We start from the raw sequence: 69769 nt of genomic DNA on the forward strand, positions 1-69769 counted from the left end.
GACATCCGCAATTGGCTTTGCAGTATATGATTGGCCAGAGACAATTTCCCTACTCAACTTGTTTGAGTATTGCAAATTCATCTTTTATATGTTAAAGTCGTTTTATTTGATGTGATTTAATAGGCCATTTCTCGGATATATATATTAGAACTGTATGCACAAAAGAACGCTATATATGAATTTTTATGGATTATATGACCTTAAAAAAGATTTATAACTAATTTTTTTTGAATGAATTGTTTTTGATAAAGTGCTGCAGCGTTATTATGATAGAAATTATTGATAACGTTTGTCTAAATTAATTTAATTAATTATATAACTATATTATATTGTATTTTATGTATCTATATTGTGCACAATAATTGTTACACATAATTATAAAAAACAAGAATTTATTCTTATAGATATTAATTGGATATGTTATTATATATATGGTTTAGAAAAAATAATAAGTATTATTGGAATGTTAGAAATAATTTTATCTCTTTTTGCAGTAACTAATAAGGATATCAATTCCTATTATGGAAATTATTTTTGAATTTTTTTTTTTGATTTTTTTTCGTATATTAATATTAAGTTTAAGTTTATAAGAAGTAATTAAAGTCAAAAATTGTTTAAAATTTCTAAAGTATATAAATTTTAAATATTTAATGTCATTCATTCAATTTATTGTTTAAAATTTTAAATCATAAATCGGTAATATCTGACATCACTCTAAGATGTGCTACCAAATGATATCTGAGAAATTATTAAGAGGATGCACTTCGATAGGGAATTATTATTGTTTTATTGTTTGATGATTTTATTATGAGATAAAATACGAAGTGAAATGCTTTTGAGATTTATGATTTTGTTGAATTGCAGCAAATTGTGCACTTCAATTAATTTCACACAATTTCTGGTATAAAGTTAAGTTGAAAAAATAAATCTTTTTTTTTTGTAGTTGATATTTTATTTGATATGATGGAAGTTTTTTTATTCATTATTATCAATGGAAAATCTATTGTGCAGAACATTGAAACAAGTTTATTATGATGGCATGGATAGTTCATAAATAAATTTGATTAAAAAATTCTAACTCTTTGTTATCAATAAATAATATTATTTTAATTAAGGCAATGAAATTAATTACAATAAAAATTATTTATTCATTGATTAATTAAAATTGGATTATTTATGCAACAAATTTACACATCCAACTCAGTTTTAATGCACAATCAATTTGTAGAAAACTAATTTTTCGTTTGCTTGCTTAATAAATAATGCAGCGTAAAGTTTCCGCTTCACCATTTCAGTGCCAAATGTAAATGGAGCTAAGCTTAGGAACAGCTGCATTCAGAATTTATTCAAATTTCTCGTAAATACGTAAAATCAATTTCATTGCAGCTATTCAATATGTGTTAATACCAACAAATTTATCACATCTGGCGATTTTGATAGATGGGGAAATAATGCAAACTATAAACCGATTATATTGTCCAAAATTATTTTTTTATTCGACTGCATGCATTACTAGGCATCCATCATCTTAAGAATTACTCCAAGTGCAAGTGTGTAAGCAGCTGCGGCAGTAACAAAAGTTTACAGATCGAATTGAATTTATTCGTAATGACTGAGCAGCCAAACTTGGGTTGCAATTCAAATTATATTGTAAAACATAATTCAGACATTGAATCCTTATTGGAGTGAATAAAAAACTCTCTGAAATTTACTTGAATAAATCATAACCACCCAAATATCGAATATTTTGTTCGTAAGTGGCAGCAAATTTTGTGCTCACATTACTAAATCCCAAAAAGGATTTCAAATGAATTATGTATGAATCATAATTCAATTAGATTTGTTGCATTTAAAAGTAAGAAATTTAATTAGATTTTCTCATATGTATTACACATATATAATAATGGAATGTGCAACTGTGCACATATAAATCAAAAATTTACTTGAATTTACCTTTCATTAAGATTTGTTTTATAATTAAACCCATAAGTATAAGTATTTGCTTAAATATTACTCAATTCACTTACTAAATTGATTAATAAATTTAAATCATATTTTTATTTACCGCTAATTACAAGTACATCAATCATGTGGGCTCAATTACACGGACAACAGTGCGTATGTGTAACATCGTATTTCATAAATACAACTTTGTGCATACATAACGAGTAACGAAACAATCACTTATGATATGCGGATACACGGATATGCGGATATGCCATTAAGCCACTGAAGCGTTTTATGTAATTAAGCAGAACTTTGAACGCAGCTACTTATGTAAATAATAATTTATATATTTATAATTATGAAAAAGGCTACTCTACCTATATTGTATAATTAATACTAATAACGGCATCCTTGTATGGAATTGGTGTTGAGTATATAACATTATGTACTTTGTTCATTAATTAGCGAAGTCATTTGCTGCATACTTAATCTGTTGAAAGCATCACATTTCATGGCTTTTTAACTTAATTATTTCATTTATTGTAAATATTAAATAAGTACGCATTTTATATGCACTTTAAGAATTATTGTAAAAACCATGAAGTGTATTATAATAATATAAATATTATTTATTTTATAACCACAATTATCAATATTGTGTTGTATTGTGCTATTGTCAATTTCCTGAAGGCGACTTCAGCTTAATGTCGAAATATTGAAAAGGAATAAAAATTAGTGTGAAATAATATAAATTGTGTTTATTAATTTTTATTCATAACAATAACTGAAATTAATTCCACAATACAACACAAAATTAAAGATATTTAATAAAAAATTATTTTAAATGTATTTTTGTTTTATAACCAAACAATTTATTAATTTGAATATATACAATAAACAATAATTTTAATTTATCTGAATTGCATATACGTTTACAAATTGTTCAGTCATCATCAACTTAAATATCATCAACAGAAAAGACCTGTTGTTGACTTTCTCTTAAGCTATGTTAAGGTAAGTGTGTGGGATATCAGTTGCACCATAACAGGGATAGAATGGTTTAACAGCCTTTGATTAGACGATTCACTGCATTTCTTAATTCTTTGTTTAATTGTAGTAACTTTGAGATCTCAATGAATTTGGTTGTTTGTGACATTTGACATATCACATATGAAGTGGATACAATCATGCTTAAGGTTTCTGACTAGGATCTTTGTAAGATTTCAATATTAGATATTCCTGCAATACCCTACATTTTAATTCCGTATATACAGACGAGTTCTAAAACAACTGAACACAGTAACAATTTACTGTAGATTGTTATTTGCAATTATCAGTTGATTAACTAGCGCAGATTTTAGAGTTTTGATGCCTACTACGTTCGATTTTAAAAATTTATATATTTTTCACTTTTATTTTCTATCAAACTGCAGGTCTATTTCAATGCCTTACATTATAGTACACTGACTTACTTAATTTTAAAGCATTGGCAAGTTTTTTGTGAAGGTTTGCTTGACAATTATTATCGGTGCCAACCTTGTTTAGTTGGATTTAATTGACCATTTTCTTTTAAACAAAAAGTAATTTTTTGTAGTCCTCTTTGGAGTTTGGAGGTAGACATATTTTACCGGTTGAGTTATAAGCACATTTATCCTACCTACTAAGCCACCGAGGCTGCTTTGAGGTAGATACATTTTGTAGTAGTAGCAATTGTCAGAATGGCTGTGGTAAGAAAGTATTTCAAATAATGGTATTTTTAGTAGTTTTTATGTCGTATGTGTAAGATAAAAAATAAATAACACAACTATCGTCCTGCGGATTCTCATATATAACACATGAATTTTATATGGTATTTAAAACAATATCCTTAAAGTTAATATATTTATTCCTAATTAAGTTAGACGAAGATACCACCCTAGATCTGCGATCTGATATTTTATTGTTACAAATTCATCACCGCGTCGTCAAAGATTATTTAATATGATAAAAACCAGCCGACCTGTTTGAATATAGCCGAAAATGAAGAAATAAAAAATCAATAATTACACATTTCACATTACAATAGCATAGCATTAAGCTACCCGCTAGCAAGCAGTATTTTATGATTGGTGTGATTGCTCTTTTACGGCCAATGTAAGTTAAAGTAATTGAGAATTATAATTGAATAATAGATTTTCACATGCTTTATGTGTATATGTGTTTTATACAAAAAAATTGAACGAATGCCGTTGGTGAATTTCGAACGAAATATATAACACTGGAGAATATCTTATAACACTCTAGATACAATACTAAAGCAGCAAGGTTACCCTCAAATTAACAGTTGTTTTATATGACTTGGCAAAAAAGGTATGATAAGATTCGGTATATGTATGTACTTATGAAATATATACATAAATGTCTACTTATACTACTACAAAAATGTTAGATTACTTTAAAAATGTTCGATTATGCAACAGGATTTAACAGACCAAGAGTAAATCCAGTTTGAATCCAGATTTACTAATCGTAAACGCGATAACAATAGGTTTTGTGTATTATTCATACGACACTTTATTATATGATTATAATAATCAATTATATTAACCCGGTAATGTGTTGTTATAGCCATATTAGTAAGTAAATACTAGCTACACTAGCTGTATGGGACTGAAGCACTTGCAGATAGGCTTACGTCAGAATAAACAGGTTGTTTTGACTATAGCAGCTTTTTGAGGCTTGTATTCGTATTCTTCTAATGCAGAATAAAACGTAAAAGTATCATACATACTATGAAAAATTTACTTTATTCTAAATGCGGTTATTTTTGTTTTTTAAATATATAAACTTTTATTTCGAAAGTTTTTTTTTTTGTGTATCTCTACACGTGTTTCGGCAAATTCGCTTTTGCCTTCATCAGGAGAATTCCTATTCTGTTCTGAAAATTTATGGAGCCGAAAACCTGAAACGTATCTCTTCTTACTTTTTTCTCTAAGTAAATTTTCTAATGTCAACACTTTTAAATTCAATTTATGCTTGCTGCAATGAATGAATGTTAATGCTAATATATTAAGTTATTACAAATATAAATACTGTTCATACACAGTTTTACGGACTCTAATGTTAACAGTAACATTTATTTAACTGTTAAGGTATGAGTTTGTGAAATTTTCAAGTTCCTTAACATAATTGTTTACTTTCTTTAATAATTGCAGTTAACTTATTACTTGTCTTACTTATGCAGTAGTTATTTCATTCAGCTGTCTGTTGAATTACTCGTATTTACATTATTTAAACACTTCTTACGATTTAATTTCAGTTTGAGGGTTTTTCTTTCATTTGTAACCTCAAACTACTATTCTTTAATCAAGTAGTTACAAATTCCTTTTTCAGTTTTTCGTATGGAGTCGACTTTAATTTATCTTTGTACAGTTTATTTGCATACAAAATAAATTAAAAATTGTTCAATTAATGGCCATTTTACTTAATAATACTCAACGTAAGTTTTGGTTGTTTTTTGTTTTTTTTTTTTGTGCCTACGTTTTTGTGTAAGCAGTAATCTATGTGCACTTAAAGCATTTCACAACAAATTTTTTAATTAATTTAATTAAATTTATGTGAAAAGCAGTGAAATTGCTTTTCGAGTCTCGCATACACAGTAAAAGCAACACACAGTTTTTACTGGAAGGATTCGATGCTGAAATGAATGAATGAAATGGACGAATGAAGGATCTGACGCGAATGCGAGTCATTAATTTTAAATCCACACTGAAACCGTAATATATATTTACATACTTACATTTCATATATTGAACAGATGCAATAAATAACAAATAATTTAAAATAAATTAATACATTATAAATCTTTTTATTTGGTTAATTAACAGAAATTTGGTACAAAGATAAATTCAATTTTTTTGTTGTTTTTGCTCTTCTTCTGTGTTAAGTAATTTTTATGTTAACATTTATCAAGTGTAAGTTGGCGTGTGTGTGTGTGCGCGTGTGTGTGTGTGCGTTGGACCATTTAATGCATTTAACTGTCATAAGTAACACTTGCATTAACAAATACATATTTATGTTTACACTCATGTACATTAATGTTAAATTGGTTTGTTGTTGTTGTTTGCATTTAATATTTTGCTTAAAGCCATTTACTGCAAATGAACTGATACAGTTAAACTCTTGCCACGATATTGTCTTATGGCAACTCGCACATTCGAATCAGTAAGGCGGTTGTTCGCTTGACTTTGCATGTGAGCCGCAAGACAACTATAACATAACACAGCTGTACAGTGCCAGCAGTGGTGTCTATATAATTTGTACAGTACAAATGAAACACTTAGACTAGTGTACCCATTCGAGTGATGTCAATATTTTTTACATTCAAAGGCGCCGGTATTAATTGCTGTACTTGCGTTGGCATTGTACTTAATGGTAGCATGCCACTAACATAGTTGCTACTGGACTGCTGTATGTAATGTTGAGGTTGTTGTTGTTGTTGCTGTTGCTGTTGCTGTTGACTGCTACTGTTGTTGCTGTTATTATTGTTGTTGTGCCTAATGGCGATTGACGTTGGTGAATTAAGAGATTTTGGGCAGAACATTTGCTTCTTAACGGTTTTAACATTATTCACATGCAGTGGTAAAATGTTCTTATCGATGAGTAACGGTGGCGGTTGCTGCTGATGCTGATGCTGCTGCTGCTGTTGCAATTGATGTTGTTGCGGTAAATGTTGTTCGGTAGTTGTGTGGGTCTGTTGTAACGTTAATACATTACTGGACATAGTCGAATAAGTATCTGTGATGCAGCCAACACTGCCATCGTTATGATTAATGCCACTAATTGGATAATTACTGTGCTGCTGTACTGTTTTTATTGTTGGCTCTTGTGGTAGATATGTTGCTGCTGCTACTGTTGCTGTTGATGTCGCCGCTATTGGCATTAAAATTGGTAGAGCAGTTCTCGTTTGTGCTGCTACTGTTGTGTCTGCTGGTTTCGCAATTAGCTTTTGTAGATTTTGCAAATCTTCCGGTGTATAAATTTCGTTTAAATTAACTTTTGGAATTTGCGTTTGAAAAGTTGCCACTGCATTCACCGTTTCTGTTACTTCTGTTTTTGTTGCCAGTTGTGGTGATACTGTATATGTTGTTGCTGTTGTCATCAATGCCTGCGTTGTTGTTGTAGAGTCATGCAAAACTTTATTTTCTTGCGTATAGCCAACCATCGAAGAAATTGTTGGCGTGTAGTGCGTTGTGACCCCAGCAGCTGTTGTTATTGTTATTGCTGCTGTTGGGGTTGTTATCTTATTGGCCATTATATTGTTAACATTATTGTGTTGCTGCTGTGGCTGCTGCTGGTGCTGCTGTCGCTGTTGTGGTTGCGTTAGTTTGTTTGCTTCGAAACTATTTGCATTGCACGTAACAGGCGAGCAATTTGCTTTAATATCACAGCTACTAACAGCGTCTTTAATTTCAGTTATTTCATCTAAGTCTTCACCGACTTTGTTGGCTGCAGTGAGCAAAGCAAATCCTATTGGTTGTGCATTCATTGTTGTTGTTGTTGTTGTTGTTGCTGTTGTGGTTGCATCAAATTCTTCATTTAACTTTTCTAGTATAGTAAGTTTCTGTTTAAGTTGTTCATCCGTTGTCATCAGATTATCCTCCACTTTACTTATGTCACAGCATTGAAGTGCGATCTCAGTGTCGAGTTTGTCAATTTGTTGAAGTACCTCGTTTTTGGTTTGATATGCACGCTTCACCTGATGTTTACGTATTTTGGCATGTAGCTTCACCAGAATTTCCTCTTCCCGTTGCAGTTGCTTATTAATCGCATATACCTTTTCCAGCCATAATATTTGCAATTCGATTTCCTTCGGATTTCCGTTGGCTGTGCTGTCGTTGGGTGTGGGCGGTAAGTTCACTTCATCATTATAGGTTTCTTCAGTTGAGATGCGAAAGTCTTCGTTCTTACATTGTTTGCGTTGCTTTTGTTGTTTTTGTTGTTTTATCTTCTGAGAACTTTTTGTTTTCGCTGTTGGCTGCGAGTTAACTTCTTTTGTTGTTTTTACAGTTGTTTTTGTTGTTATTTCCGTAGCTGGAAATTGATGATATGGTTCATCTGTATGCAAAATTATTAAAATTTTTAATAAAGGGAATTTGTTTTTAAAGGCAAATGTGCTACAGTTGGTGCTCAATGACTTAATCGGGTCACATATGCTTGCTTCAAAATAAATTGGTAAAAACGTTTTATTAGAGTCAGAGTCAAAGTAAAGACACAGGAAAGGGAGGAGGAAACCATTCAGGAAAACAGGAAGTTCAATAGGAAGGAAGCTACATGGGTAGCAATGACTGTATGAACATAAAATACTTAAGCAAGTTATAAAATTTTAAAGCTAAAGTTAAGGGTCAATCTGTTTCCTTAACAAAGTCAATTTGACTGCTATTTTATTTGTCTGTCTGTTTGTCTGCTATGGTTCTGGTATGGTTTAAGGATCCATACGTGCGGAACGATATTTTTGTTTAAAAATTTAAGGTAAGAGAGCAGTTTTAAATTAAATTTCATGCATTTTCTACCTTTTATTTCATGCATTTTTTTTGACTTGACAAAAAACTGAGCAACTTAATGGGAGTTTTTTTTTTATTTTTTATTAAACTTACATTAAATATATTTATTTAAAATGAAGTAACTGATGCACTTGTTTAAAAATTTAAGACTAGAGAGCAGTTAAAATTAAATTTCATGCATTTCTTCTCTTTTTCCATAGAAAATTTTTCGGTTTAGGGAGAACGTGGGAATTTAAAAGGATTTTTTTGTTTAATTTTTTATAGTGATTATGTTTGAAATATATTTAAACATAACTAAAATTTTTGTTTAAGTTTGTTTAAGCAGTTAAAATTAAATTTTATGCATTTTTTACCCAAGGATAGAGGTAGGAATACCCTTTCTTCTTTTTTCGCTTTAAGGAGACAAGGGAAATTTAAATAGTTTGTATTTATTTGTATTTTTTATTAAAGTTATATTATATTACACAACTTTAATATATTTAATTTACGAATATTTTGTAATATATTTTCTTCTGAATATTCATAATGTAAAAATCCCTTCAATTAGAGTCTAAGGAGTTCAGATTTCGCTACATACTGAGTAAATTGTGAAGTATGTGGTTAAAGTTTGGAAAATTTCTACCTTTTAGTAAGTTCCTTAAGTTTGGAAATGTTTCAAAATGTCGAAAGTTTAAGCATACTTTTTTTATATAAAATATTTATATGTGAGTGTGTCTTCAATTTGGTGGTTCTTTCGAGTTCATTTAAGTTTTTAGTAACAACTATGAGGAAATGTGTTTAAAACATTGTAAAAGTGTGATAATATTAAGATCGCTCAAAATTGTAACTAAAGGAAAAAGCTCGAGTTTATACTTATGAAGAAGTATCAGATGGAAAAGTTTTGCAATGGCATCTTAAATTATGGTTACATTTTTATTATTATTAAGAACAACAAACAATATTGTTTTTAAAATATATATGCTTTACAAATAGTTTTCATTATTTTTAGCTTTACTACTTATTGACAATCTTATGAAGTTCAATTCATTTCAACACTTTAAGTTCAAGTTTAAACTACACAAATGGCTAGGGATCTATCTAAAGTAATATTATAAACAATTAGAGAATCTAATGAGTTTTGTAGTCAATAATTTCCATCGACACAATTTAAAATTAAAAGATATATTGAAGCTGAAAGATATTTTTTAATATCTTTAATCTTTAATATCTAATATCTTTTTTTACTGTTTTTTGTTTTAATAAATTTAGAAATGATAAATAATTAATATAAAAAAGAAAATGTATGCTATTTATATACTATTTCAGTTTTGTGTATTTCATTTAAAGAAAATTATTTCAACACAACATTCCAGTACTTTGAGTTACTACCCTTTGAAATTGGTGTATTGAAAAATAATTGAGTGGCCTTCATTTTTTGCGCAGCACTGTATATTTGTATTATATATAATATAAGTAATTGTCCTCAAATATTCTATTGTAGAATATGATGGTTGCAGAATCATTTATTAAAAATAGTTGAAATAATAATAAGTAAGTATTAATGAATCAGAATTTAACAAACTTTCTAATTCAATAAGAACTATTTAAAGTAACTTTTCGATATAGTAGCAGGATGTGTGATTCTGCTAAAAAGCCTTGAAACTAAGTTCAAAGCAAATGCTATTAGATTGAAACATAGTAGACATATAGACATTTATTGTTAAAATAAAAAAATTCATACATACTGCAACAATATGAGAATGGGACTTAATAAAAGATATCAGACTAAGAAGGTAATCCCTGCATAGAATTCAGCCCAATTAAAGGCTTTGCAGTAAAAGATGAATATGATATCATATCATCATTAAAGGAATTATAATTACTTAGTACAGAAAAAAAGAAAATACTTTTAATAAAAAAAAAAGGAGAGATGACGCGATATATCTTCTAGATGTAAATTAAGAATCCTTCACAGAGAAACTACATGACACTACAATCACAACTACCAACTACACAAACTAGATATTTCTGAGCCAAAAGAATGAAAATATTACTGTAAAGATAGGAAGACAGTGAATCATTTAGTTATTAAATTCCAAATTTTATACTATTCTAAGCAATTGGTGATTGAACAATAAAAGCTAACAAAGATGAACCTTAAAGGAATTCGGCATCAAAAACTAATTAAATTAAAATAAAATAAAATAAAATAAAATAAAATAAAATAACCTATAGATTTTAAATAGGGTGCAATAAACCCACCTGTGGCTATATTTCCTTTATTGTAAGCAATTAATGTATCATGTGGATGATCGCAGCTAAGTTGCTGTGTAAAAGGGTAGAATAAAGCCACCTGTGGTTGCAATTTCTTCCTTGTAAATAATCTATCTATTAAATGGATGATAAAAGTAAATTTATTTTGTAGTTTACTAAATTAAAAACACAAAACTTTTTTCGCTTTAAAAGCAGAATTAATCTGGTTTTTCAAAATGGATTGGTTGATAGAATTGCTGTCGATAAGGATATAATAAAAAATATCTGTTTTAAATACAGAATTTATGCAGTAAAAAAGACTAATATTTTGAAGTAATAAAAAAGTTGAGTAGTTTCAGTGTATGATGTTTGTATTCAAATTTAAGAGAATTCGTTTGAAATATTGATCCAAAATCAATTTTGAAAGACTAATATGATGGTGTAACTAAAATCATAAAAAGTGGTTGTAGAAAAATTAAAGTCTATTAAAATTTCAATTAATTACAGTAAATAATGGAGAATGTTATTAAGTAAAATAAATAATATTTGAGATTCATATTCATTCCAAAATATGTGGTTTCATTATTCGTTATTCACCACTATATAACTATGCAGAATACCAGTTTCCAAACTATAATATTTTCAAGCAATGTCACTAAGCACAAATCGCTATAGGGAGCAATCCATTATAATGGAGGTCTTCAGTTAATGTTCTCGTAAGAGTAAAGAATAACTCTTCAGGCAAAAAGAAGCGACTAGCGATATCATTGAACGAAAATCGCTGTAGATCGACCTTCGTTAAGTTGGAGGTGCTCAGTTGAGTTACGAGGTAAATAGTAAAAGCTACACACCAATTCAATTAATTAAGAATTAAAATTTCATTGTTATCATTCACTATTCCTCATTTCTATTTAAAATAGTTTAATCAACATTACTGACTACAAGTTCAAAGAAAGAACTATAGTTAAAGTTGTTGAAATATGAAACTATTTAAATATTTTATTATAACTAAGTTAACATAGCTCGCTTACAATAAATCTTGATCTTGGGAACTCATCAAAAATAATCATGTGAATTCTACATTGCAGTTCTCTGCCATGTTCTTATAATGTTCTAGCAGTTCTTGCAGTTAGGGAAACCTGCAGAAAAAGGAAACTATTAAACACTAGGAAACTCTGGTGTCCAGAAGAAATGAGTTTTTAGGGAAGTACTTTTTTGTCAACTTATTTATTTATTGTTTATCGGTAAATATGACAGACCTATGAAATTGTTTTAATTCGATGGGATAGATTCAGTCTGTATCTTTCCATTTTAAAATTTCTTGCTTGGACTGTGGTAGTAAAACGGCGAAAAATCACTGGTTGAGGTTAATGTAAAGTTATCACCTGACCTGCCACTGCAGCCAACAAGCCAACTGATTTATAAAACAATACTTTTAAAAAATTATTTAAATCAAAACTGCTATTTAAACTATACTATTATATTTTATGAAGGTCACCTAATATCTTGAGATGGTAATAAATTATAAAATGAAACTAGAAAAAATATATTTTTAGATAATAACAATATAACTTTTCTTCTATTTTCTTACGAAAAGTATTCTTGAAAAAGATATGAAAAATGTACACTCTAAAAAAAATTGCATTTAATAACAAAAGATTAATTTAAAAGTACACATAGAGCGTATTGTCTTCTCGGTGCTCTAAAGTTTGTAGTAAATTGAAATAAATTCATTTTGTAGATGTAGGGTGAAAAATTGTACTTAAATCATGTGTCTGATGCATACAATTTGAGAAGAGTAAATCTGTTTCATGTGCGATGTGCGATGTGCTCTGTGCTTTGTGCAATGTGGGATGTGAGATGTAGGATATGAGCTCGTCTTCTTTAAATAAAGATAATGTGTATTTTAAAGCATTATTCGCAACAGATACTTCCGGTGCGCACATTGTATTATTACTGTATTCTTCTGCTCGTTTTTCTTTTAATTCTACGTTTTCATATTTTACCTTTTACCGTGCTTATGCATTATTTTGTTGTGTTACTTACAACACAAAACTCCTACAATCTCTGAATCCCTTTTAAATTCATACCTCCATACGTACGGGCGCTTTCTACAAAGACATCCTTTTGTTATCCTGCATTGTATATAATATTTTGGCTTATGTGAAAATGCACAATGTGGCTTCATCTTGTAAAAAAATTTGAAAATAAACATAAAATAAAAAGACACGAAGAGATTTTCAAGGTTTATATTTCACTTACTTCTGGTTATATATGTACTTTGTATTCAGTTTAGCCTGTGGCTTCTTAATGCTTATTGTATAAGGTAACATATTTGGCAAGACATTAATATTTTGCTTAATATTTCATTGACAAAAAAGTTACATCACAACAGCATAAAGAATTGTTTTTAAAAAAAAATTATTTCAATTTTTCTTTATTTTTTTTATAAATATGAAAAGGTTTGTAAAGTTTTCCCTTTCAGTGTTATTTCTTTCAATTATTCCATTTAAATGTAAGCTCTCTAAATGGCAGTAATTTACAGTAATTTGTAAATGGAGAAGGGAGAAGGGAGGACTTATTAGCAAATCATGGCTCCATAATTAAAAGAAATGGCATAATAAATTTTAAGTTTCAAGATCATTATTATGCTAATTAGGAGAACCTAATCTAAGTAGCATTTATTAGCAGTTTAATTATTTCGTTGAAATTTATACAAATATTTTATGCATATTTAAATAAAAAAGAAATTATTTACAAATGAATAACTTTTCCCTGCCAAACCCAAACAACTAATCTCAACAACCTTTTCAACCATTAAACTTTATATATACAATATATAAAATATAAGGTTATGACTTTAATTGACATGAAACAACCTCCTTTGCTTTAATAACCATTCAAAAGCAGGAAGAAAAAATATTTAAAATATTAATAATGTATTTACATGAATAAAAGGATATTTAAAACGTCATTGCAATATCGCAACTGAACATTTCAATTATTTATGACTAATTAAAATATTTATGGGGTCACATTAAACGCAATACACTCTTTGACATTTAATTAACTAGATTAAAATATTAAAAGTTTGTTTAAAATGTCAATTATTCGAAACACGAAATACATTGTCACAAAATTGGCTTATGAACTTAAATGTTTTTTTTAAATTGCTTATTAGTCATTTGATTAAAATCACTTTGATTAATAATACTAAAGGGTCAAAAAAGGAAATGCAGCCTTGCCTCCAGACCACTACTGTATTTCTGAAAGCAGGGCATCAATCAATGTTCTCACGCCCTCACTGCGCTACTTTATTTGCATAAATTGATTGATTGGTGAACACCAATTTTGTAATTATCGGCCAACGCAGTTTTCCAAGAAACTTAAGGGAAAATATTTCATTGTGAACGAAAGGGCAAAAATTCTATAAATAAAAATTGTATTTTGCATTTACGTTTTTGGCTGATCATACAGCATATTCGAGTATTACCAAAAACCCATTCTCAGTATGCTTTTTCAGTCTATTGGAAATATGTGTTATATTTATTAATTCGTAAACAGTTTTTGCGATTATAAGTTAAACTGGTTAAACTGGTGCCCTGAAAAATTTGAAGCTTAGAGTCCAATTATCCCACTGACCTAAAGCTGTAATTGTATGTTCTAATTTGAAGGTTTGTAATTGTGAAAATTCATTAACAAATTCACTTGCTGTTTTACATTAGAATGAAATCATAAATCAGCTATAGAATAATTTTAGTAATTAATTATTGTTATTTTTAATAGTTAATTTTAGTACATATTTCTATAGAGGCATTATTTATTATACGATTTTATATTATTCTTTCTTGTGTATAGCAAGGATCTACACTTAATTTAAAGAATGTATTGCTGAATAATAATGATTTAATTATATTATTATGATTATATATAAAATTAAAATGTACATATATATATTATAATTATATAATTAAATATATAATTTAAATTTTTCTTTTAACTTTAACTGAAAAATATATAAATGAGTACTAGCAATTAAATTTAGTTTTTAAAATATATAAATAATAAATATTAAATAATTTTTATTGTTTTGGTATAAATTTTAGATTGTTAACACATAGGTACATTTTTCTATTATCATTGAGCACCAATTTAAATAAACAAAATCAAATAGGATTATAAAATTTATCTCACCTATAAAAATTTCTACTCCATCACATAAATCTGGTTCAACTTCAGCTTCATCGAGTCCATTTAAATATGTTTCAAGTAAATAATTTTTACCCAGTTCCCGTTCTCTCACACGATGTTTTTCCTCTTCGATTTTAGATATTTGTCGTTCCTTCTCTCTGAAATAAAAACATAGAACAAATTCATAAATAACTATTTCAACTGATATCAACTGTGACTGGAACAAGAACTCGGAAAAGGTGTTGCTTACCTTAACAGTGACAACTGACGATGTATGGTTTCATCCTGGGCAAGTATAATTTTTAGCAGACGTTCGTTTGTGTAATTGCCTCGTTGTGCTAGTTTCGGATGTAAAGTATTGCTCTGTGCCAACCAATTGGACGATTTATGTTTACGACGTCGAAAACGTGCACTTCGCGCGCTACCCACCGGACTTGCCGCTATGCCACTATCCTTATCGGTCGAAAGCAAGGAGGCGACTTGCGTTGTGATTAGAGGTGATGCAGCCAAGCGCCGCAATGTAAGTTCGCACTTAAGTGTGGAATTTGAAAAAAATTTATATGTTAAACAGAAATAAGAAATAAGAACGGAATTTGTGGTTAAAAAGTTAAAAGAAAATTGCGTGACTTGTCAAAAAATTTTATTTTTTGTTTTTATATATATATATACATATTTTTTTTTTTTGCAAACACTGCGGCGGTATAAAATGCAAGGCGAAACAAACTACCAACAAGAAGTTCAACACTCAGATGCGTGCGTGCAATTACTTAAACGGAATACAAACCAAAAACGTAAGATTTCAGTTGAATTGCTTTGCGTGACCTGCACGCGGGAACGTTCTTCGTTCTTCGTTCTTCGATTTTTTTCTTGTATTTTTTGTTGTAAAAATAAAATTGAAATGCAGCAAGAGTACAGAAAATATTGCATACAATTTTATTGAAAGGAACTGCAATGTGTATAACTAAGGGAATAACTTAAGGATATTCATGTTGCGATTACCTCTTTCCTGTCGGTTATGTCTCGAGTTGGCAGCACATCAAAAACTTTTGTACTTCCGTCCAAATATTCCTCACAGTGTCGATGTTGCTTCACAATGACGTAGTCGTTTAACGACTGGTTAACGCCTGGAGCGGCACTCATATTCATATCCTTGGCTGTTGTATTTAATGTATTCGTTGTATTTGTTGTATTTGTTGTATTTGTTTGCGTATTTTTGCTTATATCTTCTTTGGTATTTGTATTTGATTGATTGATGGGATTATTGCTGCTATTGTTACCGGCAGTATCACTATTGTTGTTGTTGTTGTTGTTGTTGTTGCTGCTGTTACTTTTACTGTTATTGTTGCTATTGTTGATATTTTTGTTAGCACTTTCATCAATTGGCTGGGCATCGCTTGCAAACATCTGTTGACCGTCTTGATAACTGAGCAACGCACATATCAAATCCGCACATGTTGTATTTGAATCAACACCAGATATCCAATGCTTTTCGCCATCAACCCAAATTGCTACATTGTCGGAAAGTGTTTCCATCGACGCAAACGAATCGGTCTCATCTTCATGGTCGGCATTATCAATATTGTCATCGTCATAGTCAACGCTAACCTTTTTATGATCGACGTCATTTTTATACTCAGCATGAACCATATTGTTGCTGTCCATGTTAGGTGGCTTAAGTTGTCGATGTCGTTGGTGTTGTTGTAGATGCTGTTGTTGTTGTTGCTGTTGATGCTGCTGTTGTTGCTGCTGTTGTATAAGTGAATGTGAATTTGGATTTGGATGTTGTGCTGGAGGTTTTGTTGTATTAGTGGCATTAGTAGCATCATGTTCCATATACAATATGCCATTAATGTAACCAAGAGCTGCTGATGCTGTCGCTGTGGTAGTCGCATTGGATATATTTGTTGTTGGCGGTAATTGATTTGAGCACAAGCCCATGGTTGTTGCTCCTACTCCGGTTGCACCTATTGTCGTTGCTGTTGTGCTGGATAATGTGTGAACGGGCGTTGGTATATAGTGTGAACTGTAATATAATAAATAAATGCATTAGTTATGTGCGGTTACTACATATTTATTTGAGCACATTTATTTAAAAACATCATATTTTACTCTACCACAGTATTTATAAGCACATAAACAAATATCGGTGAAAATAATGAGACCAGCAGATGGATTTATACTATTTTGGAAAAATGTTCAATTTTTGCAACAAAGGACTATTTTGCTTATATGGAATTTATATACTATGAACCTTGTCGCATTGGTCACCGAACTTATATTTATTATGAGTAATCAATTAGACTCAGTGGGTTGCATTGAAAATTATAATAATTTTTTTAATGTTGTCTATTTACAGAGCAGTAATAAAAGTAAATTATTATGAAGAATAAATTTGAAATATGATATAAAATTAGCTAAATTATTATTAGCATTAATTTTCGTCGTACAGATATAAAAATAAAATTTTTTTTGTGACTGGCTCAGACACAATTTCAACAGAAGCTCAAAATAATTATATCCTAATCTTACAAAGAACGAAAAGCGACCAAACTGAGGATTAGGAATTTTTTGTCAAAGTTTAGTTTATGTTACTAAACATGTTGAAAGATTATTAAGAATGGTTGTTCTACAACAAAAAATACTGGATTTCCCAAGAATAATTATATCAGTATAAATATAGTGAAAATTACAAATGACTTTCAGTGAATCCTTTATGTCAATAAAACTTAATAGCAGATTTACTGAAAATACTTACGAGAAATAATAAATATCTTGCTAAAGCCTCTAGCATATAAAACAGCTATGCTAGTCAGTTTTCTAAGAGACTATTATTAAACAATCTTAATCGAAAGAAATATGAATAGGTTATAAAACCTATAATAAGTGACTTTACTATGTTCGAGAATTAAACTAATATTAAACTAAGATTAAACTAATATTATAACGATATTGGTTACTCTTTACATGTAGAAAGTAACATTTCTTGGACAGCCTCTTAAAGATCATTCTGAGTGGAGTATAAGTAAAAAAGGTTTTTTATTCCAATATATATATATATTGTTTTTTTATTAATAATATAATATTGCATATTCTTAAAGATCATTTGCATGAAAAAGAGTGCATTAGAAAAAGTTCCAATAATAGTCAAAGTATGGTAAGATGATAAATAATATTTGAAAAAAAAATTTAAAAAATGTATGAGAATGTTATAGTTCCCCATTAAGAAATTGTAATATGAATTTCTTATTACTAAATTATGAAAATCTAAGTAGGGGGTAGAAAAATTTAATATAATAATTTGCTTTTGCTCATTATTTCTAGATAAACTTTAACACGCTTTTTTTTTAAATTTTAACTTGTAATATTAAATATTGGAAACTGAAATCTGTGATAAAACCTTTTGAGATAAAAATAGTTTATGTTGTTGACATGACTGTGTAATGCTAAAGATAATTGAAAAGATTGAGTTAATCATAGAACAGTAAAAAGGAAAATATAACAACAACATAAAAAACAATTTTATTAATAATTTGATGTTGAAATTAAGGCGGAGATTTGCAATTTGAGTGTACAGCCTAATATAATCGTGCGTTAAACTCGAATAAAAGCACGTACTTATATACCACAGCACTACCCACACATAAAGGAAAAACATTTTAAAATAGATTGAGGCAAATGTTTGATCACACCTCATATAAAACATTTGGTTACGAACTCATGCCGTGAGAATAGACGAAAATCTTTTAAACAGATACTAAAAGCGATTCCTATTATTGAAATTGTGACATAGTATATATTGCTATTTTAAATAAATTTACATGTTTACAACTTCAACTAAAACAGCCTAAAAAAATAATTAATGTGTATGTGTTTACCGGCGGTCCGTCCTCATAAGCACCTTAAGGCTATAACCTCGTTTATCAAATGATCACGTGTCAAGCAGATGTGTATCACAATCGCAAAATATTGTAGAAATGTTTCTAGCTTTTTTCTCACACTGACGACATTGACATCATTTGACGTAGCAAGCGTGATGTTAGAACTGTCTTTGGTGTTATCGAAAAGCAATCTGAGAAAATGGGCTTACTGGTGAATGAGGTCAAAATAAAATATATATCTCCTACTTGTAGAATTAAGCATAGCTTAAACGACAAGCTGGTAGCTGATGACTATACTTTCAAGTTTGTCAAAGATGTTTTATCTATATTGGCACCGTCGTAACATGCAATAACGATGTCAGCCTGGAAATCACATAAAAATCATCACGTTAATGAGCCCTACTATGGGCTCAGCAAGCATTTGGAATGTAAAGCTCTCACGACTGATAAAATTTAGGTTCAATAGGTCGCTCATCCTACCTGTGCATCTATATGCCACTGAAATATAAAAGCTATCATAGAATGTTGACACTGCACTGGAATTTTCCAAGAGAAATGTTATTTGTAAGGTCTTTGATTCACTATGAGTTCACGACGAATACCTCATCCGAATAAACCACAAGCTGTAAGGGGGTTTTTACGACATTGATACAATTCAACGAAATAACATCTGGTGGTTTCGCTGGATTGGTCATGCCGTGAGAACCAATGGTAATGGCATTTGAAAGAAGGAGACATAGAAATAGACCATATTTTCGGTGTAGTGATCAAGTTGTGGAAGCACTAACTGCACTTAAAGTACAAAATTGGAGAAGAATTCAAATTATTAAATCCATTTATTTCTTGGTTTCTAAAATACAATTTGTCGGGGAACCGTATTAAGTCACTGTGTGTGTTTGCTTTTCTCCTTAATACTCACGTTAAACAACAAGGCTTCAAACAGGATTCATATAAATACATAAAGACCGCTAGATGCAAGTGTGAATGTAAGTAAATATCAAGTTCATTACAAAGAATTGTAATTTAAGTGTGTTTTGTAATATTAAATTTTATTCATTATTAATTAACATAAAAATAGACTACATTTAAATTAGCTTTGACAAATTTGATTTATTTTATTTCAAAGTCATATTTCACAAAATTTTGTTAAGAATTTTATACTTTCACACATTGACACATTTTTAATAGTCACTAATATTTAATATTAGTTTAATAAAATTGTTATTATGAGATTTTAAGAATTTTACATCTAATATAAAATTGTTATTATAAAACTAACATAATTATATAGTAACATAAGTGAGCATCAGATACTATTTATATGTTAAGTATAAAAATAAAGCATTCCGTCTATGATATCGAACGAATATCACATTAATGTTGTAGTAAAAGTGCATTAATGTTCGTATTCTACTTAAACAACTATAAATTGTTTTTTTTGTTGTAATCTATAATTTGTAGTCACTGGCAGTTGCAGTTGCAGTGGCAGTGGCAGCAAATAAAGTATATAAAATTTTAAGTTTTGTTTGAACAATTTAAAAATTTCTAAACTTTTTATATTGTTCTTCTATTTAATTTATTAAAATATTTTCATAAAAACTTTTACAAAATAACAGAATCTTATTAAAAACTTCAACGTGCACACTTTTCAGTAGGAAGTACTTTAGCTCAACAGCTGAAGACTCTTAAGGAAATGCAAAATTAATATTCTTATAAAATATTGAAGACTTTATTTCAATAAAATTGCTATGCAAAATAAGTGAACTGAGTATAAATTACTCGAACAATACAAAATATAGTTAACTACAAATCTGTGCATATAACAGAACTCTCATTTCCCACATTAAACAACTTCATTACATTTTCAATTCATTTCTAAACCAAATATTTGTAGATACTTCAGTATGCATCAGTGAAACCACTGCAATATCACTGCAATAACAGCCAGCCAGCAATTTATGAAGTTCGCTATTAAAAAGCTATTTACGAACCGAAACTATTAATGCGTCAATAAAACAAAGGAATATAAACAACGCTTAACGCTAAAAGTGGAACATGTGCCATACGCCATCCTAAGATTGTTTAAGAAAATTAATATACTCTAATAGAAATATGTATATATGTATATATATATTTATATTGTATATATTACAGCATTTGGTTTGTAAGTCTATATTCGTGGCATAATAAAACAATTATAAGGTAAAACCTCCTTGTTAACACAATTGAACTCGAAAAGGCGGAGGTGGAACCACTTCTTGTGCATGCATAATGCGAATATTGCAGAAAATATTGCGGTTCTTCGTAAACGTTTATATTAGTAAGCGAGTACATGTATACAAACTTATATATACATATGTATGTATATATAAGAGAATGTTGGAATATGTTTTCATCGAGAATATAATAACCTTGGTATTCCGTAGTAGTATTCCGCATTAAATGTAATTTGAACCAACATTTTGCTATCTTTAAAAGCTCTTTAGTTCGGTAACAGAAGCTGCAATTATGCAGCAGCAACAACTGCACAAATATAAAGGAAACTTCTTGAGTTGAAGACATTAAAAATACTCGTACACTTGGAAAAATTTCGTAAAATTTTATAAGCTCGCCTCACAAGCTATTAGTATTCTATTAGTTTCAGTTTATTGTTGTAAATATTTATGGTTAAAGACATCCTGTTGTAACACTTAAGTAGCTATTTATGTAAATAGATAAATAATGCTTTTAGCTAATTAGTGATTTAGTTAAATTTTACTTAGCTGAAATTGAGGTACTTAACAGAAAATGAAACTAAGCAATAAAAGGTTTTGGAAATACGGAAAAGATACTTGATTACACAGATATGTGATTATGTTGAAGAAAAAGCTAATACATAAAATGTAGGGAAGTGTGATTTCAATAATTAAGAAATAACATATATATCTTAACAACGTTTATATATTTAAAAATAAAAGCAGTCATATTACTAATCTTGTAAAGTTAAGTTTTTATTTATTTCTTCGTTCACACGAAGCAACTATTACTCGTATTAAATAATTTATTGAGAATAGGAATGAATGTCTTATCTCAAATAATAAAGTTTCTGTATTACCATATCTTATTAACAAAATGGGTAAAGTAACATAATTTGTTTGGATAAGTACATTTAACATATTTTACTATAGACAGGTTACACTTTAATCCATTGACTCATAACTTATACATTCTAAGGTTTAGAGGATTTAAAACTATCATAAATGTTTAATAAAATCAAAAATGCCCTTCAAGAGTTTATGTTGTAACTAACTAAATTATGAATGGATAATAAAATATAAACTCTGAAATATTTGTATTAAAACATTTTTTTTAAATAAAACCAAAAATTTTAACAATTTTATAAATATTACTTAACAATAATTTGAATTTTTAAATGAACAAACGTAAGTTCGGTTAAATTAGATTTTATTGAAATATATGTCGAAAATTATTTTAAATTACTATTAATTATTTAATTAAGTGTTCAAATAAAATATAATAATATGCATAACATTCACTCTATTAAAAATGTTAGTCAAGGGGAGTGCAAACAAATTCTTTTAATAAATTTTTTTTTATTTCATTAATATTAACTTCAATGTATTCAAAAAAAAAGTTTTAAATGTATAACATACCATAAATTTTATTAAAGGTAGATGTGAAGGACTTCCTTTTAAAGCTTTGAATTAAATACAATTGAGTTAGTTGAGTCTTGCTGGTTCTACAAAATGGAGCAGAAATGAATAAATATGAATATGAAGCCAGGAACTGTAGAAACTATAGACTGAAAATATATAAAACCAATGAGTTATGCATTGGTTGAGTTCCTTTTAAAGCTTTGAATTAAATACAATTGAGTTAGTTGACTCTTGTTAGTTCTACAAAATGGAGGAGAAATTAATAAATATGAATATTAAGCCAGGAACTATAGAAGCTATAGACTGATTCATGCGAAAGGCCGTAAAACAGTCAAAAATATATAAAACCAATGAGTTATGCATGATTCATAGGAAGACAAAATTAGATCGAGAGTATTTATAAAAGTGTACTAAGAGTTACTTCTATATAAAAACTATTACTATTTAAATTTTTTCAATTGAGAGAGAATCAGCAATGAAAAAATTACAAAGAATTAGTCATAAGATGTAAATACAAAATGCATATATATTTAAGGATTTTAGCATTCAATCTGGATACCACAATAAGAGTTTTTACATGCAATTCATTTAATTGAGTTAATTAACTCAAGTAGGTACTGCAAAGAAAAAGAGAAGGAACTAACATGCACTTATTAAAGAAGAAGATCTAAATATTCAGCATCTGATGAACTGAAATTTAGTATAGATAGTGACTCATAAGTGAGTTACTTTAGAGCAAAGTATAAAATACACAATAGTTCTTAAAGTTGTGATGGAATAATCTCTTTTTTTACAATAATAATAATCGAGTTTTAGGGGAAAAAACATCCACTTCAAGCTTATAAGAAGTACATCACAATTGCTTAAATGTTACTTTGTTTTATTTCAGTACACACGTTTACTCTCTCAATGTAGACTCAGCCACTTCTTTGCACTTAATATAAGGGGAGTGCCATGCAATATAATATAATATGTTTACTTCTAGATGTATTGAACCTTCAGAGTATTGCTTTTATATGAATTTTGTATAGATTTTGTATGAAAAATGACACTATTGTTGCATATTAGTTGAGTTAAGTACAATAGTCTAAACATAAAGTTACAGTAATAGGCTTCGCCAAACATTAAGAAGAAACTTTGCCTGCGTCTCCCTAAATTATTACTTTTTTTAAAAAATATTAGATAGTTAATAATAAAAGAAACTATTGTCAATATATCAGTATGTAGTTTTTACTTTTAAAGTAAACTCTATGTTAGATAATGTACAAATTTTCAGTATTTGAAACATTAATATAAGAAATATTGTCAATATTTCAACATTTATTTTTTGCTCTCAAAGTGAGGTAAAACACAAATTTTTAGTTATCGAAACATTAATTTAAGAAAAATGGTCAATATATCAATATTTATTTGTTGACTTCAAAGCAAACTTAATGTAAGGTAATAAACAAATATTGAGTTATTGAAAGCTTAATGTAAGAAATATTGTCAATATATCAATATTTATTTTTTGCTTTCAAAAAAACTCTATGTGAAACAATACACAAATTTTCAATTATAAAAATACTTATTAATGTCAAATGTTATTGTCAATGTATTAATATTTAGGAAAGTAAACTCTATGTGAGGTAAAAATATAGTCAAAATTTTCAGTTATTAGTAATTTCAGGTGTATTTTCACGTAATTCAAAAAATCTTCATTATATGCAATATTTTGTATATATATCTATATATGTATGGTTTCACTATCTATTTTATATCTCAGTTATTAAACTTAATTTAATATTGACCCTTTTTGAAATTTGTGAGTGTGCTTGTGCAATGGAAATCAATCGTTAAATTAACCGTTTCTACTTTCATTAATTACCTTTGTAAAAAAAATTTTGTGAAAAATTCTATGTCACAAAAAGATAGGCCACAATGTGACAGTAATAAAAAATCTATTGAGTGATGCTTTTTATAAAAAATGTATCTATGAAGGTTTTTTTATAAATCTGAAATACTCAACTCTTCGTATCATTCTGTAAAAAGCATTGCACTCTTCATGCTCCATTAAATTTGTTAAGTGTTATTTGTAAAGAAATTCATTTTTTTGTAAATCCACTTATGTAACAGTAACTCAAAGCAATGCGTTAATGCCTGTTTAACTTTTGCAGCCAACATTTACATGAGCTCAAATTACACTACAAAGTTGGAGGTAATCACTCAAACACTTCAAATACAGTCGAAATCCCAGTAAAGTTCAAATGAAAGTCGATACTCATCCACCGCGGGAACGATATCAAAACCGAAACCGAAAACAAGATATGTGGCTGTGAGAAATGAAAAGGACTAAATCAAAAAGACATAACAACTTTAGTATTGGCCCGGTTAACAAACAAACAAACAAACAAACAAACTTAAGACTGACATGTTTGGAATTGATGCGTGGTCAACCAAGTGATACAATTTATATCCACCGTTTAACACTGAAAGGGTGAACTCCGGAAATAAGTCAAAATGGAAAGTACAAAGACGAAAGGCAAAATTATATAAAACAAAACAGCACTGAAAAGAACGGAACAGAACAGATGAAAGCTACTAAGAAAAGTGCCAGACATTAGCCATGTAATACTTGTACGTAATGTTTGAGTCGTAAATAACAGCACCGAAGAACTTCATCAATCCAAACCAATATTAAAGTGAAGTCCATCCAACAGGGAAATGCGATACAATCTGTTTTGTTTATAACACTTTTAGCAAGTTTGTGACTTTGTTGATGTTTTATTCTTTGTTTGTTTGTTTACTTGTTTGTTGGTTGTTTTTTGTTGTTGGCTGCTTGTTGGCTGCTTGTTAGTAGTTGACTGTAAAGGCCAACATATCATACAATCGTAGAATGAATTGCGGATATGTGAGCCTTTTAAAGTGATTCTCGTTGTACATTTATTGGATATACGGGCAGGCAGTACACACCGACATTTAAGTGACCCTGAAAGCGGTATTATGCATGCTGCGTCCAGTTTGAGTGTGGCAATTTTTAAAAATAAACAAACAAAACTGCTTGTCATTAAGCTTACAAGATACAAAACGAAATGAAATAAAAATAAAAATAAAACAACCTATGAATGGTTTCGTAAAATAAAAGGCGGTCGGACACTGAAGCAAATAGAAGAAAACGTATTTTTTATGCTCATTCATAAAATTCAAGTTGGTTGAGTCTTTTATTGAAAATAAATTGCATTTGCAAAAAAAGTGCTCAGAGGAAGGAAAAACCGTACCGAATGTAGTAGCAAAAACCTGGCAAGGAAGGCATTTGGGAAGCAGGAAGTCTATTATGAGTTCATAATTAATTTCATAAATTAAACACAATATATAAGAAGTAAATGGGTTGAATGCAAAATATTTTCTCAACATTAAAATGATTGATTTTTTCTTTTGAAAAACACAATTTTTAAAATTATTTAATTGCATAAATTATTTTAAATAATAGCAATTAATTCTTATGTGTAATTTTAATGTAATATGCAAAAACTTGTAGTAATAATTTTACTTTCACTAAAGGAAAAGTTGTTATAATAAATATTAAATAAAAACAAACGATACATAAATTGTCTTTAAAATTTTTTAATGTTGATAAAAACCATTTTTAATAAAATCTGTGCTATTATCAGTCTTATATGAATTAATACGAACAGCTTATTTTATAAGTACTTCATTAAATATAATACTTTTATAAGTACACTTTTTAAACCATACTTTTATAGATATTTAATCTGTTCATCTGTTAATCTATTTAATCTGTTGATTTAATGATAAATTTAATGACGAACAACGAAAATAAATTTTAAATTATATAGTTTCTATTTATAAAATAACTATATAATGTATATATCATGACCCGATGTCTTATTGGTGTTTGCAAGCATCTTCACAAGTCATTAAATTATTATTATTATCTACTTTCATTAAGAATGTTAAAAGAACTTATTAATCTAATCATATTGAAAAAATTTTTCTTTTTTTTTCTCGGAATAACATGCGAGTTAATGTTCAAAGCACTTTTACTCAATAGTGTCTGTGATTAGTTGGATGATGCACTTTAACAGTAACTCTATTAAATTATGATGTTAAGTTATTCAGGTTAATTTGCAGAAGAATTGTTTCAAATCCAGCATATCTTCTAGATAGTATATATATTGTATTTGCAATTAAGAGAGTGCAATTTTAAATTAGTGTCAGCTTCCAAATATTTAAACGATTTCTGCGCTCTATTTCTGATACACTTTTGGATGCTCTCGACTCTCAAGTCTAAGTGTATATCTTCATTTCTTATAGATCATGGAGCTTTTGGCATACTTCTTAACACAATATTTTGATAAGTTTAAAGTTTAGATCTAATTACTTGCTTATACAGTAGAATTTTATTTTTCACTCTCAATTTTCCTTGTATTAATAGTCTCAACGCAGTTAGAATCAACTCAATGAAGAATAAATATTGTGAAATACTTATTCACAAATGATTTCCGGTGACTCCTTTTGTATCATTAAAACCAAAGATAAGATTAGTCTGATATACATGCCTGATAGTTAATCTTTAAAGCCTCTAAAATAGCAAATCAAACAACAACACTAATCACATGTGTAAAAGAGTAATAAGATCCCAAATAACCTGAGAGATTATGACAAAATATATCTTTCTCACTGTATCGTATTCGTTTCTTAAGAATTTAATAAACGATTGATTGGGAAAAGCTTCATTGGCAAAGTTTTTCAAAAAACCACAAATCTATCAAAGTTTTTTCGAATAAAAATACAAACAAAAAGCACAAATTTTTTCTTTGTTAAATTCAAATTTAAGAAATGTAGATATTTTCTATTATTATTATTATCGATATATTAAATATAATATATTCTAAGTTTTTACTAATATTTTTTAGCTTTTCCACAAATAAACTAAAAATGTAATATATACTAACATATTGAAACAGTGATGCCAATGTATTTCATCGTAACTTTTCAGGAGACTTTGGTTTACTGGTATGGTTTACTGAACATATAAATAAAATGCCTATCGCTTGATTAAACAGCAGTTACTGAGTACAGTACGTAGAAATGTTATGTATGTTGAGCAACTGCATATCAATAGCTCTGCACATGATTGAGCAACAGAGTCTGCCTACTGTAAACAATAAAATTTGATTACAGTGCGAGTCGTCAGTTACTGTAGTCAGCAACTCTTGTTTAATCCTGGTTGAGCATAAATGCTAAATAGTTTGGTTCTAATATATATTTTATTATTCTTAGGGATCTTATTTTAACAGTACTCTGAAAAAAAATCTGCAATTAATTAATATACATAAATATTTATTTATATATTAATGACAGATATTTTACAAAAGTTAAATGATTTTGCAATAAGATGCAAAAATGAGTAACGAAGCATTTTAACTTACTCTTAAATATACTATATTGTACAAATAATGCTTACAAATTTAAGTTAGTAGAACAGAGTAGTAGAATAAATAAATAAAAATAAATAAAATATTATTACAAATAATATTACTATTATGCTATTCTACTGATAAAGCTTATCAGTTTTGACAATTCATAAAAATATTATTAAGTACTCTTATCGCGGTTTGAAATTTATTGTAAGTCATAAGCAAATTGAACAAGGCTTGTTAAAAATTCAAATTTTTAGTGGTTCTGGTTTCTAGTAGGCATACGTCCGCACTATTCAGCTTAAATTTAATTAAATCCATAAATAAATGATTTGAATTCAGTTTTGAAATCAATATATAAAAATACCATTTAATCATATTAATAGTTGTACTGCATCCACGGCGGAAGAGTTTCAAGGGTGACATATAATACAACATCAAAAAATTCATTTATAGCATATGTGTTATAATTTTATAATATTGCAATAAATTTTTTAATAAGTTGAGATAGTGTTTAGTGAAACAACTTAGTATTTTCAAAACAGTACTTAAGAAACAAGTTTCTTAGATTAAAAGATATTGCTTTTTGGCAGAAAAAACTATGATTGAAATAAAAAAATTGCTTAATAAAGTTAACATCAAATAAAATCAGTTATTATTTATTGAAACGTTCGATGACACCGAAAGAAAATAGAAAGTTGACAATATTTCAAATACATATAACACTTATTTTAAGTTAAAAAATACAATTGAATAAGAAATCTACAACATCATTGCAGCTGTCTATAGTCTTTGGTAAAAAAATATTCGCTATATTAGTAAAAAGTGTTACATTCGCTCACAATTGATAAATTTATTCTATTATGAAGACAATATACAGTGGCTATATTTGACAATATGTGACTATGACTATATCGCCTATACGCCATATGCCCAATCTTTATTACTTAATGATGACAATCTATTGCAAACCTCAAATTAATTTTCTAGTTATAAATTTTGTATTAAGTAAAGAAGCGATTACTAAAACAAATGCCAATTTTGAAGATCTTAACAAATTATAATGTAAGAAAGACCTTGAAATGTAGAAAAGAGTGTAATTGTATTATAGTACAAGGAGTATAAAATGATGAATAAAATTGTATCTTATCTTAAATTATATATTATTATATGTCGAATAAAAACTTTAAATTCCATCTCACCTTGTTTATTAGCTCTATTAATATAAATATAAATTTTATTGCCTTAATTATATCATTCCTACTTTTGACGTTAGAATTATAATTGTAATATCGTGAAACATACGGCATAAATTAGATTAATGTTGGTTTCCTCTTATCTAAAATAATTTTACGGTGTTTAGCTAGCTTATTAATTCGAACATTATTTATTAATGTATATATTTTTTGAAAAATTCAAGTTATCTTGAAACAAGTAGTATGTACTATATTCTAAGGACACTATAAGAGTGTCCTTGCCCTCTACTTATATAGTAGAGTGTCCTCTACTTGTTTCAAGATAACTTGAATTTTTCAAAAAATATATACATTAATAAATAATGTCAATGACTTCATTATTTAGTCATCTTGTTACTATATAATGTAAGATATGTAAGCACATTGAACAAGACTTGTTAAAAATTATGTATTTTCTTTCTCTCTTTCTCTTTCTCTCTCTCGCTCGTTGTGCAGGTTAACATTAAGACATAGAAACCGTATAAGACATAGACTCGTATAACCTATTCTTTTTAGTAAAAAAGTTTTTTCCAACAAATTAGATACTGATTTTAAACTAATTATATAAAAATTTGAATATTTCCTACGATCACTGAAGATGAGTTCTTGGCAATACTTGAAATAGCGTTGTATGGTTAGCCAAATTTGAATAAATTAATCAAATTTTTGTTGTTGTTTCTTCATTACTGTTCGAACCCTTCTAGTTGCTTTTCGTCATAACGCGCGTCAAGATTCGCCAAAAAAAATCAACATTAAAAATGTTTTTTATTTGAATTTCATTTTCAGAACTTAGGTATTTTTAATAGTAACTTTGAAAAACTACTGTCAAGTAAGACATACAGAAGAGACTGAAGAACTTGTAGAAGAAAATGTTTCAAAAGATTACTCGTAATTATAAAACAAATTTTTCGGCAAGTCTGTAATTGATGTTAAGAATAGCTATATCACAATAGATCTAAAAGTTATCCTTTCTCACAAATACAATAATAATAATTTAGGAAAAGTAATTAGTTATAATAAAATTACTTTTAATCTAAACTCATTAAGCAAAACAACCGCAAGTAATTGTTATAATAAATGTTACTTCAAATTAGTAGAACACTCTCAAATAATAACTATTTAAGCTCCTAAATATAAATTCTTGGGTACTAATGAAAACATTAATTGTAACATTAATGAAAATACATACTTACTTGGAATGCTCTCTATCCAATTTGCGAACAAACAAATAACTTTATATTGTATCTTTGGTAAAGCTCTCAATTATAGAACATTTACTCATGCGAACTTTGAAAGGGAAATGTTCTTTCTTTAAATATTTTTTTCTTTAAAATTAAGATGAGACGAATATGTAAATAAAAAAAAAATTAAAACCAACCAACTGAGAGTAAAGTCAGAAACAGTGGAAAAGTATCTATGTATATTAAGAAAAAAGGTCACCGCAAATTGACTAAGTTTTGCATATCTTTTTCTTTTAGTGAGATTTTATTAAAATTGAATGAAATTGGTCGCAAAAAGCAGCGCAAAATAGCAGTTTGGGATTTGCATGAGAGCGATTTTAGTCATTAGATGTTATTAGAATTCAAACTTTGTACGAAAATAGTTAAATAAAAAGTGTTTGGAAAAATGTTTTTTATTGTAAATAAGCTGCAATAAAAATATATTTCCGTGCCTGATAAGAAACTCAGGACAACATATAAAAAATGTATAAATAATTTACAAAGGAAATTAATCAATCACTGCCAACCAATAAAAAAGTTTAAGAAATACAATAAAATGCAATAAAGACATCAAAAAGAAATTAATAAAAATTTAAAAAATGCCATTAGCCTAAATTTATCATATTTTTATAGAAAGAAATGGCGAAGGATGAAAAAGGAACTCTTATACTTGACCTTGTTAAAAAAACCCTACGGATTTCGTTTTGAAAAATGTCCTTAAACAAAACCTCGGTTAGGACACTTTTTTTGGTTTTACGACCTTTTCTATCATCACATCAATTTACTTGTTCTTTACTGGATATTAATTATAGCAAAGAACTTGTAATTAATTTTAATCAGTGTCCTCTCAAAGGACTTACAACAAGGAAACGTGTTTTTGAAGGCTATAAAGCAAAATTGAGACAAGTCAAAGTCAAAAGAACTTAAGTAGGTTTAAATTTTATTATGTTTTCATTTCGAAGAAAATCATAGTGAAGTTTAAATTATGAGAAATAATAAGCGACATTTCGTAATTATGCTCACAAACTAAGAGTCAAGGGTTAAGTGTAATAAATGTTAGTTAAACATCCGCTTCCAGTGAACTTACCGGCTTCATTAACTTGAGTGCGACTACTTAACACAACAATTTGCGACTTCTTAAAATGTTAAAGCTTAATTATTTAAAAAAATACACTCCATTTTTTATGTTTAATGTGGTGTGTTAGGGTTATAATTACTAAGATTTAAAGTGAAGAGTTTTGCTCTAATTATTTTGCCGCTTCGACTTGTTTCTCTAATTTCTTAAACCGGGAAGATTATGAAAAATTTACATATGAATAACTAAGTTAAAGCAAATCTTACCAACACAAAGATTAAGCAATGTGTACCCTGTAAGTATATTTGGCAGTGCCGAAAGTATGTAATTAAAATCAGACTAATTACATGGCTTACGGAACAACGTATGAGTTGGAACTTTTTGTTATTCGGTATAATTTGCTATGAAACTTGCCTAGTAATCTTGAATCTATATAATATATACAATACACAATACAAAAAGCCGGAAATATTTCAAACTCTTTGAGGTTGACTATTATTTTCTTTGTGGCTTGAGAGCGTGAGAAAGCGTTTTGCTAAGTTACACTTAACTAAAGTTCTGCTGTTAAAGTGTTTAATTTTTATTGTAACTTTTTAATAAGTTTTTGTAATAGTGCTGTTATTAAATTTTTATTATAAATACTAAATATTAAATTTTATTGCTACAACTTTCCATGTAAACTTTCACAATTTATATTGCTGCAATTGTAAAACCTACACAAACGCCATGCATTAAACACTAATTGAACCTTTAACAAATTATAAAGCGTGACAAATTATTAATTATGTTTTGGTTCCATGGTAAATTGTTTCTGCACACCACATCAAACCACACCACACCATACCACATAACCCGTACATAAAAGATACTCATGCTAAACAAAAGCTGCAAGATACTTGCCACTGAAAAGCACACAGACGCAATTGTATCTTTGCGTTACATTTGTACATTTTCATTGTACGTGTACGTTAAAGTGTACGTTAGAGTGTACGGTAGAGTGTACGTGGAAGTGTGCGTGAAGCAGAAATTTATTTATGAAAGTTGCTTGTCACAAGTTTCGTCATATTGAAAACATTAGACAATGATTTGTTGATTTATGTACATAGGTTTATTATAAGCTCAAACAAACATACTTATCTATTGGATGCATGTTTGTCATTGCCCACATCGACACTATATCATCTTGTCACCTACTTACAAAATTTTGGTCTTCTCCTAACTTCGTTCAAAATTACCTGCACGTGTATAGTATCTTCAAAGCCATTCAAAATACGAATCTACGTACAGACTTAGATTTGCCTATGATACGAGTATACACATATACCCGCATTGTAGATACATATGTATATATGTACGTGTGTACATATGTATGAATTTGCTTAGCAAATGTCTGCATGATTTGTGTTTGAAATGCCAAAATTCTGTTAGTTGACAATTTTCGCTCGGTTTGCAGGTTAATCTATGTAAATGTCAAATGGTACCAGGAGTTATAAATTTAATATTTTGATAATTCGTTGCCTCTTATGAAATAATTAATGATAGTGAAATCTTGAAACGCTGAGATGTTAATTAATGGGTGGTGGTATTGTGAAAACTATGACTTGGGTCTTCGTCAATTTTTTTCATGTGCTTAAAGTACAAGTCTTCTAAAGATGACATATCATATTTATTTATAATTAAGTACAAGTGTGTCATATTTTGAAATAATTATTCGACAATTTAGTTTATTAAATAAAATTTTATACAATTTTTGGATTACCACAATGAGTATCTCAAATACACTCTTTAATATAGTAGTATTTAGAGTGGGTAGTAATAATTTCAATGAGATTTGTTTATAGTAAATATCTAATAATTATTATTTATTATATATTATAGGAAAGCCATACGAAATAAGTATAAATATTCGGTTCATATTATACGAGGGTCACTATTTATATTTTGAGCCTAATAATGAAAAAATACTAACTTGTCGTTGAAAATTGTTTAATTATTTCTCGAAGTATTCTCCTTTATAATTAATACACTTTTGCATGCGTTTGAACCTTTTGTCGAAACATTTTTTCCAATCTTCTTTAGATACCTCCAAAACATGGTTTCTAAATGCCGACAAAAATCGTTGTAAACGCAATTTATTCTTGATGTTCGGGATCAAGACGAAGTCATTACGTGCCAAATCAGGACTGTGTGGCGAATAAAACAGAAAAAACTAGATGCACCATCTAGAGAATTGATAGAGAATTGTAATGAAATGTTGTGCCTCATAATGAACATCGAATAACATTAAGCCTCTCTCTGCAGGGTGGTTGGCCATAGAAATATTGAAGAAAACAAGACGAGGTAGCCAAAAACAGAATGCTCGTACGAGAGGCCGATTCATGCATACAAGACCCGTTATGTCAATTGTTTAGTAGTATAGAATTCTCCATTGCAGTGACAAATTCTTTGTGTTCCAATAGCGAAGATTGTGAGTTTGCCTGAATCTTATGGCACAAATTAGACAGAAATAAAACGGAAAGCATTTTGGTCATTAGCAAACCTGCCGTTCGTGTGCTTACTGGAATAATTACGGGACAGTGTCATTGCACCGGTGGTATATTCCGTTAAATGGACTGTTCAGGAAATGCAACGGTGAAGATGTGATAGAACCCATCAGTCATTTCTATGTCTTTGTTCAAAATCACAGAGGAAGTGACTTCAGTGTTCTGGAACTCTTCTCTCAGATCTAGCAGAGATCACATAATACGATTTGTTAGATCTACTAAATCCGATTTGGTAGACTAAATAATTTAACAAGAACAGTACCGGGATATAACAACAGTTAGTGTAACTGGTCTCTCACAGGTAATTTTAAGGTCATCACAATTGGCAATAGATGCCCTCTCAACCTTACCTAACCTAAGCCAATTCTAAGCCAATTGTTTATAACTTCTTGAAAAGTTTAGATGAATTGTGGTTTGTAGCTTTCGTCATACTATATATTATTGATTTTAGTATAAAGTAGTGTTTTACATTCTTCTTTGTGATGCCTCCCAATGATGAATTTTAAAAAATTCAATTATTCCTCCAAAAAGATTAGTCAGCCAGTTATATACTTATCTCTTTTCGGTTGGGAAACTCATCTATATTACCTTTCTCATAAATAATTTCATGTACTTATATATTTGAATTTGTAAAGTTTATAAATAGCAACACTTCTTAGCCACCATTATAACAGCGTTAACAAAATATTGTTTATATTATTGAACTTAACAAAATCTCTATTGTCCCATACAATACTTTTGTAGTGGAGATTCTGTAGGATGATATACGGGATATTTGCATTATTGCTATGTTGGATCTTTTAATCTTTGTCAGCACAAGTTTTATGGATATATACTACACAAGCTTAACACAAAATTAATATAATTAATAATATATGTTAAAAAATATTTACATCAAAAAATTAATCATTTGACATATTATCGCAATGTTAAATCTGCAACTGTAAGTACGTAGATAAGATTAAGATATAACTTTCTCATAATATTAATTAAATATATGCGTGCAGTGCTTTTACTTTAAACTTTATTGTTGTAATTATTTTACATATCTTAAAATTTTTCAATGTAATTTATTAAATTCTAAATTAATTCCTACATATCAGGGTTATGCACTTATTACATTTCTAACAGCTCTAACAGTGCTAACAGAGCTAATTATTTAGCCTTGTTCTCGTAAAAACTGTAATAAATTTAATAATAAAAAGTATACTTGATTGCATGCAATATGCAAATTAAAAAAAAAAATATAAAATAAAAGTAACAAAAACAAAAAAAAATAGAATTAAATGAAATTAACTTCAACCTGGCAATAAAATTGTAAATAAATAAATTAATAAGCCTGGCTATAAACTAAACTTTTTATGCGATTATACTTGATATTTTTATACTATAAAATATATAATTTATTTTGACGAGTTCATAACGATTTTAAAATTTTATATATTGTTTTGGAAATTGACACAAATAAATATAAAATACTACTTTAGTTTTATATAGACTTTATATGTTTAAAAAAAATGAAAAATTTTAGTATAAAATTGAAAAATATTGCAAAATAATCACAGAGACTACAAAACAATGCATTTCAAACTTTGGTTACTATAAAACATACATAATATAAATATATATATACATGACAGTACATATATATATGTACATTGTATAAAATTTATATACTTTTATATTTTTGTATTGTAGTTTTTCCATATATAAATAAAATGTATAGTTTTATATTTAGTAATGCCATCAACTCCAAAGAAGCTTAAAATTGAAATCCTCTTTATGTTAAGATTAAACCAGATTGGTTTTTCACATTTAATAATTTTTTGCATTTCATTGAAAATGGTGAATGGTAAAATCACAAAAAATAATATACAAAATATTTTTTAATCGTAACACGTTTGAAATGAAATAAATATGAAATGATTTTTTTACTTGAAAAATGAAAATGAAAATCAACGTTTCAAATAGTGAAATTCACAATGTATGATGTGTACTAGGATTCATACAAAATATTTCTTTTTAACTGCCACTCCCAAATGTGAAAACTGAACAGTTTTGACCAAATTGAATTGTGTTAACATTGCTAATGCAACTGAAAAATAGAAAAACAGAAAAATTCAATAGAAAAATACCAAAGAAATCGCTACTTTGTGTGGAAATTGAAAACGTTTAAAGGCGAAAGAGTTTAACGCTAAAATCGAATCGATTAGTTATGCTTGTGAGTTGAACACTAAAAAGCATTTCTTAAAGAATATTTTTTATTTTTTTATTTTTTAAAAATTTCAATGAAATAAATGAAAAGAAACTGTTTGTCATTTTGCTGGAAATGCGTAAACACATTGCAATAATGCAATAAACTTTAAAAAGCAACCCAAAGCCGAGCACAATTGGTGACAATTGCACAAACTGCATTCAGAGCTCATTCAGAAGTTTAAGCACATTTTCAAGAATATGAAGTACTCCCAGGAATGTGCATATTTATGCACCAAGTGCAAGACTCACAACTCTCAACTTACAGAGCCAAATACCGCAAAACACTAGCGACAAGTCACACAAACCGTGACTCCTTTGGGCATTGAATGCAAATACTACAGCTTGTGTGCAGAGTTTTATTATGTGGAACTGCCACTTATTAATAGTTAACTTAATTGTTATTTATGAACAAGAAATATTTCGAAATGAATTTCAAACCAACAAATACTCATGCCTTTTGATGGATGGACCTTAATAAAGCATTGCAGTTAGTAAGCGAGTGGGATGCTAACCAGATATATTTAACATACAAAACGTATGTTACACACACATGAACTTAACAGATCAAGTTTTCTGTTGTCGCATTCTGTTGTCGCGCGTTCTGTTGTTGATTGGAATACAAAGCCATTAAAGAACATATAAATTTATTTCCTGTTGAGTCGCAAATTATTCTAAATATTTTTAATATTGATTGAATTACCAATATTTAAATATACGCACAGGGTTTGCCAGATAAACTGTATTATAATATAATATTAGCATTTCAATTCTTTCGACTTGTACACGTATCAGTAGTTATATGTTGACATATATCTAACTGATCTTCTTTTTGAAGCACAAAATGAATATCACAATTTCATTAAATTCTTTAAAATTAATAAAAGTTCATCATAAAATCTGTTAAAGATCCATTTAACTTTACTTTTCACTAAAAAAACTGTATAAACCGTATGTAAACCAATGAAAAAGTGTAGTTAACATTTTTATATATATGACAGATGCTCATAAACATAGAATTAATTTTATACTCGTATGTAAGTTCACTTTCGAACTGTAATAAGGTCCAAAAAATAAGTGTAGGCACTTAAATATTGCAATAGATCAAATTAGATTAGATTATGAATTATGCAGCTCTTTGAGTTGAAAAAACACAATTCTTAAACCAGAATTATATGTTTATGTATGCATAACATATATGTCTATGTATATATAACAAAATTTATACTGTATAATATGTATAAGCATATACAATCATTGATCATAAGAATGAGAACTTAGCCTATCTCGTAAATGAAACCAATTTAGCTTATCTTGAGCCAGGTATCTTAGTTCATTAATCTTTTTTTTTTTGTTTATTTTTATAAAGTTTGCTTTGTTTGGATAGGATTCCAGACAAGGGCACAGTTTGCTAGATTTTGCTGGTCATTTCAAGTGTATGTCCTAGGCACCTGCACTTCTATCTATTAATATTATTTATTAACACCCGTTTGAACAGTAAACTTCTTGATTTCATATTAGTGATACGTCTGAGACATATGTTGACGAAGCATTGTAGTTGTTGTTTTAAAGTGTTGATCATGTGTCAGATTTCGCTACCATACAATAATACCGTCTTGACGCTGGCATTAAAAATTTTCAGTTCGATTGCTTTTTTTTTGTTTGAATAGAGTCATATGTATAAATTTTACTGATTGAAATATTATAAAATTTTATAAATCATCAATAATATGATTGGTACCCAATTATGGTGACCTTAAAGGCTCATTTATGCTTATTGTAATGTCGAATAAATATCCAAGCGTATGATACAATTTTGAATAATATCACCCAAAAATCTAATTAGGCCTTTTGTATTTGTGTGCAAATTGCGAAGAGTTTAAAACCATCTGAAGTCTTTAACAAAACTTTGAGGATACTTAACACTTGAAGCTAGACTGTGATACCGATCCAAAAATCATTTTAGATCCTTTATATTGCCATACAAGACTCGAAGGTTTAAAAACTATTTGAAGCTTTTAAGAAACCTTACGAGTAAGAGTAACTCTTATTCGTACTCCCAGGAGTGTGTAAAGAAACGTCCTGAATTCGACTAATATTCTTTAAAAGGTATTTTACTAACATGTTTAATCTTTGTTCGCATAGTGATAAGTCAGCTCTGACACACATTTTTTCATTCTTAATGAAAAAATCTTCCAACAGTGACATACCTGCATTCTCACTATATGTTTGACTTCTTTACGAGGCATTTTAGTGAGATAACGTGATTTTTCTAATTTAAGAAGTATCAACTAACGTAAAGATATCTGTATATTGTTGATTCTTCCCTTTTTTTACTAAGTAGCTAAATACAGAACAAACTGTTTAATGCGTTACAAAAGGGTTAAATATTATATTTGTACGTACAACGACAATGACGAGGCATTGAAAATAAACATTGTCCTCATCTCTCACAGAGATGTGGCAAATGCCAGTCCTCTGGTATACAAATGTATGTTTAAACTTCATATGCTAACAAGCTAACAAAGTTAACAAATGATAAAATCTTTAACTATTTTGTAACAATTTTAAAAACTTTATTTTTTTTTGTTACAACTACGATGTGAATATGTTTTTACTATTGTAATTACATTTAATTTATTGTATGTGCTTATGTTTACGCATATTTACTTAATGAGAATAAAGTAAATTATGATTGTTAACAACAAAGGAAAGTAGTTCCAGTTTGAAGCACTTGCTCGAGATCCATGAGCTTCAACTACGCACCAACTTGTACTTTCTTACATTCGTATTTATGTATTTGGGTTTTATGGTTTATAATTAGGTCACATCTTTGGTTTATTACATTGCTGCAAGAATTAAGTATTCTGTTTAAAATTTCAAACTGAAAAAATAAAGTTTTTCTCCGGAATCGGAATCAGAATCAGAATGGTTTGTACTTTTGTACTTTTGTGTATTTGTGTACAATTTGTACGGCGAAGTCCAACTTTTTGACTTGATTCATTTTTGCGCCGCACGAGCAGCAAACCATTAAAAATTACAAACCACACCACAATTTGAAGTTTGGAAAATGTGAAAAAAATCACGAATTCATTTAAAATTCCAAACACACTCATTTTCAAGCAACATAAAATAAATAAAAATGGACTGAAGACAGAAGTGAATGATATACAAAAATATAAAAATGTAGTAAGTTAAATAAACTCGTACTTGTGTACTTCGGAACGTGTAAAACTTATAAAAATTCAAAAAAAAAAAAATAAAAAATACTAAACAATTCATTTACTTATATATGTATATATGAAATATACCTATATGTGTATAACTGGAAACGCAAAAATATTTTATAATTCAAGAAAATTCAAATCAAAGACAAGAATTACAAAATTACAACTTACAAATTGCACACAGCGAATAGCAAATAGCATATAGCAAAAGGGGAAAGCACGCAAGATACTTGCAACAAAATCCATACAACAAAAACTGAACATACCGCAATAAAAATGAGCTGTGCTATCGAGCAGCACGTGAAATTGTTTAGTGCTACCAAAAAAAAAAAAAAGAAAATACTTTAAATATAATCCACCTACGAATCCGCTTACGAATTTAATATACGAAATCTAATAAAAATATAGCAAGAGCTTAAAATCAATTTTTATTAGATTTATGAAATTATTTCGTTTAGTACAAAAAGTAATAAAACAATAACAAATTCACCATTAAACAACCACAAAAATACCAGAACATAGAGTTGCGGAAAATCGTAAAATTTTCATGCTACATCAAAATTATAAAAATGTATAGAGTACTGGGAACTGAGATTGTGAAAACGTTAAAACTTTTCAATAATAAAAATAAGCATCAATATACTGTGAAAACTCTCGTAACGAACACCCCTTTTGAGAGGACAGCGATATTCTTTTGGGTGTACAATTTATAACTAAAACATTGATTTTATCATTATTTCGAAGAACTTAACTCTTTTTGATTAGACATTCAACTTAAATGAATAAAAGTTACTTGATGCTGAATCGACACTCAGAATAATTTTCACTGTATCTAGCGTTCTACACACTTTAGTTGCAAAAAAGAGTTTTTACAATTGGAATAATTGCAGATAACTTTTATTATTTACTAACATTTACCAGTAAGGAATAATATATAAAATACATCCACATTAAAAAGTAAATGCATTATTTGCTACTTATTTTAAATATAGCATTTATAAATTCTCTATATTATAAAAATCATCAAAATGTAACTCTAAATAAAGTTTGGTTAGATTAGGTTGGAGAGGCAGGCTTGCATATTAAAGCCCACTTGGGCACAACTAGTGGGAATTGCGATATCACAGCTCACAAATATCACAGTTGCTTGCAGATTAAGACCAGATTAAGAGGACCACCAACACAGATATAGAGACGGGCTTTGTCTAAAAGCCTCGGAAAAGGCAGGCATCACTTTCTTATTTAAATAAAAGTGAACCAATCTGACAAGTCAATAAACTTGTCTATGCCTCTAATTTTGAAGATGACGGGGTCTGAGAAAAAGATCAAGGTAAGAAAAGGTGAATTTTTTTCTGGTCAAAAATAGGCAAAGACTCATATGATAAAACAAAGCTTCTTCCTATTCTGCAGCGTTACACTCATGACAAAAGTTATTAAGGGATAGAGACTCCATATGTCCCTCATATGCACTGACCAGTCTGTGTCGATGTTATTGTGCTGATTAGGTTGCATTTTAGTTAAAGCAACTGACTGGTACGTTGTCTAAATTAGATTAAATAATTCCTATATTCTAAAAGCATCTTTATCTATCTTGTTTTTTTTAGATATTTTGGTTTGATAGCCAGCATAGCAATGATTAGCTTAGTGATAACCATTGCGAGTGTTTTACCGATATCGTGGCAGTGAAGTTCGTAATGTAAATGTAGTAAACACTCACATATTAGAAACATATTGGTTTTCGGATAATTCTAATTTCTCAAACATTATTTTTGTTCGATAAAAGAAGTTTAAAATTAATTGTAATCCGCAATATTTTTTATTTTAGATTGATTTCTGAAAAAACGATTTCATTACTTAGATAAAAAAGATTAAAAGTATCACCATTTAAGGGAATATAACTTATTATTTTTGTACTATTTAATAACGTATTTAATGTTTTTAACAGTCACAGAAAAAAATAAGACGAGTACGTCAATTCCCAAACTTTTTGCAAATTTTTAGGCTTTCAAATCTTTTCACTATTAAAGTCAACGAACTAACGAACCGGGTGAACATCCTAAACATAAATCTTCAAAAAATAATCTACTTTATCAAACGCGCAGGTTAGATTTAAAACTGAGATTTTCATCTAAATATTTTGTTTTAAGGTAAATGGAACTTCCCATAATAAGACAGAGTGGAAAAATCCACCTCTTACAAAAATAAGTCCTTGCCACCTAACTAAATACATTCATCTTCGACTTTGATAAATTTAGCTTGCTAAATAGTAAGCCCTTCTGCTTTCCTCTCTGCACTTGATTAATGAAATAGGGTTGCGGCCGCGTTCCTCCACAATTATTCATAAGAGATTATTTCAATAGTTTCAAGTCCTATATTGTAGCTTTTAAAGTTTTCCACTTACTGCAAAAAATTAATAGGCAGAGCAGTGTCGCACAGTACATAAGAGCAGAGAAATTGTAGAAACAAAAGAGCATCGATACGCTACTTAGACGCTGATTACTAATTTCTTTTACTGATCATCAATGTACGTGAAAGTACTAAAAAAAAACAAAAATCATCCAAAACTAGAACTTCCAGTCTAAATGTTAGACATTTCCTTTTATACAGCTAAGGACACATCCGGGGAAGCACCAGAGCGGGCTCAACTGTCAGCTTTCTTATTGCATTCGATGTTCCAATGTCCAGAAACCCTTATAAGGGTGATGCGAGTCAACCAATTTAAATAATCGATTGTCTCTCTACATTCTTTTACTAGCTTTGATTTTGTTGTGAAGGATTCAAGGGCTTTGATTGTTACCTGGCTGTGAATGAAAATGGCAACATTACATCAGTTCTTGATGTGACTTACAATTCGCCGGCAAGCTTTTCTAATTGCTAAGATTTCAGCCTGAAAAACCGTGGCTTCATTAGGAGAGAAGAGAATTGTTTATATTTTCAGTTGGCGCGAAGATGCCTGCTTCTGCTCCGTAGTTCATTTTCGAGCCATCCGTATAGATTGACATATTCTAGTTTCTGGACTTTTCTAGGAGTTCCAAATTTTAAGCGTTTAAATTCTCAAAAAGTATACTTAATATTAATTTGTAAGTGATAAGATAAATATATTACATTGGTTTGAATATATTGGTCAAAATATAAAGGTTTTCATTTTCGTTGAACGGTAATTCACATAGTGTAGCAGAATTGTGCCGCACAATGGGTTGGAACGTGTTTATATTGCATAAGAATTAAAGTTAATCTTTACAGACCGTTTTTTATTTCCAAACCAAAGTGAAGTAAAACCAAGCAGGTTAAAACTTAATATTGGCACATACTAAAATTATGTAAAAATGCCACTAAAATTTATTAACGTTTGTTTCGGATGGTAGATGGCATTAAGCAAAAATTAAAACAAAACATACAAGTAGTTTTAGCCATAAAACAAACAAACAAACAAACAAAAAAAATTAAGGCAGTTGAACAATTGAGCAAAACGGCAACTGGCTGAATTGCTGCCAGCCGTGTGCAGCCTATTTAACTAATTCATAAGATAGTCGTACTAGTACTCGTATTCGTACTAGTTCTGCGATACAAATTTCAGATACTTACACTGTACTACACAATTGTGTTGAATTCATTGCTGTCGCTTGTTGTTGTTGTTGTTTGCTGTCTGCTACGTTTGTTGTTTGTTTGTTATTGTTTGTTTTTGTTTTTGTTTTTATTTTTTTATGTTTTGTGTGTTTTTTTGTACTTTTTATATTTTATTTAAGCCACGGATGAATTTTTAATTTCTATGGCAGTTTTTTTCTCGCCTCCTTTCTCTTTTACGATATTATTTCTTTTCACATTATCTACTTTAAATGAAATTGTTAAAAACGTTACGTATACGAATTTTCTTGCTATTGTTGCTGCCACTTAATTGAAATTTAACACACAAAAAAAAAAAAATTTATTAACATTTCAAAAAGAGCAGCAGAAGATACAAAAAGATACAAAAATGGCAAAAGGCGCACGTTCGCAAGGCTTAAAAGTCAAATGTGCAATGCATAGCATTTTAACCGTGGCTTAAAAGCGAACTTGAGCGCCGTACGAATTTTCAATACAAAATTTTTTATCTTGAAATTCTTCCTCTTTTTTATTTTTGTTTTTGTTTTTTTTTTTTTTAATTTTTTTATACAATTTAATTTATTATTTTGTTTTCAATGTTTTTTCGGGTGTATTTTTTGTGAAGTTGGTAGCGCTTTTCGCGCTGCTTTAAATTGGGATTTTGTTTATTGTTGTTTTATATTCACGTAGATATGCACACACTTTGCACACTTTGCTCACTTTGCACACTTTGCTCACTTTGCACACTTTGCGCAACTGAAAATAGTTAACAGTCTCGCATACACTGAAAAACAATCGCACATGTTGTTATTTTTATAGATTGTTGCTGCTTTCTGCCTTTTTGGTCATTTGTCGTTAACCAGTTTGCACATATTTTTTTATGCTTTAACAGTAATAATAATAATAATATAAATTTAAATTTAAATACAATAATAAAAATATATTTGTGGTGAAAAAAAAAACTGGCTTCAATGAACTTTAACTTTTGTTAAGCAAATTTTTTATATTATTTCTGCGCAATAGCATAATTTATGCTCCATTCTTATACACTTCTTCAGTAGGCAGATATTCTTAATATCTATTTAGTATGCTAAAGTTAACACTAACAAAAATATTGTCTTTTCACCAAAAATATTGTAAACGAAATTTATGCTCAATTTACAGCTCAATCGTTGGCATTCAGATATTTACAGGCTTAAGAACACACATATATTATAAACTTATAAGTTCTTTATTGGGTTGATGTGCCGTTATGTAGTTTAATATTTTAATTTATTGACGCCTTATAAATATTTTTATAAAAATTTTAACAAAAAAATATGTATATTAAAAATTTGTAGAACTTTATACAGCTTTAATCTGACCATAAAAAACAACTCTATTAACCTTTTGTCATGATTGATTGTTGAATTTTGCCTTTTTCATCTTTTTTGATATTATTTATATTATATTTTTTTTTTGTTTTTTCTTTTTTTTGGTATTTTATTATTAATATTTCCAAAATCAAAAGAAACACGTTACGGTTTCGTAATACGCTTAAGCATAAAAAGCGCCCAGAGTTAGGTAAACCGTTGATTCTGTAAGTTGACTGTCATTTCAGCAAAGAAAACAGAACGCCGCTAGTGTCCGACAACTATTCGAATTACACGTTCGACATTCACTTAAAGTATCTGCCACTTACTACACCTGTTATTGTCGAACGAAAAGCCGCACAAAACCATTCCGTACAATGTCTCATTTGCAACTAAACACATTGAGCCAGGCTTATGGAGCGAAAATATCTTGACTTCAAGAGCAAAGCAAGCAAAGCAAGCAACAAGCCAAAACAAAACAGTCTCAAACTTGACTCACACCACATCAAAACCATCAAAACATGCTTAAAGCAACAACACAGTTGGTTTAAGTCGTGTTGTTATTCACTAAAGCAAACAATAATAATGAGCAACATAGTTGGCTTAAAAAAATAACGAGCAAAGCGAAGCAATACAATTTCTTTGAGCCAAGTTTTGCCTCAAGTTAACAGCGAATAATTGAGATTCGTCTTGCTTCGATCTTTTTTAAATTGCTGTGAGAGCTTAAATCTTCAGCAAAACTGCTATACAGTAAATATGCTAAGTGCAGAACATACTCGCGCCACATAGTTGAAGCCGTACACATAGCTGCTTTTAATTATGCTTTTAACTTAATAATTAGACTTAATAGAGCAGCTTAAATCGTTGTACGAGAATCAAGTCAAAAGTATCTAAGCTTTACGTTAGTGCAAAAAAGTTTGAAGAGCAAACGATTGCAGCGATTAAGAGAAAATGTTTTAGCACTAACATAATCGTTGTTTAAATATTTGCTTTAACATATCTTGAAGCTATTGCAATTAATTGTTCATTAACTGTAAGCTGAATTCAGAAACTAATTACTACACAAATGGAAACTATTTAAAATGAATTTAGTTCTCATTTAATATTTGTCAATCAGTTACGTTGCGCTTGAAAGATTTGAAGGTCATGTATATCTAAGGAATCTTTTATCTTTGGTTTAGGAGGTCAAGTTAATAAGTCATTAGAATATCTGATAAGGGTTATTTGTAGAGTGATGTTGATTACTTTTTTACAAACGGAATCTTTCGACTGTTTATTTTGAACAGAAGTTGTGAAAACAGGGAATGATAAAACAAATGGTTTGGCCCGGCTTAGCGCTTCCCTTGATATATCCCAAACAGTACTGATCTATATTTCTTCTAAAAATCGTTAGAAAAATTGCACTTACCACTATTCTTCTAGTAGCTAATAATGAATAAAAGGCACTTAATTCATGTGTAACTTCCCAGTCGAACTGACCTTTATATAACAAGACCTGATAGTGGCAACTTACTCAAAAGAACCGTGTAAATATTGCAAGGCTCACTGCAGTTTCAACTAGTCACTTATATATAGGAATCTACAGAAAAAAGCTGAGCATTTCTTTAATTACGCATTGGAGATGTAGAAGTGTTTTTTAAAGAAAAATGAAATAATTAAGCATTTTCACTGTGATTGCCCAGCTTTCCTTCCTAAAGGAAAAGGTTTTTAGGAATATACTTCTTTAAAGCTTGTTAAATACTTTGTTAGCGCTTGTTTATCCAGACAAACGATAGTTCTTATCTAAATTAACTATATGCAATGGGATGAATTTTGTTATTATCTCTTTAGATTTCTTATGAGGAATATGATAGTTAAAGCAACGAATAATTACTAATTATGTGTAGTGGAAGGATAGCTCTTGACCTACTACTACAACTAATAAACTACCAAAGGCTTAAACAATCTTATAATTTTTTATCGAATGGAAAAAAATAATTCTTTATTCAAAAATCTAACATCCATGTGAAAGGTTTAAAGAAATCACAATCGAACTGAATAACGTTCTGTTAATAATTCTAATACTAATATTGTGCGTCAGGTATAAAACTTTATTATATTATTAAATGAGTAAATTTAAATATTATCATTCAATCACAAGAGTAGTTAACTAAAATTTAGAATGAGTGCAAACGGAACAAAGCTGATTTAATGTATTAGCCGTTGATTTAAAATTTATGGGAACAAAGCAATGAATATAAATGCAATCGATGTACAGGGATGAAGAGAATGATCTAACAAAGCACTGCTCTACGCTGCACAACAATGTTAAGAAAACAGAAGTACCTCCACTACAGACCTCTAATCGAGAGAAATCCCATGCTAGAAATTCTTAACAAAATCTACGAAATTATTTTAATTGATCGATGAGTAAATATGCATGACTTTTTAAGGCAGCATGCAAAACACACGGTATACTGATTAAATTCCGCTGAACGATTTATCACATCAGTAATAAATGGGCCGTGCTTGCTCAAACTGGATTATACGAATCAACTGTCAAAGTGTCATGTATTGGAACTGAATCAACGTACTTGAACTGATTTTCTGCATCACCTCCTTGGTGTGGACGAAATATGGGTCGGTTACTATAAACGTGAGAAGAAGCAGCACTCAATGAGAGGATTTAGTCTTGAATCAATTTCAAAAAAATAAGAAAATTATAAAGTCAACTTTTTCCGTTTCTGAAAGCAAATATTTAAAAGAAAGTTTTGGAAAACAGATAGAGGATTTTTCTTGTCGTGGTAATTTTTCTTGTCAGTAACTTATGTCTGAAGTTTAAATACTTAAACTTGTTTTGTCATGTTGAATAGGTTGTCCGCATTTTCGGTATAACGACCAGGTGACCAACCATTTTGGGGATGCTCGGTACTACCAACTCACTACAGCAAACCACTGATCGGGCTAGCTGGCTAAGGCTCCTGAACGCGACCAAGGATGGATGGCTCACGTCTGTATTTGCCAACCATGTACATTAGTAGAATATTTAAACTAAGCCATCTTGCGTTCCTTAAATATTTTTAAATTTTTGCTTTCATGTTCATTTTAATTAATAGCTCTCAATACTTATTTTTTTAATATATACACTATACTGTTTATTTATTGTATATGTATTTCAATATTTGAATAATTCAATAACCTTTAAAATTGCTTACATTTTGTTTAGCTTCGGCTCGTTCTATGATATCAAATATAATTTATGTAATAGCTACTCTATTTCGCTGCCTCCTTCTTTTGTATCTTAAAGATTTAAACAATATTTAAATACAGTTTCGCTTTTTACGTTTTGATTCTATTTTCTTGCCCCAAACATTCAGAAAATTATCTTCTCCTTTTGTTTAATATCTTTAGGCCTAATTATTTGTTTTTCTTTCTTCTCTAGCTTGTATCTGAGCTAATTATAAATACCCATTCCGACTTTATCTGTTGGTGTACATAAGTATTATAAATGGTCTTAGCTCTGTAATGTTTTAATCTGCGCAATATCTTAAGGTTTTACTACATTTCAGTTGTTTTGGCTCTCATATTTTATGAATGGCACCACAAGAAGCAAATCCGTACCAGAAGCGCTCAATATTTAACTGACGTAATTATATCTTATCTACAGCTAATTATGTAGTATGCTAACTTGATTTCTGCTGCTCTTCAGATAATCTTTGTTTTCTTTCGCAGCTGAACTTATGATCTTGGTGTAATGTTTCTGGGGCTGTACAAGTTTTTCATACGTCTCTTCTAGTCTTGGGTCTTGCATTTAGTGGTTAACTTAATAACGTAGTGACGAACGGGTTCGTAAGTGTGCTCCGGTGGAAATGCAGCTGTTGGTTGCATTGGAGTTTTGTTTTACATGCACAATTTGTAATTTTGTTTATGAAGAATAAAATTAGTGCTTTTTATCGCTTCAGATTCCGATTGCTAATGATGGAGTTGACATTGGTAACGGTTGACATTGTGGTGGCAACAGTTATGGGAAACATAAAAGTACCGCTTTAGTGTTATTTATAAATTTTCACACCATTTCTTAAAGTATTGTATATATAGTATAAAGCTGTTGTTATAATGTATGTTGTTGTATGATCACGATTTTACTTACTACACGATGATGTGACAACTTCTTAGCCAAGTTAATAATGGGCGAATTTGTTTTATTCTACTTTTTGTCGTTATTAAATTAGAGGAATGATTGTTCTTGGTGTGATGATATACCAAATTAACAATCTTAATAAAATAATTTTAGTTCGGGTAACCGGAAATATTTAAATAAGAAAAATTGTTTTAGTTTTATTCCGAGAAAAGTTATTATTCAAATGAGTAAACAAAATGTAAATAATAAATTTATTATTGTAGTCTTAGAGTTTTATTGTTTTAGTAATTGAGGAATGAAATAACAGTAAAATTAATTCAAATTAAATTACCGGGAACTTACTTTTATTATTTTTATGCATGTTAAAATAACTATATAACCATGAATACCTTAGAATAGCAAAATAGTAGCTTTAAGTAAGTCTTAATATACAGAGAGTTGGTTTTAAAAGAATATGGCATAAATCTTTTATTACAAAATATCACATGTTTAAGAAATAGTTACATATACAAAACTAAACATTCTCATAAAATTTATCTACAGCTGTGTTCTATTAAAAATGAGTTAGAACGCGATATGAAATTGCCAATACAGTTACATATTCTTACAACCAAGCGACTATTAATAATCTTCAATATTGGATTTTTAATTCAAGTTGGTGTGATGTTGCAAAATATTTATATTAATTAATTTATCACAAATAAATTGATATTTTTTGCGATAACAAACATTTAAATATATTTATCATGCATCATTTTATAATCCCAGGATTGTATATTGTTTAGAAGTGGAGAAAAGTGTCTTACATTTAGTAGAATATATATGATTTAGACCGTTAAATCGTCTTTTTGACCATCCTTTGTTTAGGAAGCCAACAAGGTTAGATTTTGTTGGATTTCTGGCTTGAAAGATATCAAATGAAGCATCAAAGGCACCTTAATTCAAACACTAATCTAGAAGCTATTTTGTGACATAGCTAAACTCATAATTCCGGTGATGAACAAATTATGGACTAATCGCGTAGTTGGTAAGGTTGCTAGGTTGCTATATTTGACAGCACAATGGTTTACCTTTTTTGAAACAATGGTTAGTAGAGTTCACCTGATATATTTAAACTATATAAATAAAATAAGCTTAGATTATTTAAAGTGATCATTGGCTTTCTTTTTTTTAAAGTATCGCAGTTAGGCTAAATTTACATATTCGCTTCTCTTTGAACCATTTCGAACCATATCTTAAATTATAATAATGTGAAAAGTATATTCATTGTATATGAGGTATCGTTTAGCTGAGAGGTACTTAATTTATTTATATTTTTTGTGTTTGAATAAAGGTGTTCAAGAATAAAGCTGTTCATGAATAAAGCTGTTTAGGAATAAAGGTGTTCAATCTTTGTTATTCCTACAGGATCTGCAATAGTCATTGGGTATGTTACTCGTTCTTAATATGATAAGGGTTAGGGGATATACTCCATTCTTTGACAATATATTCTACAGGCAATTAACACTATATAATTTTAAAATATATTTGTTTTTATATTTCACTATCAATATTAAGCAAAAATTTTGATAATGAAGGTTTAGAAACACTTAAGAAATTTATCAACTGCGAATGAAAAAAAAATAATAGAAGATATAGTTTCTGAGTTTTTGAGCAAATAGTGCACCTATATAAGTATCTTAAAATACCACCGAAAAAAATTCTACGTTCTACATGCACGTATTTATATATACAAGGTGAGATGAAAAAACTGCAACAAAGTAAAACGCCATAATTTTTTCATTTTTTTTAAATTTTATTGAATGAAAGCAAAAAATGTCGGAAATAACATCAAATTTGAGAATCGGTTTAGATTTGTTCGAATTGGCCACCTTTGGCACGAACTATGGCCTTCAAACGGCCAATGAAACCATCACACGCTGCCCGAAAGTGGCTCTGCGGTATTTTGTCCCATTCTCGGCGAAGCGCTTGCTTGAGATGATCGACACTTTGGTATTTTTTAGTGCCAACCTTGCTTTCCAAAATACCCCAGGCACAATAGTCCAACGGATTGGCATCCGGAGATTTTGGTGGCCATTGTGCGGTGGAAATGAAGCGAGGAACCTCATTTCTTAACCATTCTTGGGTGGCGCGTGCTGAGTGCGATGGTGCTGAGTCCTGTTGGAATGTCCAAGGTCTGCGGCCGAAATGTTTGCGTGCCCAGGGCTTCAGAACTCCCTCCAAAATATTTTCGCGATAGATTTGCGCATTTATTTTGACCCCACGGTCGATGAATACGAGCGGCGAGCGACCATCGGCTGTTATGGCGGCCCACACCATCACCATGGCCGGCTTTTGAGTTGTGGTGGCCAACCGAAGTTGCAAATTTTCAGCCGACCTCTCTGGCATGTAAACACGATCATTTTGTTTGTTTACAAACTGCTGGATAACGAATGGTTTCTCATCGGAGAAAACCAAATTCGGCAGTTTACCACTTTCGGCCAAGCGAAGCAACTCTTTAGCTTTTTCGAGTCTAACTTTTTTTTGCGCATCAGTAAGATCTTGCACTTTTTGGAACTTGAATGGCTTTAGTCCAAGCTCATTTTTCAATATTTGCCGAATGGCATATTGCGATATGTTCAGCTCACGAGCCATTTTTCGTCCACTGCGACGCGGATTTCGTTCAATTAGCTTCTTCACTTTTCGAACCATTTCTGCCGATGTTGCTGTTTTTTTTCGTCCACTTCCTTGACGTCGGGCTACGCTACCAGTATCATAGTAACGAGCGATGGTACGAGACACAAAACATTTATTCACTTTTAAATGCTGGAGGGCTCTAACGATAGCCACTTGTGGTTTTCCAGCCAAATGCAAAGCAATCACACTATCACGCTTGTAAACAATATAATGAGCTGTCACTAGAATAAATCTGACAGCTGTGGGACGAGCGGTTTAGAAATGACAGCAGTCTGAAGTTGGTTGCAGTTTTTTCATCTCACCTTGTATATACATGAAAATAAAATGCACTTAACCTTATTATAATGCACTTAACAGCTGTTAGAATTGAAATTATCTCATTACATTAAAAACAACCTATTAATAATAAATTATCTTAAAACGGACATAGCCATTGTAATAGTAACAGTAATAGTCATTGGGCATATTACCCATTCTTGAGATTTGGTGACCTAAAAAAAAGTGACCTGTGTTAACACCTACTAGAATTGAAATTTTAAGTCATTACATTAAAAATAGTTTAAACTTATCAATAAACGATCTCAAAAGAAATAATTCGCACCAAAGTCTCAAAATAGTTCCTCTTAGTATTGAATAGGGGAAAAAAGTTAAATATAATTATGCTTTACATAGGAGTAGAGAAGGAGTTTCTTTCTCATTGTTGTTACAGTTCTTGTAATATTCCTTAGGCATAATACTCAATATTTTATTGAGATGTGTTGACCTATAAAATGGTGACCGGTCATAACACCTGTTGGATTTGAAATTTTTTATCAATGCATCATAAACAGTTTGTACTTATTTTTAATAAATGATGTCAAAAGAAATAATTCACACCAAAGTCTCAATACGTTCCCTATTAATGTTAAGTACGTAACTTAAAAAACGTTAAATATAGACCTACCCGCATTGAGAAAAAAAATGACTACACTACATCGATAAAAATATTTTGTAGCAAATTATCGTAATCAGACTGTTTCACACTTAAGCATTAAATCTTCACCTGTCAGCGCGAAAGCCCATAATTATTTATTACACAACAACCTACGACAAGTTTACAACATTTGCCACACAAACTTAACCAATGAAAATGAAAGTAATCCTAGTCCTCACAGACGGGCTCACAGCTTACAGCTCCGAGCTCAGAGCGAACAGTTTCAACTACGACTATCATAAATCAAAATGAAATAAATAAAAGTAAAATTATTACAGCACAGCATCCATTCTTAATATATGCCACGAATATGTTAAGTCAAATCGCATTCAACGAGACAAACTTTAGCATTTAAAGTGGCTAAAGCGGCAAACATTTAGCAACTGCTGGCAAGAGGCGCGTTGAAAACACCAACACTGCACGACGTACTCATTCAGTGATTCCAGACGAAATTGAACCAAATGAAACCACTCGTTATTATGACGCCTTCAACAGAGCACAACCACAACCGTTGTACCCTCTGCAGCGGCATAGTCACATCGCCTCTCCGCTGCAATGAGATCCTCAATCAGTTTTCAGTTTGCAGTCACATGCAACAATTGTTGCTGCAGTCTGGCAACACATTTTTTCATTATAATTCGGAGGCCTGCATAATGAAGGCAAACCCAGCTAACCAAGAATGTGTTAACCGTTTTTTTTTAATCTTTTTTACGTAAACATTTTTTTTCGCTGCAAATCAAATTTATAGTGAATTTGAGTTGTTTTCAATGAGATTTTGTGGTTTACTTAAAGTGTTTATTTTTTTCTTTCAACTTTATTTTATTAAATTTTTATGCTGTTGTGGTTACTGCAGTTGCTTTTTGGCCTTTCGTTTTCCATGACTTGCATTGCGATGCAGCAAACTTGAGATTTTTCAATTTCAATTTGTTAAAAAATCCGTTCCCCTTTCTTCAAGACAATAAGCATTAACAATAACAATATCGTACCGTAAAAGTGGCTTACTCGTCTCATGTTTACCCAACAGATGCACCTGAGTATGTTTTCTTTGTGATTTCTTACTGGTGTTGTTTCAGTAACTTACAAGTCTCTAATGTGTTTTGGTAAAAGATCAATGTACTCAACACTGTTGTTCATCATGTACTAAAGTCGAAAGTAATCAATGGCTGACTGCATAAAATAATATTGTCGAACCAAGCAAGAAGTGCCACAAACTTTTTAAAACCATCAAATAAAAGACAAACAAGAAAAAATTAGATTTGGCTTCGCTGAAGTTTCAATACTCTTCATACAAAGAGATACTTGTATGTTACAAATCAATTATTTAATATTTAATTAGCAATTTGTTATTCGATATAAAATCCTATACACGTACACTGTTAAAAATGGATCTTCGTCTTTATCTTCATCTTCAACTACTATAATGCAGTAAACCTTTTAATACAGCTGTGAAACGAATACATTTATATAGTCCATCAGTTTAAATGTTTCTGGATATTTGGAACCATTCAAATTCACCAATCTACAATGATTCAGTTCATGGTTGGTTTCAAAATATAATAAAAAGTGGTAGCTTACGGTTTTAAACTGGTTCTATTCAAAACCGATTTACAGCCCAATTATTTTTTTTTTTCATTCTATTCGGATCTAAAATAAAGAATTACCAACATAAATCACAAATTTAACTTGGAATAGTGATGAGACTTACATACTATATATTACTAAGTATCAAATTAATACTGTAAAATTAGAGGGGGTTTTGACATATTGATATGACAGAAACAGTTGTTTCTTTTTAGCGGGGGTTCTTAAATTTCTCGATTAGCTTACGCTTACATTCAAATGGCCACCACACTTCTTTTAAAATTAATATAAATTAATAAGAGTTAATTAAATTAATAAGATTTAAATGCATAAGATAAAAGCATTATATTTTTGTTTTTGTTAAAAGTATAATAATACGTTAACGGATCTGGCCCTACATAATTATGCCTATGAAGTATCTTTTATATGTAGGCCAATTTAAGTTTTCTTTTTGAATCTAAATTATCTAGATTAAGATAAGACTGATGTGGATCATCACGTCAGTTGCAAACGCGTTGTTTAATGATATATATCAAGATTTGCACCTTTAAGAAGTCAATATTTTAGTATTTTATATTTATATGATATCATCGCATATCATACAAAAACAAATTCCTTTTTAAATTTGGCCAGAACCAAAAACTATCAAAACAGAACTAACAACACAAAATCGAAATTTTTGAGCTCTCTTCTTAATGTGCCTTCATGATCATAATCAGGAGAGCACAAAACCACTCTGACTATTCGCAATGGTCAGCTTTCTTTTTGGATCTAATCTATCTAGATAAAAATAAGACGGTGCACAGCCTTATTCATTCGATTACTTTAGAGAGATAACCAAGTACATAGTGCAACAGGTAAACCAGCGAACATAGCTAAATTAGTTACCATTATATATAATAATCAATTCGACTTATATCGTATACATTATATACCATATTTCACTATGTTACAAGTGTATCGGTAAATTTAATATGCGTTATATTTATTAAAGTGTGAAGTGTTGAAGAAAACATAAATTAATGTTATTTTCATGTACAAAAACTTTTAAAAGATTTTCTGTTAAAAAATAAAAATTAAATCAAACGCCTGTTGTCTACAAAAAATATACTTTGGCATACCATATACAAACAGATTCTAAAGTATGGGCGACAGTGATTTGAATTTATGTTGTCATTGTTTTTCTATGTTTTCATTAGAGATTCCAGATCCAATTTACTACCATTTAGTTAAAATAACAAATTCAACTTCTTTTTTAAAATATAATAAAATAAGATATCAGTATTTTAGAATTCTGCTCGATATAAAATATTTGTTAAGAACGCAGTATTATAATCCATATGCATTATACCATGACATTGACATACAAAAGCGCTTTTACATTCAGAAGCTTTCCTGACTTGGTCATGTTGTATGAATAGGTAAAAATATTCTGATTAGAAAGGTTTTTGATTCGGTACCTGTTGGCTTTGTTAGCTTTTTCACGTCATATAAACGGACACCCTGGGTTAGAAAGGTGTCTGATTTAGTACCTGTCGATACGCTAGAAGACGTTTAAATTATTAATAAAAGAGGTAACTAATGAAATAAATGATTTCGGTACAACCAACAAGCGATACCAGACCACTGATCAAGCGGGTTGAAGGAGACTATAAGATATTATCAGGAACAATACTCAACAAATTTGTTAAGCACTGACTGCATGATTGATTGAAGTGATTAAACAAACTCAATTTATTGATGCTATTCATATCCAGTTTGATTTTTTCAATATATGACTCAAATGCTTTGGTGAATGATGTCATAAGTTTTTGTGCTTTTGTTATCAGAAACAAAATATATTTTAAGGACTTGTAACATGTTTCTTTTCGCTCTATAATTTTATCTAGATCGATGTTTTCGTCAAGGAAATAACAATATAAAATATAAAGAAAAATTTTAAGACGTTTTTACTACTAGAATTAAACAAGCAATAAAGCTCTTCTTTGCAAAATGTTTCCTACTCATATTATATATTATTATATATTCTTATGTCTATGTGAACAGGAATGTATAGAAGCTTTACATTCTTGCTACTTAGTAGTATTTTATTCACTCGCAGTATTAGGGGTTCATGGGCCGTGTGGTTTTTTACGGCATTTAAAGATGAGAGTCTGTCGGAACAAATTATCACTTTTTTTCTGCTAGGTTCTCATTTAATGACTTCTTCGATTGCCGTTATTTCAGATGTGAAAATTGAAGTGAATTGCGGGAGTATTCCATTTTTGATGAGTTTCCGTCTTCGGTTGAGATTGCAAAACTATTGTAATGTGTGTTTTTAGAATATTCAGTGTTGTTGTAGTTGAATTTTATTGCTATCTTTATTTTAGTTGATTTGGATATACAAGTAACATGCCCCAAGTGTGAAAACATTCTAACCATCTCATAAACTGCTACAATAACCTAACCAATATTACCAACCTTTTTAACGCAATCGAGAATAGCGACTACAATACAGTAAAACAACACTTACCCAAAGAAATATTAAATAAAATCTAGATATAATTCGTAACATGAATATGAGTACAGGGCGAAGGACCTAATAGTCCAGTTCCTTATTTTTAGTTAACTTAAAAATTAATTTTAATGTTAACTTACAAATAAAAAAAATAAATGTTAATATTCTTCGAAGTTTATAGAACTTTGTTATTGTACCTAACGCATAAGTATTTTTTTGTTATTTAAATTATAAAAGTGTTATGGAGAGTTTTCATATTTGAAAATTAATTAAATAAATTTTTTAAATTGTGTTTATAAGAAACGCCAACTAATTGCTCCATTTGACCCATTTAAAATCACATTCTGGTTAATATACATATGTACTGGGACATCTACGTACTGAAGCAGTGTACGTTTTATGTATCCGCAAAACAACCGATTGCATTGTCAAGTGCATGCTTGCATATTTTTTGCTTCTTCGAAATTTCAAATCAGCAACTCACATTGCAGGTAAATGAAATGAAAACGAAAGGGAAAGGGAAAGTTATTGCCTGAAATGCTTAAATTTAATTGCCTATAAAACGGGGCATATCCCAGAAGGTAGTGTTTATCCAGCGAAACGCCTGACTGCTTGGGAAAAAAATTATAAAATTTTTTTTAATAAGTTCTCTTTACTCTTTTATGTTGTTCATAAATTTGCATAATATTTTTTATATATTTTTTTATTTTAATATTTTCATATTTTCATATTTTGTAAATAAACAGCACACAACGTTCAAAAGTTGACGGATTTATTATGAGGTAAACAAGCCATAACAAATCCTTCAACCAAAACCAACTGAGTGTATTTTCCTAATGTGTACATACATACAAACCAACTCATTTCCGAAAAGTAGTACATTATTGTGCAAGTGTGTACTTAATAGAGCCGAAATAGCAGTGAACCTACAAACTTAGACGCTCGCATGGATTTGTGCACATACTCGTACGTACGTTGGATCCATTAATTTATGTGGGCTTTGTGTGCATAAATGTTTATCTACAATGGTCGTATATTGGAATTTCTGCATTTAAACGTTTTCAACTTAAAAGTGAATCTGAAATGATACAACAAATTTAACTGCTGCTCTTCGCTAACAGCGTTGCAAATGGTTGTGCTTTAACGACGTACTGCAATACAGAATTTTATAGTATTTACAGTCAAGGCAAATGGAAGAGTCTTACATAAGATATTGGTAACTGTGGTTCTAAAAATATATTCACATTATTCCCTTTTGACAGATAATGTAATTAAATATTGTGAATCAATATAAGGAACTGAAATATAAATGAAGTATAAATGCATTTTTCTATCTATTTTGCTTTTTTAATACATTTCATATCAGTGGCGTCGCTAGGCGTCAGCGATGTCGGCGATCGCCGACGACCTCGCGCCCACAGGGGCCTCGCAAAAAGTTAGCGACTGTGGATTCTAAGCACCTAATAAATATTTTGAACAATTTGGTTTGATAATGACATTAACCATATTCGAAGTATTTCCGAATGTTTTTATAGTAACCAGATTCATGTTCACAGCTCCAGTCAGTATAGCTTCGACAGAAAGAAGCTCCTCAAAGTTAAAATTGACTAAGACGTACTAGAAAAGTATTATGATCCAAGAGAAATTCTATAAACTGAAGCAAAAATAGCAGCTGGCACAAATTATGATATAATTTAAAAAGAGTGAGGCTAAAAGTAGGAAAATTCATTTATTTTAATTTGTGTTTACTTTAATTTGATTAACAATAAAACTGGGTTATAAAGGGGGCCTCGCAATTCTGATGTGGCCGTCGTGCAGAGTTGGTCTAGCTCCGCCACTGTCTCATATATTCAAGAAATACTATCAAACAAATAAAAGAAAGGCCTTAATATGGTGCATCTATTTAACTCAACAGTTATAATGTTTAAAAAATTGAAACGTATTAAAAACTTGATGATCCCAACAAACATTGGATCTCTAAACGGTAACGTCAGACTCTCCAAACATAAAAGAAAACAAGTCGTCCTTCGAGAATACAACGTGCCATACTAACTTAGTTAATTATTTATGTTTATGAATAAAGTCGTGAAGAACTCTTTTGCCTTTAGGCCAAAATTTATGGGAGTTTGAATTCTAAATGAATGAAGAATGACCAGCTGGTTGGTCAACTGTTGGACGTTTCAGCTATTATAATCACAGGAATGAATATTCAACCTATCTAACTTGTCATGAAAAATATGATGTAATTTAAGTGCGTTACTCACCTCAACTAGAAAAACTAACGTTGCAATTATAAAATGGGGACATGTGATAAATTAAAATAGACCATCACCCATATTCCCGATAAATGTCCAATACTTTTCTATAAGACACAATAACCGACTGGAATGTTATGACTCCTAATGGGGTAACCGAATCGAATAAATTAGAACTTTTATTATTTATATATAATGTGCTTATATCATTTTTCTGCTGTTCTGTCCCATACGATAAATAAAATTATTTCAGAAAAAAAATAATTTTGTTTTGTTAGGTCCATGTTATGCAAGCAGTCATGGTCACATCATATGTGAAATTGCTGCTGGACTTAATATAAATTTAAAATTTCAAAATGTAGTCACAAGAGAAATTTCGATTAAAGTTTGTTTACTGTAACGACGGTTTTTGTGGTTCGTCAAAACCGTGTTGTTAAATGATTAGTATCAGGATTTTTGTCTTTTAATATGTACATTTTCACGTAAATATGTTTACATATCTTTACAAGATACATTACTTTTTAAATTTAGCCACAACTAAAAATAATTAAAACAGTTCAAAGGATACAAAATTGATATTATTGATTTGACTCATGATATGATTTGACGATACTCTGCATAAAATGGCCATTAAACTAATTGGCAAAACATTGTAAAAGATAATTTTAAAAATTATATCAACAAATTTAACTGTGTGAATATAGTATTAACATATATTTAATTATCTAAAAGTTATTTTGTATTTATTTGAAAGTTAAATACAAGATTAGCTATAATTTTTCTTAGATTATAGACTGCTAAAGAGAATGAATTCAAAATATGAAAATTTCGTTACTATTTGGAAGGAGTTTGTACATCAGTTTATAAGTGTCAATTCAATATTGTGATCCTTCTTTACATATTCTTTAAACAAAATCATTGATATTTGATCATAACGATTACTAGTATTACAGTATTCTGATGATCTGTTTAATCTGTTTTGGCATAACTTGTTAAGACAATTTACAGTAATTCATAACTATTATATTAATCAGTCGTATCGATATTATTTTAAAACCATATTAAAACCTAGTTACATTTTTGAGTCTACGTTAGTCTTTAATTTAGTTGCACATAAAAATCTTTTAGAATATATAGTGGTATTAAAGAGCAAAATAATAGGTACTCTATTGAAGCACAACAAAATAAATAAAATAATATGAATTTATTCAATCACTATTTCAATGTTGTGTTCCATCAAGCTCCAGTCCTTCTCTTTGGAGAATAACATTCTCTCCATTGCCAGTTTGGACTCAGAAACCAAACGTCTATAGTGCATAGTCGGCATCATCTCCAAAATGAGATAAGTGTTGGCTTTTTCAACAAGCAGCCCTCCGTAGCAATAAGTCTTAACATTGAAAATCCCTTTGATACCATCTAGTTTGAAGGTCTGATCCACAAGCTTCACCAGTTCAACTTCTCCCCAACACTCTGCAGTGTTATCCTGAAGTTCGTCTCCAATAGGTTTTTTCGAGATCAAGTCGATTTCAATCTGTCCCGCGACTTTCCCAATGTCAACGGCGTCCTCCAGGTCTTAATATTTGGCCCATTATTCTTCCCCAGGCTCCCACCAAGCAAATATGCTTCGCTGACAACCGTTTCCTCTTCATGCGGTCGTCAAACCCCTGCCGCATCTCTAATGAGCTAAATAGCCACTTTACTTCCATAAAGTAATGCTCTTTAGCTGTTTCAAAAGTTGTTAAATAGGTCCTGTTTATTAAATTAAATACTAAATTGATTGGTTAGGACTTTGAAAAAAATCGCAATATAAAATATGTTATATCTTATAAATGTAGTGTATTATAACCCATTTAAATTTTTATATTAATCATTATTTATAAGAACTTAAACAATAAATACTTGCTTGTCTTGCTATGCTAATAGAGATAAACCCGAAAATGGGATAATTAGTCTGGTCTAAACTTACTATTAAATGATAATACAAAAAAAATTGTATGAATTTCTTTAGCATTAATTATCGTGCGTAATTATTTTTCAAAAAAGTTGCAAATCATGATTAACTTTTTCGTATAAACACAGTAACAGCTGTGATATACCATATACGTATAAAATAGTTCTTTTAGACATATAGTACTGAACTTTTCTAGAATCTTCGTTATTTTCTTACCATTCTTACGCAATCTTTTATAAGTTTATTAATGTTTTAATAACGAAATGTCGATCTCATACATTTTCGAATTCGTTGCATCTATATATATATTAAAACGTAATTGAATAAAAGTACAACTATAAAGCACTAAACTACAATATATTCTATTTTTTTATCTTTTATTATGATGCCTATTAAGTAATATTTATCAAAAATTGTTTGGTTTATAATGTTTTCAAGCAGACACCCGATGTTTTAAGTTAAAATTCTTCATCAACACTACTCATTTTCATAAAACTAAACATCTTAAATATTTAATAAATAAATAAATATACGAACTTACCAGGTTATATATTTGAATTAACCTAGCCATTTCTACAAGTTTATCTGTTTATGACCATTTAGTTCTATCACTTATTGAAAGAGCCAATTCAGTGAAATAGACGTCGAAGTTCCAGAAAAGTTTTTATACCTACTCTTTACTATTTTAAACAAATGGATTAATCTAGCCATGTCTATATGTTTATCTCTTTTTTTGGGCATTTAATTCTGTCGTTTATTAACAGACCTAATAAAAATAAAGATAGAGATTTGCTATCAATTCACGCAAATCAAGTTTACGAAAGGGAGTAAAACTTAATGCCCTAGATTTTTTGTTATACATATTAGAATTTAGTTTTACTTAAAAAGTTAAAAAAAATGTAACACCAAAAACATTAATCAATATTTTAGCCATTAATATTATATTTAAACCAAAATTAATCAGTTCCAAAAAGTATTGTATGAAATTGAGACTCAACAAGAATTTAGTTTTATTGTAGAATAGATTAAATAAAATTGTAGAAATACTTCAGTGAAGAAATTTCCATATACAAGAAAGTTTTTCTCACCCATCATGAAACCAATTAAACGCTTCGATAAACTTAAGTTCTCACTTAATACTTAAAATAAGTAAAAGTCATTTAAACAGATGTTAATTATTAAAGGTAACTGAAAAGTGGTGTTATACTGTCCAAAATTAAAGCTTATTTAAACTATTTATGCTAACTTAAGTTGAAAATCCAAAGAGTATGATCATTATCATACAAACAGTTATCAGTTCATATTAAGTGCGGGTCAGTAGTATAACAAGCAATTAGATGTCAATAAAATTCCTACGTCTTCCTGGCAATTTTTGTGAACACCTGTATTTTTTCTGCATAAACGTACCAAAAAGACAAATAGAAGCATACATATATCTATATATTTTAATAAAAAAATAATAAAGTACGTTAAATTCTTTACAATTTCAGATGTAACTCTACGTTTAGTACATATTAAACTATTCAACCAGTCTTAATAACAATTGCATTCAAATGCAACTTGTTTCAAAATTCGATTTAACATGTTAGAAGTCATTTAACGTATTAATTCACATTTAATAAATTGAGCACGTCAATAAAAATAGGACATAGGAATAAGTTAATAGCAGAGTCGTAACGAAAATCTTAAAATTGACGTAAGTTGGAACTAAGCAAGCAAAGTGATTGACTTAAACATGACTTAAATCTATTTTGAGAGTAAAGGTGGGACTGTTAAATCGGTCCTAAGAACTTCTTCTTTATTTGCGATTTAGAATATTGGTGATCATATAATATAAAACTACATTGCTTAAATTAACTGTTTTACAATTTCTGCATATTATTCTTTGCATCTAACTCTATTTATAAGCTAGTCGACCTGTCGTATACCCGTCCATTGGTAGGTATTTCGCAGCCATAAAAATTGTATCTTCCCAATACCGCGTTTCACTTTGATTTTTGCTTGAATAATCATTTGGAGTAATTCATATTTCAGATTTCTCATAAGCCTAAGTAATCCCTAGGTAGGCTTTATAGTTGTTTCGTTAAACTTCTTTGTTTGTAACATGGTCCGTTCATGAAAATTTGAAAATACTTCGGAAAATCCATAACTCAAAAACTTCGAATTTGTAAATATCACTTTTCATGACTTATAGCAGTATAGACCAGACATAGCCTGGTCTATAAAATGGATTTAATTTTAATATAAAGATACTGAGTGTTAAGATCTAATTTTTATTTAAGAAAAGCAATATATAATTGAGATTTGATCTCTTTGGAATAAATACAATTTTTATTTATATAACATTCAAGATATTTAAAATGAGTATAATGTTCTATATCAATATTGTTAATCATTGAATTTGTATTGAAGTTAATATTTTTGCGGCTTACAATCATGTATTTGGTTTTATTTACGTTTACTCGTAGCCCATATGGTTCACTAGTGGTGTTAACACTGTCTCCTAGCTCTTGTAAACCGCTTAGACTATCGGCAATAAGAGGGGTATTATCAGCATATCTGATGTAGTTAATGAAAACGCTGTTTTCTTTCACACCTTCTTGGCTATCGCTTATGGATTCTCTAAATATTTTTCGGAGTGTATATTGAATAACAGTGGCAATAATATGTAACCCTGTCTAACGCTTCATGAAATGGATATTCCTTCTATTATATCGCCATCGATGCGATGTTTTGAAGAATTTCTATAAGCATATCATATTTCACAGTGGAGAAATAATTTCCGTAATCGATAAAATATAGAAAAAAGTCTTTGTGAACGTCTTTGCAGTTTTGAACTAAACATTGAATACATAATAGTGCCTCCCGAGTTCCAAGTCCTTCTTTAAAACCATATTGCGATTTTTCTATTACTTCCCCGCACTTTTTGTATATTCTACTATGCATGATTTTTAGAAATATCTTTAATGCATATGACATAGGGCTGGTAAGTGTGTACTCATTACAGTTTTTGCATTTTTCTTCTTAGGCAGTATTATGAAGGTAGATTCTACTCAGTCGTCAGGATAAGAACACTAAAATTAAATTAAATTTTATCTTTAAACAACTCTCTGACTTCCCAAGTAAAGTTATTGTGTTTTCTCGTTGGTGTTGTTTATTTATTTTTACTCAATAGTAGGTAAGAACTCATAGAGAGTTCTTTATTTCGCTTCAGAGTTCGCTTATTATTGGTCGCCATTTTGTTAAAATGTCATATCAATATTGCTAATTAATTTAAGTAGACTAGGTGCAATTTCAATGAACAAAAAAAAAAATTTGTTAAAATTTACTGCTCAAATCGGAATATTAAATCGGGTAGGACAAGGTCTCTAGGAATGAGGAGGAGTGGTTTTAGTCCATGCGAGTCAGGTACTCACTTTGTGGCCAGTGTGTAGGCATTAACGATATTCACTTTTTGATGTGATGTGATGTTCGATCATGTCTAATAGTTTTAATGCTTGGTCTTTTATATAGTTCCAGACAGATTCAATATTAGAATCCTTTTAATAGTATAGGTATAGGGCATTACAAAAGTCCCTTATGCCTTAACCAATCTTCAAGCAATTTACTTTAAATATAGCACAATGGAAACATTTTTTAATATGCAATATGCAACACCATGTGGGAGCTTTAATAAGTCGTGCATTTGTTAATGCGATCGTTGTTGGTGCAACGCAAAATGTCTGTTGTGATTTCTCATACGAACATAAATTTCTGCAGCTTTCATATGGATTTACTGAGGCATTTGCGGGGCGCAGGCAGTAACTCCAATTTAACGTTTAGATGTTGCCAAACAAAAAATTGTGCTAAATGGTATTTGAGCATTGCAACAAAAACCAACAGCATTGCAAAAACTACAACAATAACGGAGCTGCCAACAAGTAACCACATTGAACAACATTATTTGCAAAATAAATAGTTTTTCGTTGCGCCCGTATCCGCCAGCATTATTTAGACCATTTTGTTTTAATGCATATATTTACGGGATGTGAGTGTGTGTGGCGTATGGTGTAGCGTAGTATGTGGCGGTATTTGCATACAAATCTTGTTAATGTTGGATTATTGCTGCCACAACAGCTATTGTCGTTACAACCAAAAACTTCTTTGAACAAATTCGCCATGGCCGCACACTTATGCGCACTTAGGCGCACTTAGTGCATGTTGCCACAGAGTGGCGGAGAGGCGGTGGAAGCGATTTCATGAGCAGATTCCTGTCGCGATAAACACTTAATAAAATTGCTTCAAATGTTGTAATGATTATTTTGTTGCTTTGCAGCATTTGTTGATAATTGCGTCTTAAGTAGCGTGACAGAAGCGGTTGCCATTGGCTACGGTGCGGGTGGAACAATATGAATATTTCCAAATATTATATTTCCAATATGATAAACAATAACCTTCCATTAAACTTAATATAAATGTTTACATAGTAATATATTGTATAAATATATAAATATATTTTTTCCATTAATCCATTAATATTATTTTAATTATTTTTTTTTTTAATCGCCCCAGGCACTGCCCTATAATTTTCACTTCAAGTACGGCACCGTGCAATGCCTTGTAACTCATTAGAATTCGTGTTAATGCTATTATGATTTGCTCTTAATAATCATTTTAATTCGTTTTTTGTTTTAATTTGTATGCGCCTAACAAGGCGTTTACCTTGTGGAAAATATAGAAAAAATGAGGTGTTCAAAACCTGTGCAACCATGAACACCAAGAGTCATTAGAATTGGTACAATAGTAACGAAAATTGTTTACTTATAAATTTCATTATTTATTCATTTGTTCATAAAATAAACAAGTGGTGTATAAAAAGTACCTGGAATTATGTATTAAATATAACACCAGAAATCAAAGTAGGTCAATACAACTATGTCAGTGCTTTTGATGCAATCATCCATATATTTTTTTATCGTACTCTGATATAGGTATGATTTCTAAATTCTTTAATGAATTTTTATTTTTTGTCTATTCGAAATCTTTTTCTTAATGAAGTAGTTTTAACTTTGAGAAGTGAAGAAGTCATACGAGCCTATATCAGTTGTTTCGCTTCATTAGATGCCTTTTCCTCTTGCAGTAAATAACAAGCTATGTTAGTAGCAAACAGACTGAGTAGTGCCTTTTGATGGTCCGGAATTGACATAGCACATCAAACTGAATTAAGATTTGCTAGCCCTTGCATCAATTGACTACATTTGCTCTAACCCCGACTTCTATTTGGGGTGGAACTTTCATATACCTTGTCTGGAAGACTGGATGCTAAATAAAATGTTTTTTTTACATTTACACTGGCGGTTCCAAAATAGATAAAAATGTCGACAGTAACATTTTTTTTCATAAACTAGGTTGTACCATCTCGCTTTGGCGGTGAGCAGTAAATTAATGCCAATTTGCAGTGTCTTTTAGGCAGAAATAATGCCAATTAAGTACGCAGCAAAATGAGTCCTAGGCAACAAGTTTCCCAATATATTTTCGGATGGCCAAGCTGCTATCAAATCTCTGTAGGTGCTATCGCCACATCCTTAACAATTCAAGAAAAGCAGACATCTCTTAATAAGTTAGCTAGGCATGGTAGGCACTATATCCACATCCTTATCAATACAAGAAAAGTAGATTTCTCTTAATGAGCTAGCTAGACATGCTAGTGTCGAGCTCAATTGGATATCTAGACACAGGGATATCTGGAACAACTGCAGAGTAGACGAGCTTGCCAATGCAAGCACTCTGCTTACTGACATTCTTTTCTCAGATATTCATATCACACTTGCAACAGATAAACTGGCAAGCAAACAAAAATATCTGAGCATAGCTAAGCAAAATTGGACAGATATAGATACACAAACTTTTATCATGCTTTAAGATCGTTTTGAACCAAACATTACAAGAAATGTACTAATCAGCTGTTCCATCGAAGGTGTGATTTGCTCAGCACTACAGTATCGGTGCTGGTGTGGCAGCGCAAATGAGGATGAGGAGGAAACTGTACTCCACCTCATTTGTCAGTGTCCATCATTAGCTAGGAGAAGACTGAAAATGTTCGGAGCCCCGTTTCTTACTAATAGCAGAGCTGCCATCTTGCAAAATGAGGGCCTTGGTTCAGTTCAGGTTGGTTTAATTTCACTTGAATTGGGAAGATACGAGCCTTTCGGTATTACTCGTACGCTGACTTTTAGTCAACATATGAACAACGTTAGTCCGTGTTAGTACGATGAGCTATTATCTGAGCTCAAGTATGGTTTGATCACAAGAACGTCACTTCAACCTAACCGGTGCTTGATTAATTATATTTGTTGAGTTTATTTCCAGAACTCTAGCACAACGATTACTTTATGCTATTGTAGAACACTCAAAAGTATAATTGCAAAAACAGTTAATGTTAATAGTTTAGCTACCAGATTTCGCAAGGCAAAATAGAATAATGCCACCAATTTATAAAAAGAAATGTGACAGGCTGGTTTAAGCGCACATTTTAAATAATGTATTCTGAATACTTTTAGCAAGCAATGTAAATAAAAATTTAATTATAATTTTTCGATTTTTATAATTAATTCATAGTCTTCCTTTATATATGGTATATCTTGCTATATATAAAAATAAATACATAAGTAAGTTGTTTTAAAATTCTAGACTATAATTTAACAACTATTAAAGTCAACTAAACTATATGACATAGCTCTTTGATCGTTTAGTGAAAACTAGCAGTAGCAAAACCTGGTTAACCAGAGAAAAAACCGTAGGTATATACACCAATAATCCTTTTACCAGTTTAAATCAATGTTTCAAGCGTTGTTCTTTTCTAAATTTACTCTATAAATTAAAATTATTTTTTAAAAATTTTTGTTAAAATTTCTACAATTGTCTGAAAATAAAACCAAATTTCAAGCATTCCCATTTCTGTTTACTTGTGTAGCTCTACGCCAGTTCACCTTAGAACAAATAAGCATTACAGGTCACATATCATATTTACAATTTATGCACATAGGTACATATAACTACATCAAAACTTCTATAGCTAATGTATGACGTTGACATTATACAATGAAATAAAGCTGACGAAATATGTAAAATAACCATCAATTTGGCTTCAAAGAACAACATACAACTATCTGACTGAATTTGATTTACAGCCAATAGATCAATTGGTACTGCAAAGCAAAAGCAAAATAAGAAATATTGCATGTGTGTATTCCCTGACTTCAAAAAAGTCTTTTTACGAAATTTAGTATGATAAACCTGTTGTCATATCCAAATTTTAAGAACATAAAGTCGTATATACACAGACATTGTTTCAGATAATGATAAAATATCAAATTTGCACAAAACCTCATCAACTATTCCACTTCGAATAATATATTTAATGATGTAGTATTCAAAAACTACAAAAAAAACTTAAATTAACTTAACGCACAACTTTAAAAAAGTGCAAACTTAAACCCATCCAAGTCAGTACAGTTCATATATAGACTTCGTACATGTGATAAATTAGATCAAGAACTTATAAAAAAAATAACTGGAATTTGAATTATTATATCTTCATTAATTATTTGGGTTCAATTCTCATCTACCATTCCGAAAAAAAACTTTTTAATTATAAAACTATAATTAAAATAATATGGACAATAACTATATACCATATACCATACAATAACTATATACCATTCTCAATGAAAAGTGTTTCACATAAAAACAAAAACACCTGATATATCACTACGGATCATAGCACCTGTAACAAGAAATTGGTATAATGCAAGATTTTTAAACCGTCTTTGTGACCATTCTTATGCTCTCACTCTCCAGACACTTTTAAATCCATCTAAGTAAACTCGATTAACATAATACTCAGTTTCGATAAACAGATCGAGGCGACACATTTTAAAATTATAACCCTTATACAGGTTTATATATCTGTAGGGGAGCAACTCCAGCTTCTTCTTCTTAGCTTGATAAACTCTAATTTTATAAAAACTGAGCTTAATATTCTGGTCATACAATATATTACAGTATGTTATTTTATTATTCATTCGAGCACTTTATTCTAAAAAATATTCTGTAATTTGCGCCGTTATGATTGAAAAATTGTGATTTACATCTATCGCTTGTGACTCTAAGCAAAAATTACTCAACATTTATTAGTTGAAAACGCAATGGATTACCTAAGCTTCTAATTGGATAGATTACCTTAAATGCATTTCCTGGCCGTGTTTGGGGAGCAGTGTTTCAATAACAAATATCACTCAGAACTGTGATATAAGGCATTTTATGTTTAATATATAATTTGTCATTTAACAATATGGATCATTCAACAGCCAGCAATTGTGCTAAATAGGACAATATCACAAACCGAACAATACCTTCTGTTTTAGCTTTGTTGCGCTATAACCTTAACATGCAAGTAATTTCACGTTTTAGTAATGTTAATTGAATACTAAAAGATTATGCGACTTATCACTACTAGACTTTTTTGAGATATAATGCCAAAATATCTTATTTGGCATAATATTTGGCCAAAACTAGGCTTAAGTATCTAAAGACCCCCTTCTTAAACACACTCGGCGATATCTCTAGCATTAACATTACTCTAGCATTCTTGCCTTTATAAATGTCTCTGGCTGATCCTAGTTTGACCTTTTGTCTACTACCCACTACTACCTACTACTACTTCAACCTATTACGATGATTTGGGTTCAAAACGGCTTTCTTAGCTAATCGTTCCTCTCTCCTCCACAACTAACTAACTAACTATTGAATTGTGCTCTTTAAAAACATTTTATTTTTACTTATGAACAAAATACGGTTATAAAGCAATAATTGACTGGGCATTAATGATGTACATTAAGACCGAAAAGTTTTCGGAAATTCTCATTTAAAATTCGCGCGCTGTATATTTTTCGATATTTTAAGTTTATGTAGTTTGGCAGAAATTAAGGACAATTACTATGCCAAAAATGAGCGCGATCTGTCAGACAGTTCGTTTACGGGAGCTGTTGAAACCAGTTCACCTCAGTAGTGCGTTGCGAAAAAAACAATGGAAAAAAATATTGAACAAAGAGTTTGCATCAAATTTTGTGTTTCGAACGAATTTCGTGTGCAGAATCGTTGCGAATGCTACAAAAGGCTTATGGGGAATCAGTTTTATCGAAAACTCAAGTTTATGAGTGGTACAAAGCCTTCCAGGACGGTCGTACGACCGTCGAAGACATTTCGCAACGCACTACTGAGGTGAACTGGTTTCAACAGCTGCCGTAAACGAACTGTCTGACAGATCGCGCTCATTTTGGGCATAGTAATTAAGGACAGTGCTGCCAAACTACATGAACTTAA

The 69769-nt window shown here is 29.9% G+C and overlaps 1 protein-coding gene across 1 annotated transcript; it reads right to left on the minus strand.

Moving 5' to 3' along the window:
* Positions 1–5804: 5804 nt before the first annotated feature.
* LOC119670472 (putative mediator of RNA polymerase II transcription subunit 12) lies at positions 5805–43524 on the minus strand. Its single transcript, XM_038080745.1, has 5 exons — positions 43005–43524; positions 15912–16935; positions 15163–15443; positions 14916–15070; positions 5805–8043 (listed from the first exon to the last, which is right to left on the minus strand). Exons 1-5 carry the CDS (start codon positions 43031–43033, stop codon positions 6266–6268), a joined length of 3267 nt encoding a protein of 1088 aa, XP_037936673.1. The 5' UTR covers positions 43034–43524; the 3' UTR covers positions 5805–6265.
* Between the last annotated feature and the right edge of the window lie 26245 nt (positions 43525–69769).

Source organism: Teleopsis dalmanni, chromosome 1 (genome assembly GCF_002237135.1).
Source record: "Teleopsis dalmanni isolate 2A chromosome 1, ASM223713v2, whole genome shotgun sequence".
Taxonomy (NCBI): domain Eukaryota; kingdom Metazoa; phylum Arthropoda; class Insecta; order Diptera; family Diopsidae; genus Teleopsis; species Teleopsis dalmanni.

What these genes read in the sequence shown, in the direction of transcription:
- LOC119670472 (XM_038080745.1), bottom strand. Translation starts at nt 43,033, where the DNA reads ATGAATTCAACACAATTGTGTAGTACAGT. An exon ending in ACACAATTGTGTAGTACAGT is followed by an intron (nt 16,936 to 43,004) that starts GTAAGTATCTGA and finishes ATTATATTACAG; the next exon opens with TTCACACTATATACCAACGC. An exon ending in CGTCAGTTGTCACTGTTAAG is followed by an intron (nt 15,071 to 15,162) that starts GTAAGCAACACC and finishes TTTTTATTTCAG; the next exon opens with AGAGAAGGAACGACAAATAT.